The sequence below is a fragment of the Miscanthus floridulus genome, chromosome 13, assembly GCF_019320115.1.
Source record: "Miscanthus floridulus cultivar M001 chromosome 13, ASM1932011v1, whole genome shotgun sequence".
NCBI lineage: Eukaryota > Viridiplantae > Streptophyta > Magnoliopsida > Poales > Poaceae > Miscanthus > Miscanthus floridulus.
Window position 1 is genome coordinate 7,153,496 of NC_089592.1, and position 72,089 is coordinate 7,225,584.

Consider the following 72,089-nt stretch of genomic DNA (forward strand, 5'->3'; position numbering starts at 1 on the left):
TGACTGCGTCATTGGCGTGCGGGGGCGAGACGCCGGCGGCCGTGCGTGGCGGGGCTGGGGCGGGCCGGCGGGCGGACGTGGCAGGATGGGGCGGGCTGGCCGGGCTGCGGCGGCAGCGAGGCTCGGGCGGAGCGGCGGCGGCAGCGCGCGCGGCCGGGCGTGGCGGGCTGCGGCGGCGGCGGGGCTGCGGCCGAAACGGTTCACCTTGCGGGGCTGCGCCTTAAGTGGTGAATCCACTTTGCCGAGAGCCAGATCTGGGAGGCTCTCGGCAAACCTTCCCCCTTTGCCGAGAGCCCCCATATCCGGCTCTCGGTAAAGTTTTTTTTTCAAATTTCGTTCGAATTTTTTAACTAGCTAACTGCACAAAAAAATATTAAAAAAATAAAAATTATTATTTGCCGAGAGTAGCTCTCGACAAACTGAACATAAAATGATATTTCTAAAAAAAAATATCTCGAGAGCAGCTCTCGGCAAACCTCTTCGCCGAGAGCCAGCTCTCGGCAAACCATTGATCCAGGCCAGGTAAAAAAAAAGAAATCTGCGCCGAGAGCAGGCCTAGTTGCTCTCGGTAAAGAGCCTTTGCCGAGAGCAATGCCCTGAAGCTCTCGGCAAATAATATCCAAAAAAAATTAATAAACAGCAAACAGCTCCGGAAAAATACGAAATTTTGCCGTGTTACAACTTATGCTCTCTAATGGCTATACAAAAAGTTTGGAACTCCAGAACTAATTCGACCGTGACATTGTTTGAAAATCCTAATGGATCCTTCTCAACTTTATGAAACTTATTCGGAGATGTCTCAGATTGTAAGAATCATACGCAACCACTTGTGCGAAACATTTTCAATTTTTTACCACAGCCTCCAAGTGTGATACCATGGCTTCATTGCAAATATCACAATTTTCCGACTTCAGTTTCCTTTTTTAAGAATTTTTAAATCGTTGGGCGACATATGTTCGTGGTCTTCGATTCAGTAAAATGAAAGGTGAAAAAAACGTCAACAAGATGTTATTTGCCCTCAATAATGCATAAATAGCATGAATATCATTTTCTACTTAATTTTTTCCCGTGTTTAAATCAATCGCTGTTCAAATTTTAATCGATTAAAAAAACTCCTTGAAATGCAATTAATTAATTATATATAGCAAATAATTACAAAAATACACAAAATTTTAATATTGAGTACAACCTGTAGTATGTCTATAGAGAAAAAAAGTTTGGAGCATATGAAAGAAAAAATAATTTAATTGGAGAGAGTTAGGAGAAGAGAAACACATGCACATGAAATATAGAAACCACCTTTGCCGAGAGACTGAGAGGGGCTCTCGGCAAATATTTGCCGAGAGCGGCGCTCGACAAAGAGGTTTGCCGAGAGCAGTAACGGAGAGGCTCTCGGCAAAGCGGTGACGCCATCAGGGCAAGTCACGGCTATGGGCCCGCGGCAATGTTTTGCCGAGAGCCTGATTTTGCCGAGAGCGCGGCCTACGGCAAAGGACCGTTTTGCCGACGGGCATTTTTTGCCGAGCGCGGCTCTCGGCAAAACGGCCCACTTCGCCAAGAGCTGTTGCTTGCCGAGAGGCAGGCCCACGGCGATCCTGTCAGTTGCCGACGGCTGGTGTTTGCCGAGAGCCGCTCTCGGCGAACGTTTTCTTTGTCGAGAGCCCGCGTTTTTGCTCTCGGCAAAAATCTAGGATCTCGGCAAAGGATGTTTTTCCGGTAGTGGTGATTGGATCAGCAACAAACATGGTGAGCAATTTTTTTGTGTTCTAGAAAGGCCCTTAGTGACTCTTGCTGCAACATCAGAAGATCGGCGTGCGGGATGGCGATGTTGGCGTCCACCTCCAGCGATCGCCATGATTAGCCCTCCCCTGCTCCATGGATCTCCCGGGCCTGAGCTTCCGAGTAGGGCGTGTTGTTGAGGCCGAAATTCGACATCGTTTTGGCACACCGGTTTGTCCTCATCCCTCGATCCCTTCCTCTGAGTTCTTTCTAGTTCTCTCCTTTGGTCGCTGTCAGTTCCGGCTATCTGAGTTGTTGGCAGCCACCATCTTGCAAGCTGTTCTCGGTGGGAATGCTGCGGGTTCTCGTGTCCGATCGCTTGGAGATTGAGTTTTCCGCTTCTCTATTGCCTCGTCGGCGATTGGTTTTCATATCTATAAGCTGCATTCCTTTGAGTGCTCCAAATTCAAGCTTTTCTTCAATCTTTGGCACCATGGTGGCCCCAACTTCACCTCTGAATATCGCCGCTGGAAAGCTGAGGAAGCTGCTCAATGGACAACAGTCACCAGGAAAGGATCGCGTCCATCTCCGGTGAGGTCTTCGCCTCTCACCGGCGCAAATCGGACCCCACTCAGAAGTCAACGACAGACCAGTGACTCCTTTTTGAATCCTAGTAACGGCTCCTTCCCTCCCCGTCAATCCCGCCGTCCCTCTGTCTTCTCTCGCCTAAAGTTTGGCGCTAAAATTTTGGCTCAATCTATGTTTGATATAAATGCTTCTAAACCGAGCATTCTGGGAAAAGGCCCACAGATCTCTTGTGCCCGTTGTTTGTCCCATGGGCATTTGACAGCCCAATGCAAAAGCCGTTCTCGTTGTCATAGCTATTTTCAATCCGGGCACATTTCTGGCAATTGCCGTTTAGCGCCTCGATCACCGCGCCCCTTCATGGAATCCTCCAGCGAAGAAATTTCTCCTTCCGGATTTGGCCCAATTCCCTCACCAACAGAGGGGCCCCAACCACGACGCTTCGCATCCTTTGCTGATTTCTTTACTCATTTTACGGGCACCTCCCCTCCTCCCCCTGTGACTGTCGCCTGGACTCGCTCATGGCGCATTGCGGCGCCGGAGTTCCCTGATGGCCTGATGACGGTGACGAGGAAGACTCGCCTGGTCAAGCCTCTTCCGCGCTTCATCAACCTCGTCTCTTCTCCTCTTTCGGTTAGTTTGCAACTGCAATCCTTGGGCTTCCTTTTCTGCAGCCTACTTCTCATGTGTTTTGGGAGCAGAAAACCCCAACTACAGGGAATCCTTGAAAGAGATCTGCTGATTCAAACAAGCCCGCATCAGTATGGAAATGGTACCATTTCCTTTCTGCCACACAATCGTGCTTGGAACAACCGCACTGCCTTAATGACCCATGAAGTCTGGATCATGATGCTTGGCCCAAACTTGGATCTTTGGACCCAGCCTTTGATTCTCAAGGCTATTTCATCTTTTGGTCGTCTGATGATATGGGAGGAATATCATTTCTATTTGTCATGAGCTGTGGTTAAGGTTAGGGTGTCAAGTTTGGAAGACATGCCCTGGTTCTTTGTTTTCACCGAAAGCACCAATTTTGAATCCAACAGTTGAAGTGTTCAGTGTGAAATCTTGCAAGCTGCTATGTTGGGAGGGGGCACCACAAGATGAAGATTTTCACCCAGATGATAATGATGGTTTTGATCCAAACAATTTCCACTTCCACGGTTTTGGACAGAATGGTCAGGGGCCTCCACCTCCCCCAGGAAACTTTCCCATCCCACCAAATTTGGAAAATCTTGAGGCCATGGGATGGGGATGTTAGGATGATCTCCACCAGTTGGCCCAACGGCCAATTGGGCCCTTGATCCGTGCCCTGATCGGGGGCGCTCAGCCGATTCTAAGTGGCTGATGGCCCCCCGCCGCGTAGCACTATTAAAAGGATGATGGGGGCTGGGGCACAGGACACGAGGTTGACCGCAGCCGCTAGTGCCCCACCGACGACCTAACCCTAGACCGATCCCAAGGGTGTGCTATGAGCGATGGGAAGCGCCATCGCAGCACCGCGCTTGCACTGCGGCTACCTACGATGACCTAGCGGGCGCGTCTCTGCTTCCCCTACTACTACGACTCCAGTGGCCATGTCGCGGTGGCGCTGTGGCCGTGACTGCGCATGGTGAGGTACATCACCAAGTCCCCTCAACTAAGCTAAGTTTTACCCACTAGATCTACGCCTAGAAGTGATTTCAGTTCTATCAATGGTACCAGAGCCAGGTTTTCTGAGTGTGTGGATCGAATGTGGGGTAGAAAGTTGAAAAAGAAATTGAAGAGACAGAGAAGTAGAGGGTTCGATCTGGTTTGGATTGGAATCCTAACCCTAGTCAGGGTAAAGAAAAGAGATGCAGAGGGTTCCGAACCCTAACCCTAGAAGGGGAAGAACAACAACAAAAGGGGTCTCGGTTTCGAGAACAACTCGAACCCTAACCCTAACCAGTGAAGACAAATGGGGAAGATGAACAATAGGGCTAACCCTAACCCTAAATCGGACCAGCTCCGAGAAGAAAAGAAAGAAGATCCAAACAGAGAAGATCAAGGGGAAAGGGGAAGGGCTAGGGAGGCGGCTTACCTTGCTGGCCTCCACTCATCGGATCACCCTGGGAAGGGCCTCCACGCTGGTGTATTGCGGTCGTGCTAGGGCGCCGCGGCTAGGCCGCTCAACAGTGGCGCGCTGAGCACGCGCGCCAGCGAGGGGGACAGCGACGGCATCACCATCTCTCTACCATCTTCGGTGGCTCTCTGCGCTCACTCACTGGGCGGCTGCCGCTGAGAGAGAGAATGGGGAGAGAGGAGTGAGTTAGGGTTCGGGGAGTGGAGCCATGCAGAGTCAAGGGCGTCGTCGCCTAGACTGCTCGACGACAGGGCGCTCAGCCTCGGGCGAGCAAGATCACCGGTGAGGGGACCGGCGGTGGCGCCACTCTGTTGTGCCTCTCGCTTCTCCGCCGTGGCGCTGAGGAAGGAAGAGAGAGAAAGCGAAGTGACAAATGGACCTAGGGTTTCCACGGGAGCGGCCGTGGCGGGGTTTTTAGTCGGGCAAAAAGCGCGAATGACCATCGGATGCAGATGAACGGCCGGCAGCACTCGGGCTGGATTCAGCCCAGGCGTGCTAGTGATTTCCCGGCCCAGGCCTAGGTTGCGGCCTGGGCGTGGGGACGACGCGGCGCGTGGGGCTGGCTGGGCCGGCTTTCGTCGCTAAGCCGCGACAACGCGCAGCACGCGAGTGTTTTCGGCCCAAATGCATGGTGACCTTTTTTGTTTTGTTTTGCTATTTTTAGAAGCAAATTTTTGAAGATTTTTTTGTCTAGTTTGAATCTTTGCCAAAATTTGAACCAATGGGATAATTTTTACGGAGAGTAGTAAAATGCTTCTGAAAAGTAGATAAAGAATTTTCTTATGTTTCCATTGCAAAGTTTAATGTTGATTATCTTCTAATTAAATTCGAACCAATGAGAGAATTTAATTTGAAGAGCAGTTAGATTTAGTAAATTATGATTATGTTTATCCTCTAATTAAATTGGAACCAACGGAAAAATTTAAATTAGAGGAGTAGTCCATTTTGTTTAAGTAAGATTATGGTATTGTTATTTTCTGACAAACGTTGATGATGACAATATTATAATGAATTTAAGTTTGAAGTTTAAATCTCTGATAAATTTTACACCAACGTGGTCAATTTTTCAGAGAGTAGATAAAGACCAAGAAATGCTCCTGAACTAAAAGAATGTATTTCATTATCAAGTTTCTGCTGCAATGATGTTGATTATCTTTCAATTAAATTCGAACCAACGGGAGAATTTAATTTTGAAGAGTAGTTATATGGATTTCAAGTTAATTTGTGAGTTTTATGCATTAATTCTATTTTCTGACCAATGATGATGTAGAATTGATGCAGAAACGTATTGTATGTTTTATTTTTAATCGACAAGATCACTCGGTTGTATACTAATGGGCTGCAATGGTGGGGTATGTGAATGAAAAGGCTTGAGTCAAGCTAGTTTAGGACAGTTTTTGTTAGTTTACTAATTTTCTGATTAAATTGAAACCAACAGGAAGATTTAATTGGAAAATGAAGTATAAGTGAATGTTTTAGTTGTCATGACTAAGTTTTCGTATAGATGTATCCCGCATGAGGAGAAGTTTTGGCATAGTACTTATGCTAGTCAATCCTGCATGGCGGGAGAAGTTTTATAATTATTCACATGTTTTGTATCCCGCATAGCGAGAGAAGTTTGGGTAGCTCTTATGCTGTCCTAGTATTGACCGTGGCATAATAGAAATGCATCGTCATGGTCAGTACTAATCAAAGGATAAGAAAAGATGCAAGAGTAACTTACAAAAGTACTGCTAATGAAAGACCTCATTGAGTTCTTGAAGCGAAATAAAGAAAGTGTATTCCTAAACGGATCAAGAAATAACTTTGTTTACATGACATAATCATGTAAATGAAGTAAGTTATAAGTGTCTCCTCGTTCACAGGTTTTCTGAATAGTTCTCAAAATTATGGCAGTAAAGTTCATGCCATATTTCGAGGGGGGAGAATATTAAGATCAATTAAGAAAAATATTCTTCATTAAGAGTGAGATAAAGATCAATTAAGAAAGATACTCTTCATTAAGAGTGAGAGAAAGATTAATTAAGATGAAACCATTGGAGGAGTACAACGGTCACAACAATGATACCCCTAAGCAGAGAAATAGCTAAATTTCTAAACCTTTTAAAGTTCCGATAGGAAGATAGCGTAGTTAGCCTCAAAGATGTTGAGGTGGTGCTTAAAGCACCATATGAGGTTTTAACAAATTAAACCTAAAATAAGATATTTAAAGATACACTATCTTTAGAAAAGATGAGAAGATCTGGGGGAGCATGATATGTAGAGGTATGTAGAGACCTAAGACTTAAAGAGAATAGAGACTGCGTGCCCACTCCAGTGACTCAGGAGCAACAAGTTTCTCAATACCTGTTGATGTTGTATAACTAATACAACAGCTGTTGTTAGCTCTTCGAAGAAGATGAATAATATAAACAAGGATCTTGTTATACAGGAGCCTATAGAATCAATTGTCTCTTGGCAATGAAGAGCAACAACAGCCCCATATGAAAGAGCCAGTAGCTAAGGCCCCAGAGGGTCTCAAAGAATTAGTAAATCAGTTTTCTGATGACTATGAAGTCTATGTTAGTAAAGAAATTCAAATGAATGGTGATCCCACCTCATTTGAAGAAGCCATGAGAAGCGTTTACTCATTTAAATGGCAAGAAGCTATGAAAGTTGAAATAAATTTGATGAATACTAACAATATTTGGGACTTAGAAGTAATTCCTAATGGAGCCAAAATAGTAGGCTGTTAATGGGTCTACAAGATAAAATGTGACTCTAAAGGGAATATAGAAAGATATAAAGCATGACTTATAGCAAAAGGCTTTACGCAAAGAGAATGAATAGATTATGATGAGAGTTTACTCTCTAGACTCATGCTTATTGGCACATTAAGATTTAGAGTTATATTAGACGAATGTAAAGACGGCATTCCTCAACGGGGATTTGTATGAAAACATTAACATGGTACAACCCAAAGGTTTTGTCGTGGAAGAAAAACAATGTATGGGATGCCGCCTGTAGAAATCCATTTATGGATTAAAAGTAAGTCTCTAGACAGTAGTATTTGAAGTTGATGAAACAATGAGAAAGTTTGGCTTTTTAAGAAAATGAGAAGGACAATAGCGTTTATGTGAAGTTCAAGAATGAAAAATTCATTTTCCACATCCTATGAATAGATGACATTCTACTCACTAGTAGTGATGTTAATCTGTCATTGGAGAAGAAGTTTTGTCCTTAAGCTTCAATGTGAATGATCTTGGTGAAGCGTCATTGGTTCTAGGAATCGAAATTCACCGAAATAGAAGAAAATGGGGTATTAGGACTATCGCAAAGGCATACTTAGAAAAGATTCTAAAGAAATAAAGTATGCATGGGAGTAAACCTACGCCTGCTCCTATAGTCAAGGGTAATAGATAAGGGAACTTTCAGTGTTCTAGAAACCGATATGAGATCGATCGAATGAACATGGTTCCATACGCTTCAGCTGTTGGAAGCTTGATGAGTGTACAAGTACAAGTAAGAACTTACCCTGACATAGTTTACGTATCTAGGATATTTTGGCAGAAGTCCGATCCAGATATAGATCGCTAGAATGGAGTTGAGAATGTCTTGCAATTTTTACAAAGTATCATAGGCCTCATGCTAAGTAAGAAAGAACAAGTACTCTCAAATAGTTGTGGATACAAATGTTAAGTCTTTGTGAGATGTGTAGTAAAATACACAGTAGTTGCTAACACTCATAGTTAGAGTATTATTGTGGAAAAGCTCCAAAGAAACAGTTGTGGTGTTATCAGTAATGCATACCATAGTATAGCTTGACATGAGGCTTAAAGAACAGCAAAAGTGGTTAAGGGAATATGTACCCGGATATAACAATGGTAGACAATAGCAATAACCATTTAAAGTAAGTTAACTCCTAAGACAACAGGTCAAGTGTACTACCAAACACATTGACACTTAGTCATATGTTGTAAAGGAGAAAATCCAGAATCATTTTGAAAGCATTGAGCATATAAGTACCAAGCAAGTACTTGCGGATCCGTTTACCAAAGGCTAACCACCCAGTGCATTTAGAGAATACACAGTCGACATGGGTTTACAGGAAAGCCTATGATTTCTGGATACTAAGGGCCTAGTTGAGAATCTGTTTCAAAACAGAGAGGTGCATTGTAGCTGTTTAATCTAGTGGCAACTGATCGTAACGATGAGGCACGCTCTATGCACTGATCTGTAATGGAATGGGAAAAAGATAAAGAAAGTTGAGTTTAAGTCATAAGGTGAGATCAACGGGGTGAATGTTAGAATGATCTCCACCAGTTGGCCCAACGGCCAATTGGGCCCTAGATCCGCGCCCTGATCGGAGGCGCTCAGCTGGTTCTAAGTGGCTGATGGGCCCCCGTCGCGCAGCACTATTAAAAGGACGGTGGGGGCTGGGGCACACGACACGAGGTTGACCGCAGCCGCCAGCGCCCCACCGATGACCTAACCCTAGACCGATCGTGAGGGTGTGCTGTGAGCGACGAAAAGTGTCATCGTAGCACCGCGCCTGCACTGCGGCTACCTACGACGAACTAGCGGGCGCGTCTCTGCTTCCCCTACTACTACGACTCTAGTGGCCATGTCGCGGTGGCGCCGTGGCCGTGACTGCGCATGGTGAGGTATATCACCAAGTCCCCTCACCTAAGCTAAGTTTTACCCACTAGATCTACGCCTAGAAGTGCTTTAAGTTCTATCAGGGGAGACCGGCACAATCAGGTTGCCCCAGAACAGCCACCTGTTGAGGAAGTTCCAGGTCTCATTCCTATCCCTGCTAATCCTGTTATGGATGCCAATGCCCCAGGAATTCAGCCTCAAGCTCAGCAAGATGCATTTAAGGAGGTGCTTCAAGCAGATGTTCCTTTTGATGTGTTTCCTGCCCCTCCTATTCCTCAGCATGCAGATCATGTCCTAGCAATGGATGAACTGACAGATTCTTCTGAAGAAGAGGAGCCAATGCCACCTTTGATGGATGATTTAGAGGTAGGGGTCGTTGATTTTCCTAATTTATAGAACCTGCAAGCCTTTGATGTTGAAGAGGTGCAATTGGAAGATTTAGTGGCTTTTGATGATTTGGCGCCAAACCAACCTCAGGTGCCACCAGGATTTGAAAATCTGCAGTTGGGCTTCGTGGAGACTTTTTTCCCACCTGTTGATCCAGCCTTTCAGAAACCTTAAGCTTTTCTCGGCCCAAGCCCATATGAAGTTAGACTTTGGGCCAAGTTCTTCAATTCAGTCGACCAGTCCTTGCCAACTGTCAAAATTTCCACACAGTGGCTGAATTTTGTCACTCACCTGTTGCTGAAACAGTCCTCTTTTGATTGGACAAAGGACTTTCTTCAATCCTCGGCTTGGCCTCTTATCAGTCAAGGCCTTTCTGGTAACTATTTTTCCTTCACCCTCCCTCACTCTAGACCGTTGTTATAACTAAAATTTCCTGCTCTGAAGATGCAGATCCCTCAGGTGCAGCCAGTTAACCAGTTGCTTCTCTATTGCCCATTGGTGCATGCCCGACCAAGGATCAGACTCCACCGCCTGCTCCAGCCAAATTGGCTCCGCGTGCTAAACGTGGTAAGACACTCCCTATCTCTGATTTGGATCTTCGAAGAAGTCAATGCATCAGTAGCCTCAATCGGGGTTTCAAGTCCCCTATTCGTAAGAATCGTGATTGTCTTGGCTGCACTTCTAACACCCCTCTCTTGTCTTCATCTGTAGTCCGAGAGCTAGGGACATCCTTCTACAAGCTCAATCCTTCATCCTTCACTGATGAGAAACTTGCCGCGAAGTCCAGCAAGAAGGGAGTGATAAGTAAGCCAAAGGGCAAGAAGCCAGAGACGCCAGAGGATGGCCTAGAGGATGGATCCAAGGAGGGTGGATCAAAGGCCAATAAGAGCAAGAAATAAGCTTGTTCTCTTTTGTCCTTTCTTTTGGATCAATCTTAATTTTTAAGAACCCTTTTGCTGTCAGTCTAAGTTTTTATCATGAATCATAGATCGTGGAAAGTACTTTGTTGGAATGTTCGTGGTATAAATTTGGATAAGAAGTGGAACTCGATCCGTGATCGAATCATGGAAAGGAACTATGATATTGCTTGTTTTCAGGAAACAAAGCGCTCTTTCTTTGATTTATCTTTCATTCATCAATTCTGCCCCCTGCTTTTGACCGTTTTTAATTTCTTTCATCTGTTGGTGCATCTAGAGGCTCCCTCATTGTGTGGAAAAGTTCTTATTTTAGTGGTAACCTTGTTTTCCAGAATTCATATGCCACTATAGTGGAGTTCACTTCCCTCTTTAATAATGCTACCTGGCTTTTGACTAATATCTATGCCCCTTGCACTCCTTTGGGCAAAAAGGATTTTATTCAATGGTTCAGGAATGTTCAAATGTCTGCTTCTGTTGATTGGATTGTTATTGGAGACTTTAATCTTTATAGGCACCCGGAGGATCGAAACAAATCGGGTGCTGACCATGCAGAGATGTTCATGTTTGACGAGGCCATTAGCAAACTTGGTCTGATTGAGCTGCCTTTGAGAGGGCAACATTTCACATGGACCAATAAGCAACACCCTCCTCTCCTTGAACGTTTGGATTGGTTCTTTACCTCGGCCAGCTGGACTTTGGCTTACCCTGTCTCTGAAGTTTCCACGTTTCCACCCTTTCTATGGAAACTTCTGACCATGTCCCCTGTTTGATTCATATTTCCACTAATATTCCTCATGCTCATATTTTTAGATTTGAAAATCACTGGTTATTACATGATGATTTTTGAGATCCAGTTCAGCAAAGCTGGTCTGCTCCCTCTCAGTTTCTAGATGCAGTTAAAAATCTTACTGCTAAGTTTAAAAATCTGAGAAGTACTTTGCGGCAATGGAAAAAGGGTCTGTCAAGTCTCAAAGAAAACATTGCAAATGTCAAACTAATCTTAGCTTTCTTAAATCATTGGGAAGAATGCAGAGATCTATCTTTGCTTGAGTAGAATTTCAGAGTTTTGCTTAAAAACAAGCTCATTTTGCTTCTTCGGCAACAGAAAGCTTACTGGAAACAGAGAGGTACTCTGAATTGGGTTACTTTAGGGGATGCTAGCACTAAATTCTTCCATGCCCATGCCACTGTTAAGCACAGGAGAAATCTTATTTCACAGCTTTCTGATGATTCTGGTCAAGTGTTTTTTCTCAGCACCAGGACAAGGCTCTTTTAATTTGGCAAGCTTTCAAAGATAGACTTGGCACTTGCAACTTCACTGGTGTCTCTTTTGACTTGTTTGCTTTGCTTTCAAATTCAGTGGATTTGACCTCTCTAGTTGGCACTTTCAGCAGATTGGAGATTGATTCAATTATCAAAGCTTTACCCTCTGACAAGTCACCATGACCTGATGGGTTCAATACAGATTTTATTAAGAAAAGTTGGCATGTTATCTGTAATGATTTTTATAACCTCTGCAATGGTTTTTATTATGGAGATATTTGTCTGCAAAGTATTAATGTCTCTTACATCACTCTTGTACCCAAGAAAGATGATGTTTCAAAGGTTTCTGACTTCAGACCTATTTCCTTGCTAAATTGTTCAATCAAGATCATTACAAAGTTGCTAGCTAACAGACTGCAAACTGTTCTACCTTCTTTGATTCACCAAAACCAATATGGGTTTATCATAAATAGAACTATTCAAGACTGCATTGCTTGGGCACTTGAATATGTTCATATGTGTCATAAATCTAAGAAAGAGATTCTTATTCTCAAACTTAATTTTGAGAAGGCTTTTGACATGGTGGAGCATGAGTATATGTTACAAGTCATGGAAGCCAAAGGTTTTCCACAAAGATGGTTACAATGGATGAAGGCAATTTTTTCTTCAGGAACATCAGCAGTTCTTCTCAATGGTGTCCCAGGCAAGGTTTTTCACTGTCTGAGAGGTGTTAGGCAGGGAGATCCCCTCTCCCCACTCCTTTTTGTTTTGGCAGCAGATTTCTTGCAGACTATCCTGAATAATTCAAAGAATAATGGCCTCCTTCAACTCCCCATTCCTCTGCCAAGTGACACAGATTTTCCAATTATTCAATATTCTGATGACACCCTCGTTTTCTTGCAAGTAGATGTGCTACAACTGAATCATCTAAAGAGTATGCTGCATTCCTTTGCTAATTCATCAGGTTTAAGAGTTAACTTCGAGAAATCCTTGATGCTACTAGTTAATGTTTCACAGGAAAACTTGTTTTCCTAGCTAATGCCTTTGGTTGTTCAAAAGGTTTCCTGCCTTTTACTTATTTGGGGCTTCCTTAAATACTTCTAAACCTTCTGTAGCTGGTTTCTGGCCCTTGGTGTCTAAATGTGAAAGGAGATTGGGTTCCTTCTCCTTTTTATCTAAGGCTGGCAGATTGGAGATGACAAATGCTGTTCTATCTCCTCTTCCAATTTATGCTATGAGTACCTTCTTGCTTCCAAAGACTGTGATTAAGTAGATTGATAAATTTTGAAAACATTGCCTATGGAGAGGCTCAGATTTCAATAGCAAAAAGCCCCCTAAAGCTGCTTGGCCTATGGTTTGTCTACCCAAAAAAGAAGGGGGTTAGGAGTTATTGATCTCAAAACTCAGAATGAGTGCCTGCTAATTAAGAATTTGCATAAGTTTTTCAACCATATGGATATCCCCTGGGTTCAACTTGTTTGGTGCAAACATTATGCTAATAATCGTCTACCACAAGCAGATGGCCCTTCAAGGGGCTCGTTCTAGTGGCATGATGTTGTAAAACTTCTGAATCAGTTTAAAGGTATTGCTGTCCTCTCAATCAGGAATGGAGCCACCTGTCTTTTATGGCATGATCTTTGGGACGGTAACATTTGGAGCCAACACTTCCCATAGCTCTTCTCGTTCTGTCGTAATCAATTTATATCTTTAAAAGTTGTTGCCGAGCATTTACCTCAGGACCTTTTTCACTTGCCTTTATCTGCTGAAGCTTTCTTCCGGTTCCAATAGCTTGTTAATACTTTTCAGGCACTACAGTTACAACCTGTCCCGGATAATTGGTCATATATTTGGGATTCAAGCTATTCCTCTAACAAAGCCTATAGACAACTCATTGGCCACCATCAAATCCATCGTTGTTATTTTTGGCTTTGGCATTCTGCCTGTCAGAACAAGAGAAAGTTTTTCTTTTGGCTACTTCTTAAAGATAGGCTTAGTACAAAGCAGCTACTGAGAAGGAAAAATATGTTTTTGGATGACTACAACTGTGTTTTCTGTATCTATGCTGTTGAGGAAGATTTGCTTCATCTTTTCTTCCACTGTCCCTTTGCGATCACTTGCTGGTTTAGCCTTCACCTTCAGGTGCCCAACTCTTCGGAGACTGAAGTCATTTTGGAGGCCTTGAAGTTGCAGTTTCGCTTACCTTTCTTTATGGAAATCATAATCACCATGTGTTGGGCAATATGGACAATCCGAAACAATGCCATCTTCAATGGGGAGCCACCTTCTATTCAGAACTGCAAGCTCATCTTCAAAAAAGAGTTCGCTTTAGTAGTGTTACGCGCAAAGACAAAATACCATCCACGCATAGAGCAATGGCTACAAACTTATTTGTAATCTCTCTTATTTTCTTTCTATCCTTTTTTGTATCTTAAAAGGTTGTACTGTTTGTTTCCCCCTTTTTTAAATAAAATTCTAGTAGGGGCTTTGCCCCTCCTGTTTCATAAAAAAAACATGGTGAGCTCGTCCTACATTTAGACAAATTCGATCTAGTCAATTGGTTTGAGTATTGATCGAGTAAAGTATCATATATGAGATGGAGTTTTGTCGGATCAGATAACTTTAGTTTCATGATAGATTAATTTTGGTAGGTGATTGATTTGGATGGTGAAATGGTGTTCTTGATTGAGCTGAAACTTTGTCAGTGTGTTGACGTTGGATTGAGATCCAAATCACTAGCAATAGCTAGTACGCCCAAGGTTGCAATCAACATATCACACGCAGCAAACAACTCCAGGATCGACAAAACAGATCTAGAGATCGATTAGGCCGATCTAGAGCCCATCCTTCGCCGCAAAAGCCTGGAAACGCCTCCTGAGAGGATCCATTGGGGAGGAACATGCCTAGGGTTGTTCTAGGATCAGCAAGGCTACCTAGAACACTGATGAATTTCACAGAGAGATGCAACGAACAGCAAAGGGGTTGAAAAAAGGGCAAAAGTTGGGTAATAGGTGTAAAAAATACGATTGAGTGTTGGATCCTTCAATCGGTCATGATCTTCTGATATATATAGAAGGGGTGGTCTTATCCCAATAGGTAATGAGTCCAAATCATAATCTCCAAGTTTTCTATGTGAAAACACATCAAAAACCAAATTGAAAAGTGTCCGATTCGGACCCGAACAGGTAAACCGACCAGGCTCGGGTGCGACTTGGCTGGCTGGAGTGCAGGGAGACCGGCTTGGCAGGTTTGGCAGGCGGCAGCACAGCAGGACCGGCCTAGCCAGTTTCGTCGATGGGGGTGGCACAGAAAGCCCATCAGGGCGCGGCCGGTGGTGCTGGAACCGGATGGGCTAACCCTAGTTTGGTTTTGGCTAATTGATGAAACCTTATTGGACTAACCCTATGTCTAAGTGTGATTATGGGATAGGTTGGTCCAAGTCCAAGTGATGGAGCTAGATGGCACTCAAAGTGATGGAGATGGCCAAATGATGGTGATCAAGTGCTCCAACTTGGAAAAGAAGAAAGAGAAAAAAATGGACTCAAGGCAAAGGTATTATTGATAGGGCCATTTTGTTTTTCCAATCAAGACGCAATAGAGTGCGTGATTGGATTTAGGATAGATAGTCGTACTATGAAGAGGAGAAAATTCATGGTTGATATGGTTATCAAGTGCCACTAGGTGATCCAATTCTTTGCATATGCATTAGGACCTAGTGTGTGCTAACATGCCCTTAAAAATGCTTTGAAAAATGCTAACACACGTGCACAAGTGGTGGGGACACTTTGGTGTTGGCACATGAAAGCAAGGGTTGAAGAAAGAGATCAAAAGGTGAAGAACAGGGACGTCGGACCAGTCCGACAGTCCCCAGTTTTGCGCACGCAAAAGACAGAGAGCCAAGGTTACACGTCGGACCAGTCCGCAGCAGGGTGTCGGACTGGATAGGAACACTGTTCATCTAGGTGAGCACGTGAGCTACTGTTTTGACCGTGAGGGTCGGACCAGTAAGTGGTCCGACGGTAGGTTGTCGGACCGGTTTCCAACGACATGAGAGATTTCTAGAGCTCTCGGGTTGATTTATTTAGGGCGTCGGACTAGGCGTCGGACAAGTCCGACGCATGCTCTATAGCAGTCCGACGGTTGCGATGATTGCACAGGTGAGAGCCATTGTGCGTGGCAACAGTCGTCTCCATTTAAATGGGACGCGTGGTGGCATATCAGTGGCCGGGCCACATCGTCGGACCAGTCCGACGGTCTCGGCAGAGTGGTCCGATGATCGGTTTGAGAGAGTAACGACTAGGTGCTCTTGGTGGCGCCAATATATTTGTGTTTGCCGGCTTTGAAGGGTCTCTCTTGGCCATTTGATATACTTGACATCCTCTAGAGTTGAGCAAAAGTCCTCCCACTCTTTTCCCTTGATTGTTCATCATCCAAGTGAGTGTGGAGTGATCCAAAGTGCATTTGCATCGTGTTAGCCATCTAGTGGCACTAGTGATCATGTTGCTACGGATTTTCTTGTTACTCTTGGTGGTTGCTATCACCTAGACAACTTGGATGTTGATTGTAAGGGGTTTCTTGTACCTTCCCCATAGGAGATAGCGAAAGATAACTCTAGTGAATTGCTCATAGCTTGTGGATCCTTATTTGTGTTGGTTGTGCGGCACCCAAGTGTTGGGTTAGGCGTGTGATGCCTATTAGCTCATGAACCTCCAAGTGAGTGTATCGCTACAACGAGGACGTAAGTTGCCGGCAAGCAACCGAACCTCGGGGATAAATCTTGTGTCCCAAATTGTCTCTTGATTTGATGATAGACACTTGCCCGGTTCAGTAAAACTCTCTACTACACTTGCTTTTCATACTTACATATCTTTTGCAGTATCTTGCTTGCCTTGTTAAGTTGTATTAATTCTCTAGCTTAATTGTTGAATAGCTATCTTGTTTATTTGAGTGAGATATTTCTATAGAGATCATAGAAAATAGAATTAATAGGTGGCTTGCATAGTCTTTTGTAGAGATAGAGCAAAACCGCATTATCACCTTATTGTTATCTAACACTTTGCTCTAGTATTTTTGTAGAAATTTTAATTAGGCTATTCACCCCCCTCTAGTCCATTTAGATCTTTCAGCCTCTATCGACAAAATATGGTCGTAGTCCACCGAGGAGTGTACCCACGATGGTAGATTGTGTGGTAGAGGTGCGCGTAATCAGGAACCGGATGGTAACACAGGCGTAGAGACATGAGATTTAGACAGGTTCAGGCTGTCAACTTGGCGTAATACCCTACGTCCTGTATTCCAGTGGATTGTATTGATTGTGAATGAGATGAGAGATTCTAGGCTAAGCCCAGGGGTTTGTATCTGGATGCCAACTAGGGGACCCCTGCCCCTTCTTATATACTTTGGAGGGGTAGGGTTACAAGAAAGTATCCTAGTCGGCTATATGGTAGGTATTCTATTTGGATTACAATATGTATAAGAGTCCTAGTAAATCGTATCTTCTATCATCTTGTGGTGCCCCGGGGGTATATCCCCCACAGCTAGTCCCCGAGCACCTTGTATCCACTGGGCCAACGCCGTCTTGATCATGTTCGAGTAGTTTAACTTGAAGCTGACCAATAGAAATCAGGTCATCCGACCAGTTTAACTGGTCGGCTGGCCTCAAACTTATTTAAGTAAGGTTTGCCTAAAAGAATGCAAGGATATCAAAATTAAATTTGAGATTTCTTCACCTCAGATGAAGTGTAGCCACTTAGACTCTATTTACGAGGTCGGATGATTATCATCCATGACTTAGTCAATAAGGAGGATAAATTAGAAAAAAAAAGCACTACATTCACCACTAGGTGAAGTGTAGCCACTTAGTCCCTGAGCCTGACACTAGGTGAAGAATTCATCTAGTGCCAGGGTTAAAAAATACAAGACTCCAGATGCCAGCCGACCGTACAATCAGTTCCCAGCTTAGCTGAGAACTGATAAGAAAACATAGTACACTCACCATAAGGTGAAGTGTACACACTTAGTCTCCAAACCTGCTAGAAAATAGAGAAACATCTTGTAGCAGGATACAAAAAAAATAAGTATGAAAGCATGCCAAGAACGGATAGATGTGCTTAGTACTGAATTGCTGCGATGGCCCTATCCCCGAACACCACGTCTCGCTACTATCCATCAGTCAGTGTGCTCTCTTTTTTTAATCAACCGATGAGATGTAGCAAAATCCGACCGTCAAGGGAGTCCCCAGTTTAGCTGGTGACTCTTGCATGAAGAATCCGAACACCGATGAGTCCCCAGCATCACTGGCAAGCCCCCTAGCATATCTGACGATGAAGCCCGAGCGACGAGCAATCTGACTAGCTAGTCGGTGATGAAGCGAGCGCCGAGCAGTCCAACCAACTGGTCGGTGACGAAGTGAGCGTCGAGTAGCCAACCAACTAGTCGACGATGAAGTCAACGCCAAGCAGTAGGGAGCGCCGAGCAGTCCGACCAACTGGTCGGCTGATGAAGTCCATGAGCTAGTTGGTCGGCGATGAAGTCCTAGTGCCAGGTGGTGCGACCACCCAGACGATGATCCTCTTGTCCTTCCTGACTGATCCAGTCCTCGAGCGTAAAAAATGAGCTCGTCGACCAAACCTGGCTCCTGTAATACAAATATGTAGAACGGTAATACATGATGTAAAAATAAAATATATGAACTCCGGAGAAAATCAGCACTGATGAAATAACATATGCGAAATAACTTCGCTTCTTGCTTTTTGAAGTCTTCTTTATCTCCTCAAGTGGATAGCCTTTTACGTGAGAACATAGCCCTAGCTATCCCATACCCTATGGCATAGAGCGCTAATCTCTCGTACACGCTTAAGAGTACAGGCATCACCAAGGAACCTCTGTCGATAGGCCCATGAAGCAGAGCGCTACTGGCCGTACACGTTTAGGTGTTGAATCGGTGTCGGCGCAAAAATGTATCGATGCGCCTGGCACACAGCAAGCCGGAAGGATCAGCTTGATAGAGCAAGGCTAGAGATCCGCTTGGCTTCAATGTAGGACCAGTCGACCCTGCGAATTCCCGAAGGCGTGCCAGTTAATTTGACCTTGCAATTGACGAGGAGAGAAAGTTTATCAGTAATTTAAGGTGGAACATGCCGGTCTTGCCTAGACAGTTTCAAGTGTACCGCTTCGGGAGCAGTCAGACAGGAAAAATCGACTAAACAACTGATACATGAAGAAATCGACTGTTTTCGAACTATAAAGCTCATGGGTTGCTATTGATTTTATAATGACAAGTACAATGCACGCAGATATAAGTAAAGTTCATCAGCTAGGTGAATATTATCAGTGTAAAGTATTGAGCTGATGAGTTCAACGAGAAAGAATATAACATGCGAACAAATCGACTGTCTAGTACAAACGGATCTACAAACGCTCTGAATCTAATCTATTACCATCAATAGTGAGGTTCGACCGGATCGATGGCAGCTATGATGATAATAACAAACTAAAACCAAAGAATCCATAAAATTGCCTATATATTGACAGGTTTTCTGAAAAACATGCTATATATGTGAAAGCACTAGCGAATTGGCTTAAATAGCCGATTCAGGTAAAAAAGAGACTACAGTGTGCGAACCAATGTTCGTCTTAAATGGTCAGTAAACGGTAAACGGTGGTAAACTGTCTTATTTAGGGGGTAAACAGAAATTAAACGGTTGACCGTTTAAACGGTCAAAAAATGGGAAAAACGGTCTAAACGGCCTAAATGGAACGGAGATAAACAGCATTAAACGGGCTAAACAACTGTTTAAACGGCTGTTTAGGCGAACACGAGGTAAATCTAGTTCAGTTTTGTATGGATAAATTTATATACTTAAGTTTATTATATTTATAAATGTGTACACTTAATATGTTACATGCATAAATATCTATATTTTGTTCTTTTCACATGCATAAATATATATACATACCAAAATAATTGATTTTTTCTCAGATAAATATATATAAATGCTAGAATACTTAATTTTTTACATACACATATATAATTATATTTTTTTTTTAAAGTACAAAAACATTTAGACCGTTTAACTTCGTTTAAACACTATGTAAACAGTCTAAACGCTAAACGAAGAGGCGACCAGTGTAAAGACCGTTTACCGTTTAGGAAAACATTGGTGTGAACAATTGACTATTTAACATGGACAAACCTATGAACTCATCAGACCTAACCTATCATCTTTAACAGTAGGTTTCGACCGGATCAATGGTAGTCGTGATAAAGATAACAAATTAAACCTTTAAAATAAACAGATCTATTCACATTTAACAGAATCATGGAGACACACTATAGGCGTTAAAGCACAGACGATCGGCTATTTAGCCGATATGGGCATAGCAAACAGTCATGGTCATGTCTGATCGAAAGTAGATCTACCAACTAGCATACTCCGATCTAAGGTACTAACAGTGGAGGTCGACCAGATCGATACATCCATAATAGCGAGCTATAGACCATATTCAACTAGCTAGTAAACCTTCTCAGGATCAAACATGCCTTAACCGCATACTATGCGCAATCAAGATCGAAGTAGAACAGCCGATGAAACATAATGCGTCGTTTAAAGTAAGAATTGTCGCAATGTAACAAGATAAACGATGGACTAAAAGAATATGAAGCCGATCTAGATCGATCTTGATTAGACAGGTTGATATTGCTAAAACTAATGATAATAAGAACATCAGTAAGATCAGTAACTTAATGAATCTACCCGAAGGATGCCACCCTCAGGTAGAGCCGATAACTTGACCTTAATCTAATTCGAGCAGTGAAGGTCGAACTTAACCGATGCAGTCATACTTAAACTAGATAAGGATCGATAACTAGCTTATGCTAAAGCTCGTAGTGGAGGTCGAACTTAACCGATGCAGCCTTACAAACCAAAGCATAAGCCATGACGCTACTTGCAGACAAGCCGGAGGTCGGCCGGACCGATGCAGCCCTGCTTGTTGAAGAACTCGCCGAGATCTATACTACTCCTACTCCTAAGGGTTGGCGTGAAGCCGAAAAAAGTAATTTGTATTGATTGATTGGATGTCCTTTTTATAGTAGCCAGGGTCTGATATTTATACCCGGAACCTAAGTATGAATCATACTCAAGTACGACTTATTACAATCTTTGGTAAAGAGAAAACATTCCTAATTTAAGATAATTTAGACCCTAATCTTTCTCTTTTATAGAGTCTGACGTGTCTTTCCCGACGTCAACCATAGCTCATTGTCGTTATCTACTGACGTCATTCGAAGAGAGCCGATTCCAGTGCCGCATGTGAATCAACTGATATCGATCCTTATGCAATTGATTCCTTGATGATACAATCTTGGAAGCTTCGAGTTCTCGCGTTCTTCTTCTCAAATTTTAGTGTAAACAATCGGAAACAGGGTCACTTCTTTGCCTCACGATGAAAGCGTGTTCCATCTGAATACTTTAGCGACTTAGTCAAGAGTAAAAGGCAAAGAAACATAATTAGATGCTAAGCGCACCCTTAGGGTGGTCGGTAAAGAATCTTGAAGAAAACTTGGAAGATGTATGGTGATTGAAGAAATATTTGATTAAAACATTTAAGAAAATAACACTTAGCTTGTTGGTGAAGACAGGTCGTCATTGTGGCCGAGTGGGTAGTTAATGATGAAGCCTACCAGTAGGGATGTGTGGCCGACTGGTTCCCGATCAAGTCCGAGTCGTCGAAGCAGTCGTCAAGTCACAGACGTGGCCATTTGTAGATGTCCTCCTGCGTGCTATTTCTCGCATTGTCTTCATCGGTTCGCAAACAATTGCGAGGGTACTGCTTGGCCGCTGATCGCCTAGGCAGCTTCTCGTCCTCCGTTCTTGGTCACCTGATGCAGCGTGGACGGCACCTACTAATCCGCCTAACCTGCATGTGTGCATGCCAACACACATGGGTGTCTCGAACCTGCAGTTCAACTTGCAAACAAAGGCAACTCCAATCCATACATCCAAGCATGGAAATAAGAGTTCACGTCAGTAATCAAAATAATGGAGGTATAAGAATAGCAACTGATTCCGAGTAGAATAGAAAATCAGAAGTAAGCGAAAGAAAGGAATCTCCTCGTTTGTGTTGGCCGATGCAAGTCCAATCGGGAGCCCAAAACGAATCGGATCTCCAGCCGATTTGATCGTGTGATTACTCGTTTGATCAAATCCTAGTTGAAAGTCCTAGTTTGGTTTTGTTTAATTGATGAAACTTATTGGACTAACCCTATGCCTAAGTGTGTAGATAAGTTAGGGTGGTCCAATCCAAGTGGTGGAGCTAGATGGTGACTGACCACAAGATGGTGAACAAGTGCTTCACATTTAGAAAAGAAGAAAGAGAAACAAAAATGGCACTAGGCAAAGGTATAACCATAGGAGCCATTTTTTATTTGGTGATCAAGACACTATAGAGAGTGTGATCACATTTAGAATTGATAGCCAGTACTATTAAGAGAAAAAAATCATTTGTGATTGCGGTTATCAAGTGCCACTAGGTGAATTCATACATGCATATGCATTAGGACCTAGTGAGCTAACTTAACCCTTGAAAATGCTTTGAAAAATGCTAACACACGTGCACAAGTGGTGGAACACTTTGGTGTTAGCACATGAGAACAAGGGAAGAAGAAAGGAGTTGAAAGGAATTGAAAAACCTGCTCCGAACTATAGGGTGTAGGTGGTCCGGACCATTGTGCTTGGGTCCGGAACCTAACCCTAGCTCGGCACTGTGCTGATGAGATCCGGACCGTTGGAGGTTGGTCCGGACGCTCGGTCCGGACTAGGTCTAGACGGTTTTAGCCCTCTCGGGAGCTCTCTGGATCCATCCGGACCCTCGTGAAGATTCGTTCGGACCATGGCGAGTTGGCTCGTCCGGACCATGGTTCCTCGGTTCGGTTGGCAAGGGTTTGGACATGTGGCACTTCTAGGTGTAACAAAGGGGATCTGGACCATCTTGCTTGGTCTGGACGACTGAACCGGATCAGGTCCAGAGCACTTTGGTGCTCTCTAGATCTCTCTGGATGCGTCCGGACTCTGTTGAGCATTGCTCCGGACGGTATCCCAGGGAGTCAGGTTCGGAGCTCGGCAAGCCCGACAACGACTAGTTTCAAACTTCGAGGACGCGTGGTGATCACTGATTGGCAGCCAAGGGGGTCTAGGCCCATGTCCATTGGTCTAGACCGCCCGAGAGATGGTCCGGACCAAGGAGTCCAGATCCCCGCAGTGCATAACGGCTAGTTACCTCTTGGGGTCTATAAATAGATGTTGGTCGGTTTGGGCTCATACTCTTGCATATTTTGACCAATATTGCATTCTTGTGAGCCAAGTCAAACCCCTCCCACTCAATCTCTTGCTTGATTGTGCATCAAAGTGAGTTGGAAGCGATTCCAAGTGCATTTGCATGAGTGATAGCATCTAGTGGCACTTGGAAATCTTTTTTGCTGTGAGTTTCTTGTTACTCTTGGTGGTTGCCGCCACCTAGATGGCTTGGTGTAGTGGAGGAGTGTTAGCAAGATTGGTGATTGTTCTTGGCCACACTCATTGGTGATTGTGAGGGGTTCTTGTGCCTATTCCCCGTGGAAGCTTGTGAAAGGTGACTCTAATACATTGCTCGTGACATTGAGTGTCCTCCTCTTTGTGTTGGTTGTGTGGCACCCTTTGTGGGTTAGGCGTGTGATGCCTATTAGCGCGTGAACCTCCAAGTTGAGTGATCGTCACAATAGGGACTAGCTTGTCGGCAAGCAAGTGAACCTCGGAAGAAAAATTGTGTATCAATTGTCTCCTTGGTATTCATTGGATATTCATTGTTGATCGCTTGCCAGTTCGGTATAACATTCTCTACCCACTTTGTATTACTTTGTTCATATACTTGTGTAAAGTAGTTTACCTTTAGTTAGCTCTCTAGTGTAGTTAGAGCAACTTAGTTGAGTGTGTTCCATAGTGATCATAGACAACTAGACTTGTGGATAGGAGACTTGCAACTCTTTCTTAGAGCTAGCGCAACACTTGCTTTTAGCTATTTAGTTTACTAACCACTTGTCTTAAGTGTTGTTGTAGAATTTTTTTATAGGCTATTCACCCTCCTCTAGCCATTTAGGACCTTTCACCAGTGTCAGCACTTTCTCCTTGCGTGTGTGTGGCGTCGAGTGCCCATCCTCATGCGGTGGCGCATGGTAGGAAACACGCATGCCACCGAACCGCAGCGAAGGTGAAGTAGATCGCGAACGAGGGAGACGAGTCCGATTTTTTAGTAGATATCGACGAAAACTGCCATCTGGCTCGCCGAAGGATCAGCACGCACGCACCTACCTAGCGCGCCAACTGTCAACGAAATATGGTCGATAGTCCACCGAGGGGTATACCCATGATGGTAGATTGTGTGGTGGAGGTGCGCGTGATCAGGAACCGGATGGTAACACAGGTGCAGAGACAAGAGATTTAGATAAGTTCAGGCCGTCAACTTGACGTAATACCCTATGTCCTGTGTTCTGGTGGATTGTATTGATTGTGAATGAGATGAGAGATTCTAGGCTAAGCCCAGGGGTTTGTATCTGGATGCCAACTAGGGGACCCCTGCCCCTCCTTATATACTCTGGAGGGGTAGGGTTACAAGGAAAGTATCCTAGTCGGCTATATGGTAGGTATTCTATTTGAATTACAATATATGTAAGAGTCCTAGTAAATCGTATCTTGTACCATCTTGTGGTACCAGGGGTATAACCCCCACAGCCTCCTTCTCCAGTTTTGCTTCCCAAGGCCCAATATGATGATCCAAAATATGTTTTGGGACCCTTTTATCATTATAAACATCATCACAATGTCCTCTAGCCATTTTTTATCACCAACACAGTGGTAAGGGACTTTGGATCGACATGCCTACCAAATGTGTTCATAGTAGTTTGGGAGATATAAATTGATTACCATGGGGGACAGAACCATGAGTTCTCTATTTGTCTGTTATCATTTCTCTTGTTAGATGGTTATGCTAACTTTGCAACTTAATGAATGTGTTGCTACTTTTTACTCTAGAGAATACTCCTTGTACCCACACGTTGATTATAGTGGAAGCTTGGACCTTGGAGTGGACCAGTTAGCCTCATGTTTTTTGTTCCTCACCTTAAGGAGGTTTTCCACGTAAATTACTATGTCAATTGTACATATGATTGTTATAATTTCACTGCTAATCTAATGGTAGATATTACCCTCATTTTTCATCACATTGTGAGGGATAGATTACTGTATTGTTGCTGCCATTTTTTTCCCAACACCACACGTCGCCTATTCATATGCTGAAGTTTGGACACTTACCAAACTAAATGCCTCTTATTTTAGCGCTAAAGGTGTGTTTGGTTTAACTACAAAGTTGGATGGAACAAGACGATCCATCATTTCAGGGATGCCGTGACCCGTGTTAATGTGTCTGGTTAGATGAATGAGATAAAACAAATTCCTTTTGTTTGCTTGAATGGATGTGAAAGAAAATTAACTAAATATATCTCTTAATAGCTTCAAATGATAATAGATAATGATATATTAATGAATGGACAATTAACATTAATCCTATCACGCTAACTATTAAATAATAACAAATTATACTATTAAATAATAACAAATTATGTTTAACCATTATAAATATTATTCTAATTAATACTAATTAATAATAAAATGGACTAATTATCCCTAATAAATATTAATATTGGCATAACAATTATTCATTAACAACAAAATAACCTAATTAGTCCCTAACGATCAAGTTTAACAAAGATGAATAACTTCATCCAACCATTTCTTTGCTAGATCAGCTCATCCAACATCTAGCAGAATATGTTCGATCAGGCCCATCCACTACGTCTCTAAATCAGAAGCTATACAAGGGAGTACCTGAGCTCTCTCTTAGTGGATCAAAGCTCTGAACTCTTGAATCATAGAACCTAACACTCTCCTGTTCATTACCCGTACCGTAAACACTTAAGCACTCGTGTTCGCAAACACGAACGAACACCATCAAATTGGACACGGGCCACGTTACCTGAACCAATACAAATTATGAGTCTCCGAGCGCTAGCCATCTGAAACCATACATACGGCTACAAATTTACTAGTCGACGTTACGAAATGTTAACACATGGCTTTTCAAATAGTGTTCTTCATGGTGTTTATGTGAGTATGTTGCTGTGAACTGTTAGAGCAACTCCAGCCCAAGCCCCTACCTGGGCCCCTACCCTAAATTTTAGGAGTTTAGAAAAAAATCCAACTCCAGTGGAGCCTCAAGATGGGCTCCCATTTTACATGCCCCCTCAAATTATAATCTCAACCCTCCAGATCCAGCACCCCCCTATCCCGTGGGGCCCACCCCACTTTTCCTCTCCCCATCGGCGCGACCTCGCCGCACGCACGCACGCGACCGCGCCGCCGCTGCCAGCTGCGCCGCGCGCGTCGCCCCGCCTTGGCTGCTTCCCGCTGACACCGGCGCGCTGTCTCCCGCTACCGCTCGCCCCCCTCACTGCCGGCTCCGGCGAACATGGCGGCGCCGGGTTTCTCCGGAGGCGCGCTGCCTCCCCGTTCGGCTGCTGCCACGAAATGGCGTGCCTTCGTGGCTCCTCATCGCCAATCCTCCTCGATTCCCCTCACTGCCAACCTTCCACGTCGCCAAGAAGGCCCTTCTCCCGGCGGCGGCGGCGGCGGCGGCAGGATGCCTCCTCCCGACAGCGGCTTACCTCCTCGGCTCCCCAACGACCAGCCTCTACTCGCCCCTCGCGCGTTGACCTTCACGGAGCCTCACGCCGCCACCTGGGATGCCGGCAGCACCACAACATCACCAGCAGAGCTCTATGAGGTTGCCGGCGACGACTTCAGCCCCAACCATTGGACGCCTGCCTACTCGGTATGTGTTCGTAGACTGTAAGAATACCCATGTGACTGAATGCCATACTCAATCAGTCTTGTGTTCGCTTTGGTTGGGTGAATCATTTGTCTAGAGCACTTGTTTCTTGTATAAATCAGTCTTGTGTTCGCTTTGGTTGGGTGAATCATTTGGTTTAGGACAACAGGCCATCTTGCTCATGCATTGTCTATGTGACTGACTGAGTGCTGGTGTGGTTGGGATCCAGCATTCCTCAACTGGTTGATTCTGTGAGAAACTGTTGTGTGGGATTGTTCATCCCTGAATGTTACAGCTATTATGTCTGGTTAATTGAGGCATTTACCATGTGTTTAGTTTATTGGCACCACGTCCTAACTGACCGTTTGTGCTTGTTACCTCCAATTAATTAGAAGGGGAGCAGCACGTATGTATTGTACATACATGATATGCATATGCATAGCAATATGCTTGACTGCTTGAGTATAGTTCTGTCATTTTATTTCTGGCTGACATGATGCTCACATCTTCCAAGTGCTTGATTTCACCTTTTGCACTGTCTTGAGATATATATGCCAGCCATATCTTGAGATGCTTGATTTCACCTTTTGCACTGTCTTTGCAGGAACCAAGGACTTCAAGTGCAGCTGGATATTACACAAACATGATCACACAGGAAGTGGGTGATGATTTGGAGTTGCTGAGGCAGCAGGATGCCACTCCAAGTACTGGCAGCAAAGGATCATCCAAGCGAGGCAGCAACTATAGTAATCTTGAAGATATCCAACTTTGCAAATCTTGGATTCATATCAGCAATGACCCTATCATAGGGAATGACCAGCCAGGAAAAACTTATTGGGAGAGAATCGCAAATGATTTCCACAAGAATAGGGACTTTGAGTCCGATAGGAGTGCAAATTCACTCGAGCATCGCTTTGGGATCATACTAAAGGAGTGCATGAAATTCCAAGGCTACTACGAGGAGGTTGAGCGTCGTCATCCAAGTGGCATTCCATACCAAGAGCATGTAATTGGTTCATCCCATATCTTGTCATTGCTATATATCTTGTCATTGCTATATATCTAATCATGCACTTGATCTTTGCTGCAGCTGCTGGAAGCTCAAGCAAGGTATGCCAGAAAAGCGAAGGGCAAAAATTGTCAATTCGAACATTGCTGGCTCACGTTGAGGCATACTCAGAAGTTCGAATCGACACTTGAAGGCAACAAGAGGCCGGCCAAGTCCAGAGAGCTCAACCTCCCAGTAGGAAGTGAACAAGACGATGAGTCAACCGCCCAAGGCCAAGAGAGCTCCTCAATCCCTTGTGCCAAGAAAGCCCGACCTCCGGGTAGAAAGCAATCCAAAGAGAAGCTGAAAAAGAATGAAGGAGAGTCAACCGCCCAAGGCCAAGAGAGCTCCTCAATCCCTTGTGCCAAGAAAGCCCGACCTCCGGGTAGAAAGCAATCCAAAGAGAAGCTGAAAAAGAATGAAGGAGATGACGAGTACAAGAATATGATGCAAAACTTGATAGTAATGAAGACCGAGGAACATAAGATGAAGAAAGAAAGGTGGGAGAAGGATATGATGCTTGAGCAGCGCAGGATTGAGATGGAGGAGCAGCGGCTACGGTGGGAGCAGGAACAGAAAATTATGTTTTGTGATGTGACCACCATGGACGATGATCAAAGGGCATATGTGTTGTCCAAGAGAGCGAAGATTGCGAAGGCGATGAGTGCTAGTGTAGGCGAGACGGCTAGTGGTGAGAGTGGAGTCTAGGATATTGTATTACCTTGCTGCTATTGTATTACTAAACCTATGTGATTGTGTTATGAGCTTAGTTCTAGTTTTGTTATGAGCTTGCCAAATATACAAAAGTGCAAGCTGTATTGGCTTAAAAATGTGGTTTAAAAATGTGGTTTCAGATAACCTTTGACCTGGTTATCTGGTAACTGAATTTTACATATGCAAGCTGTATTGGCTTGCAGCTACTTTCTGGAAGACAGTCGGGCTGCAATTTCCTTTCTAAATTTTCTCTGCTTGCCTCTCTTTCAGTTATGCAGCTTGTTTTTTTGTCTCCAACTGTTATGCAGGAACACCTAAATAGCACTGTGTAACAAGTGTTGGTCATCAGGTTTGCTTTGGAAAACTAGCAGCTCATAACAATTTTTACTAACTCCTCATTACTTAATTTATGATTCTGCTAAACTTGAACTGAACTTTAACTAAAAATAGGTTAAGATTTGTTTGATGGACAAACTGAACTCTGAAATTGAACTCAACAAAAAAAGTAAAACTGAAAATAAATTCTACTGCACTAAAACTGAACTTAAACTGAAAAATAGGCAACACTGCATATCTAAGTTGGAGTCCACAAGTACACTGCATATCTAAGTTCCAGTTCCACCGACTGATAGACCACGACGTGTCCATTAGCAACAAAAATGTGCAGACGACCTATTCAATCCACGGACCAATCTAGCACATTAGTGGGGTCGAGAACGAAGGAACGGGAGGAACTGAGATGACTTGGTCTCTTCTCTCTTCTAATCTCTGTCATGTCGTCGTGTAAACACAGGACAATGATAGATTGGACCTGCAGGAGCAGGACTGATGATGATTCGAGTTACGGGTTGTTTTCTGAAAACTAAAAGCTAGACCAACTAAAAACAAAAGAGAAACCAAGCCTAAATAACCAGAATACTTTGGTTGGTTTATTTGGAACTTTTGTTTGATGGCAAAACTAAATAGTTGTTTGGCATACATTAATTATACTGTCAATAGATCTTCCTTGTCCCACATTCTTGTTTGGCAGTAATCACTTTGGCATAATAACCCTGAAGGCTTGTTTGGCAGCACTATAATTCATCCCAATCTAAGCTGTAAATAGACAGTTACAAGCTGTTACAAGCTGTAAATCACACATAATTAAGAACACAGATCTGGATCAAATAACCAGAGATAAGTAAACCAGAGTGATGAGAAGCAACACATAACTGAAGTCAGAAGTCATGTCAAATAGACAGTTAATAATGACACATATCATATAGGTGTGTTATTACAAAGGTTTTATTTTCCCAGAAACTGATGACACAGTGCAGAGTACACAGGACAGGGTGATGTTCTCATGAAAATATTGAGCAAAGCACAGGTACAAATCCACACAGAAACACTAGCTTGAACTATGAATTGCCCACAAGTGCTCTACAAGATCATCACGAAGTCGCTCATGTGAAGACCTATCCTCAATCTCGTCGTGTATCTTCAGGAAGTCCTCTAGCACAAGCGGATTACGACGTTGGTAGTCCATAGGTTGCAACACAGGGGCACCCTCCTGATGGTAGTTAAAATCATCTTCCTCATCTCGCTCATCCTCAATGATCATGTTGTGCAAGACTACACAAGCTTGCATTATATACCATAGATCTTCCTTGTCCCACATTCTTGCAGGACCCCGCACAATTGCAAAGCGAGCTTGGAGTACCCCAAACGCTCTTTCCACATCTTTCCTCGCTGCTTCTTGTGCCATTGTGAAGTGGATCTTCTTGTTGCCCTGTGGATGTTGAAAAGCTTTGACAAACGTTGCCCAGGCTGGGTATATCCCATCAGCAAGATAGTACCCCATTGTGTACTTGTTTCCATTGACCATGTATTCCACTTGTGGCGCCGTCCCAGAAGTCAGACTTTGGAAGAGTGGAGAGCGGCGCAAAACGTTGATATCATTTAGAGAACCTGGAAGGCCGAAGAATGCATGCCAGATCCATAGATCTTGTGATGCAACGGCCTCAAGGATCATGGTCGGCCCATCTTCTTTCCCTTCGTATGCTCCTCTCCAACCTACTGGGCACTTGTCCCATTTCCAATGCATGCAATCAACGGAACCAAGCATTCCTGGGAACCCTCTTGCGCTATTAATTGCCAACAGCCTGGCTGTGTCCTGGGCATTGGGGGCCCTCAAGTATTCTTCACCAAAGACCTCGACGACAGCCTTCACAAAATGTTTCAGACACTCAATGATGGTGCTCTCTCCCATCCTCACATACTCATCCAAAAAGTCGGCCGAAATACCATAGGCAAGCATCCGAACGGCGGCAACAACCTTCTGTATGGGAGAGGCGCCAAGAGTTCCGACGGCATCGGGCTTTTGACGGAAATAGTCATCATGAGACTCCACTGCATCCACTATCCGTAGAAAGAGCGACCTGGACATCCGAAACCTCCTTCTGAAATGTTTCTCACTGTATACACACTGGTCGGCGAAGTAGTCCAGGTAGATGCGATTGTGACCTTCAGAAATGTTCCGTGGCACTTTGCGGCGACCCGGCAACGATCCACGAAACTTTTTCTTGCGCTTGTTTCTCCTCGAGCCCTCAAGAAGACCAGCAATGATGAAGAGGTCGTCATCATCAGATTCATCCTCTTCATCCCACCCTCGACGAGCTCTAGTTCCAAACCTTGACATCTGCCATAGCAACAAAAATAAGAATAGAATATCTGAGGTTCACTCCTTGAACTCATATACATACAGGACTATGACGAAAATAAGAATATGAGACTATAGATGCTGAAAACAAAATTAGGAATTAAACTATGCATAGTAGAGAAGTACTTCAATTATCACTTCTGTACATGCCTCTCATCGTCCTTTAAATAAATCCAAGCACATTTTCAAACAAAAGAAAACAAATCCGAGCAGAAAGGTGTTCTAGCTAGTACCAAAAGCTACTACCATGGTCTTTCCTGAGTAAGGTAAACGGCTGCCTTATGTCTAGTTAACCACTGCTTCACATTTGCAATACACATTTTGTTTGCTTCAAGGAGGAGCAGCAAAATATGCTGTTTACTGGATTAGAGAGCTTCAGATAACTTTTCCAACTGGCAAGCAAATATTTTGGGCTTTGGAATGCATTCCTGTAAAGTAAAGCTCTGATCAGAACTGCTGGCTGCAGTAGCACCCCTGTTGCACCTCTCACTGGCCACTGTATAAACTGAGAAGCCACAGCTGCAGCCACTCTTATAGAAGTGCAGCTGATCAGGCCTAAAAATTGGGCACTCCAGTACTCACTATATATCACAAAGACATGAAGTATACCATTGTAATCTACTAGTGACACTCGAGAAGCAGGAGGCAAATTATTGGTGCAGTGCAGTACAAAGAAAGACTGAATCTTTAAGAATCTGGCCAAAGAAAGGTTGAATCTTTAAGAATCGGGAATGCTTAGAGAATAGAGATGCTACCAGGGGAGACGCAGGATCGTCGCGGCGGGCTGGCCCAGGAGACGCGGAGCAGGAATCGCGCGAGAGGGGGCTGCTCCTTGGCCACCCGGTCGGGCTCCGGGAAGAGGCGCATGAAGATGGAGCGGCTCTTCTCCACCGAGGGACGCGGCTGGGACGGCGCAGCGCGAGGGCGTCGCGCGGCGAGGTGGTTCGGGCGGTCGACGTCGAGGCGGGTTCGCGCGGCGAGGAGCAGGCGGCGCGCGGGCGGGGCGCCGTTGCTGGCTGCGCGTGGGCGGGGCGCCGGCAGCGCGTGTGCGGGGCGTTCTTGGGCTGGAATAGGGTCTTGGGCTGGAGTTGGAAGCAAATTTGGGTCCCTATTTTTTGCAGGCCAGCATGCAAATGAAAAAAATAGGGGCCCAATTTGCATGCTGGGCTGGAGTTGCTCTGAGTGCATTGTTTCCGTGAACTGCCATTTGATAATGTGGGCATGTTTATGTGAACTGGTAGTGTGAATTGTGTTATGGTAGTGTGAACTGTGTTCTGATATTGAGCCTGGTCGCTGGTTGGTTTCTAGACTAACAAGCCCGACTGATACTGGTTTGTTCTGAGAGAAAAATACTATTGGCTAGCTGATAAGCCCTAGCTGAAACCAACCAGCGAACAGGCTAATTGTGAGCGTGTTTTTGCGAACTAGTAGTGTGAACTGCATTCTAATAGATAGCGTGAATGGTATGTTGATAGTGTGAACATAGTGCTAAATAGTGTGAACATGGTGCTGATAGTGTTATTAAGTAATTATTCAAAAAAAAGTGTTAATAAGTAATTACGTGCACATATATAAGAAGGGGGAGCGGTGCTGCCAGCTGATCTAGTACCACAATTGCCATTTCCTCTATCTAGTCCTCATGTCGCAGCAACAAGAAGATGATGTCGATGACTTTGATCCTATGAAGGTGTACACCATGGAAGACTTCATGGAAGAAGAAGCAATCTTAGAAGAATTTAGAAGGAAGCTGGGAGAGGAGTTGAAGGCCAACATCGAAACTGTAACCTGCCGTCACCGTCGAGGTACATACTATTGTACGAGTTGTTTGTACGTTAAGATTCTAAAAACTCATAGACAATATTCGTCTATGGATGGTACATGTCCTTATTGATATATATATTTTTAAAAATATATAAAATCCACCGCATGTTTTTTTGCGAAATACACGAGTACAGACGCAGACGTTCAATACGCACGCACACTCACCTATATGAACACACGTACACAAACCCTACCTGTATGAGCATCTCTGAAAGACTGTGCCGATATATCTCGAGATTGACGAGGCGCAGATCGAAGAAGTCACCACAGGCGCCTCACAGTGAATAGGAACGTCGTCTACCACTGAAAGTATAACGCCGCTAAATCCTGAACTAGAATAAGCCCAGAAAAATACGAGCACTCGTATCAAGTCAAAGACTTTAACTCAAGTGGACAGGTTCCCACAAGGAACTAAAACAAGGCTCAGTTTGCTAAAATCCAGCGCATGTGGAACACACAAATAAATAAATTCAGGAAACGTACTTACCGATAAAATGAAGCAGAGGGAACGAATTTATCAACGGTGCAGATTAGCCCCCAAGTTAATCGACGTCCTAGATCTCAGCCCTGCACGAGCACGGCAAAGCCTTCCTCCCCCAAAGTCCCATCCTCCCAACCCAAACAAACCCAGCCGAATCGCCGCGGCCCGTAGCGCAAACGCACCCCAAACCCCCGAACTAAGGATGGCAACGGGGATATACCTGTTGGGTATCGCCGGAACGTTCTCTTCCCCGCTACGGAGAATTCATTGTAACGTCCAGTCCCAATATACATGGCCCAGGCCCACTCTTCCTAGGAGTGGTCCCACCCGCGTAGCAACCCGCTTGAACTTTCGTCCTCGCTTCGTTCAAAACGGTTAACCGAAGGTTACTACGCGTCCCTGGCCCTGGTATTTAAGTCGATCCGGCGAATTCAGAGTTTCCAGTATGGTACTAAACTTGGTTGCGCAGTGTTTTCACGGTGCTATAGTAACACGGGTGAACAGTACCCCCGAAGCTGGACTGGCCCATTCTCGGGCGAGCAGTACTCGGTCTAGGTAGCCCGGAATTCGGATGCTACAGTAACCGGTCATTGAATTGGGCCCACTTTGGCCCATTAGGATGTTACATTCATCACGTTTCCATCCCCATTAACTGTCTCGGGTATAGATTCTTGCCCATCCCCGTACCCGTCGGGTATCGGTTGGGTAACAGATACCCGACGAGTACTGCATACCCGATAAACAAGGACACTGGTCGAAGCGTCTCGAAGATGCCGAGGAGAAGGTGTGAGGTTGCGAGGAGGATGAGCAAAAGTGGCAGAGAGACCGAACTGAGGAAGCGAGGGGCACGAGCGCTCGTGAGACAGGCGTGCTTGTGCTGCTGGCGGAGATGATGAGGAAAAATTGAACGAGGGCTCCTAGAACACAAAAACTATATATATGACTGTTCAGATTTGGACCAAAATACCTATGTTGAGCTTCTTTGGGCCTAATACTCGCATGACAGCTTAAATAGTCGGTTTCCCAATGGGTAACGGGGATGGATAAATAGAGAATGTTTTCGTACCTGCTATACCCGTCGGGTATGGATTCTTGCCCATTTAAATACCCGTGGATAAAGATATAATCCTATCTCATCCCCTAATAGATCAAATACCCGTCGGGTAAGGGTATCGGGCCCGTTGCCATCTTTACCCCGAACCCCAGCGAGACCAGCGCAGGCGGACGCCCGGCCGCCGCGTAGAAGAAAGACGGCCACGACGGCGGAGGCGGAGGCAGCGGCGAGGGCGACACTGATGGAGTCGCTGGAGGCCCTCGTGGCGCACATCCAGGGCCTCTCCGGCAGCCCCGAGGATGTGGCGCACCTCCACAGCCTCCTCAAGCAGGCGGACGGCGAACCCCTGCGCGCCCACGCCGCCGCGCTGGTCCCCTTCCTCGCGCACCTCAGCCCGGAGACCCACTCCCTCGGCTACCTCTACCTCCTGTACGTGCCGCCCTTCCCACGACCTCCTTCGCCTCAACCTTCGAACCCATCGCCGCTCCCTCTCCCCCTCCCCAACTCTAATCTCCTCCTAACTTTCCCCTTGTTTGCTGCAGGGAGGCGTGCGCGACATCCGGTTCCAATCTGAGCGACTTCGGCGGCGGGGACTTCCTGGTCACCATCGCCGGCTTCCTCACCGCGTGCTCGGCGGACCAGATACGCCTGGCGCCCGACAAATGTGCGTGCTGTTTTTGATCTCCAGATCGATTCCAATCGCAATGCGCTGTACCCCATTAGCGGTTGTAATCTGACAAATTTCGACCTCGTCGTGTGGTGGTGGTGTTTAGTCCTGAATGTGTGTAGGGTGCTCAAGGATCAGGTCATGCAGCTCATCATGCCCATCAGAGGGATCGCCCCACTGCGGGCGGCGGTCCGTAAGATCCAGTCCTCGCCCGAGCAGCTGACCCCGGTCCACGCGGACTACCTTCTCCTGTGCCTGCTGGCAAAGCAGTACAAGGCTGGCCTTAGCGTCCTGGAAGATGACATATTCGAAGTCGATCAGCCAAAGGACCTGTTCCTCTACTGCTACTACGGGTCTGGATTGAATGCGCCCTGTGGTTCACTTATGGTTTTGGAGTCCATGTGGCTCTTGCTTACTAGTTTTCCTTCTGTTGCAGAGGGATGATTTACATTGGGCTCAAGAAGTTTCATAAAGCTTTGGAGCTTCTTCACAATGTGAGGCCTTGACCTTATGTCGCGTCTCTGTTTTAGATACTTGGATTGCATCTGATGTTTACTGAGGTATTATTTTCAGGCTGTTACTGCCCCAATGTCAATGTTGAACGTGATTGCTGTAGAAGCTTACAAGAAGTATGTACTAGTTTCACTCATTGTGAATGGACAGGTAGACTTCCAGTCTGCACTCTCTAGTCTCTACTGCTGTCTAATGCAGACCTACAAGAGTGAATTTTTCTGGAAACTTTACCTAATGTTTTGTTATGAAAGCTTTGTTCCCCACTAGCATAGTATTCAATTAACAGTCTACATCATTTATTATAGGTTTATATAGGCCAAATACAAATATGATTAATTAAAGTACCAAATTCTTGGTGGATTTCATTATATTGGGCAACTTGAGCTATCTAAAAACCAGTTCTCCATGAATTTATTGAACTTAATATTGTGCCTGTTACCACTTGGTAGATTAAGTTAGGTCTATTGTTCAGGAAAAATAAAATTGGTGCAAAAAGCAGGCGGATTGATAAGGGTATGGGTGATTAATAAATTTCTATTCTGATAGATTCTGCACCATTTTTATCTTCTATAATCGTTTGTGTCCACTCAGTTTATGTCTTTGTTTTGCTTGGTGGGGTTTTACCACATATAGAGATTCCTGATGGGGTGAACTTGATATTCTGAATTTTACTGTGCTGATAGATATCTAATTTAAACTCATTGTAATTTATTTTCTGAGCATCCCTGGGAAGCTGTTGCTTTTAAGTTGAATTGGCTAACATTTTGATTTAATTTGTGTAACAGGTCCCATCATTTCCTAAGTATACATCCGTATCAGCTCAAAGGAGTATGAAAAATCACGCCCAGGTCTTATTCCACTGAGTTTCAATTTGAAAAGCACCAAATTATAAACTATGGCTTATGCTATGATAGCAGTGAGTTGTTGGAACACTTGAATGCAGTGTTGATGGCAGCTGCTCTGCCTAGTTGTTTTGTTTTTATTGTATTTTTTCGTAAATTAGTTTTGTTTTGATAAATGTTAGTGATTGTTTCTTTGCCTTACAAAACATAGGAAGATGGTTACCTTTATGTTTTTAGCAACACACTTTTTATAATGAACTGCTATTTTGAAAGCTGTAGATATAACATTGTTGACATTTCCCTTAGGTTCAACCACTGGCACTATTGCCGTGCTTTAACATATATATGATAAATTTTACTATGGTAGATTTTGCTCTTATTGGTGATAGAATCTCAACCTTTTGATTACCTGCACATCCCTTTTTTTTACGTGGTCTATAACTGTCATGATCTTATATAATCTCTCTTTGTTATCCTTTTTCAGATTTATGTTGAGCTATCTACAAGCTATAGCAACGGTCGCTACACTGATTTAGAGACATTTGTCCAAGCAAATTCAGCAGTATTTCAATCTGTGAGTATTTTTCTGTCCACTTCGGTTGCCATTCTCTACTGTTATATTCTGTTTACCTGCAACAGTAGCTATTGCCTTGTTGGAAACTACTTGTTGCCTACGTGTCAGATTTTATATGATTCGAAAATTTAATTGGCAAAATGATGCATTTGTTAACATCTATGCAGCACGGATACGGATACGTGTATCGGTATCGGAAGGATACGGATACGCGGATACGGCAATTTCCTAAAAAACCCGATACATGGATACGTTTACTATTTAAAAAATAAAATAAAAAATAATAGTGCATATTAAAATTTTAAAACTGATAACAATAAACCGTTGCAATTAACTACTTAAGTGTACTATTACTACAACACAGCAGGTCTCATTCTCAAGTCTCCTCAACTCTTTATAGTAGTCTCAAATTTAGAAAATTAATAAAAGGCATGCAGGCTTGCAATTCATGCAGCAGCTAGTTCCTACTTGCTGCACTGCTCATATTTGGAGACGCCATCTACTGCATACAAGCAATGAAGCAACAAGAAGTCACTAACCGCACTGCAGAAATAGAATAGATCGAGAATGGGGAGAGGAAGACGAAGTGGGGAGCAAAGAAATCAAGCAACAAGCAGTCATGAACTGAAGAAGAAGAGGAGATCGAGAACGGGGAAGAGGATTAACTCAAGGAACTCGTCGCAGGGGCCTGGAACTCGTCGCAGCGGCCACGAACTAAAGAAGGGGAGATCGAGAACGGGAACTCGCTGCAGCCTGGATCCACGTGGCAGGGGCGGAAACTCGTCGCTGGCGGCCAGCGAGTACGGACGGAAGCTCGTCGCCGGCGCTGCGTCGCTACGTGGGGGAGGCGGAGGCGTGAGGCTGCGCGTGGGAGGGCGGACCGGCGGAGGCTGGTCGCCGGCGGGCGTCGGACACGGGCGCTGCGCCGCTGCGTGGGGGAGGCAGAGGCGGCTGCGTGAGCCTGCGCGTGGGAGGCAGAGGCGGCTGCGCAGGGTTGGGACTCGGGAGTAGGGCAAGGGATGGTGGTAACTGGTAAGTTGGGCTGGGCCGTATCGATGGGGCCGAAACGTTTCCGTTCCTTAGTTTCTGGCCCAATTAAGAAGGGATACGCGGACACGCCGCGTATACGTATCCCGGCCGTATCCCAAGCGTATCCGTATCGGATACGTATCCGACACGGGATACGCACCCTTCCTGGCGTATCCGTGTTTCACAGGTTAACATCCCTGATTATGAACTGCTTTCGTTTCTGGCAGGACAACAACCTAGGGCTGGTGAAGCAAGTGCTCTCCTCGATGTACAAACGGAACATCCAAAGGCTGACCCAGACTTACTTAACTCTTTCACTTGAAGATATTGCTAGGTCTGTTCAACTTGAAACACCAAGGGATGCTGAAATGCATGTACTTCGCATGGTAGGTGTTCTTTCTACAGCCTGTTTGCATTATGTGGCCAAGTCAAGTAGTCGACACTGAAAAATGGCATATTTTTACAGATTGAAGATGGAGAGATCCATGCAACCATAAACCAGAAGGATGGAATGGTCAACTTTCATGAAGATCCTGAACAATATAAAAGTGTTGAGATGGTGGAGCATATTGACTCGTCTATCCAGGGGTGTGTGAATTACTGACGCTCTTAACGCCTATAATCATTTTATATAACCTCAAAAATTTATGAAACCATCCTAGTTCTAGAATTGTGGTTCCATTCTTAGCAACCATGCACATTGCCATAGCCTCTCAGAGAAGTTGACAAATATAGTTGATGTGGATGCCATTGAGCTATTGTTAGACATAGAGCACACATGTAATTTGGACTGATTCATTCTAAAATCTGTCCCCAGATTGACAGCATTGTCCAAGAAGTTGGCTTCAATTGATGAGAACATGTCATGCGATCCTGCATATTTGATGAAGGTCAGTTCAGAGTTTCATGGAGATTTTATTGTTTTTTCTCTTGTCCCTGCCTTGTGGTTTGCTAAGTTCGGGATTTGGTGCAGATGGGAAGGGATCGTGGAAGATTCGATGGAAGGTTCGACTACGATGACTACGACTCTGTTCCGCACAAGTATTTTTGAGTTGTTCTGAGCCTTATGTGATTTTGAAGTACGATCATCAAAGTAGCAGCCATTCCCTAAAGTTATCATTAGTTTGATCGATCAATGGCTTTTGAAAATTGAAATGCTGTAAATTCTGGTTTAAAGAATGGGTCTGTGGAGAAGGCAGATACTGCTATTCAGTCAGTGGAATTGATCGGGGCTTTAATCTACATCTGCTTGCTGTCGCTAGCATATTTGTCCCTCAATCCTGAGACAAGATTTCGTTTCTAAATCATTTTGCTCGGTAGACTTTGACCAACATTCCAAATTGTCACGTAAACATCCTGGAACCAATCTGGTGTTCCAGGTTCATTCACCTTGAAAGGTTTGCGCACAAAGTTCAGTATTTGCACCAACTGAAGTTGAGCATGGCTTAGTGTTCACATTTGGTCGTGCAGTTAATATTTAACAAATATTCCATACTTAGGGCCTGTTTGCATATATGAGTTAACTTCTAGCTAGCTAAAAATTAGCTCTAGTGCCAAACAGGAGGGCTACTTTCTTAGACAAGTCTTTAATTAATTATTAGCCAACCATAGCAAATTTTGGCTAATTTTTAGTCCTAACTAGTAACTAGCCATGTGTATCAAACATTAGGGTGCGAAATAGTATATAGCATGTTCGCTTATACGATCGTGGATTATAAGCTGAAATAGTATTTTTCTCTCACACCAAACCAGCTAGTAGTAAATAATCCATGATCGTTTACGACGAAACGAACAGGCTGATAACCGTTTTCCTTGTATTATACACTAATGTTTCTATCTAAAAAAGAATACAATTCTGGGTCTTATTAAGGTCAAACTATCTTAAATTTGATTATGTTTATAGAAAATATTATCAAGAGGTCTGGCTCTAAACAGATATTATACTATAAGAATATCTCGTGAGGAATCTAGTGTACTAATCTAGTATAGTAAATATTAGTGTTTTTTATATAAATGTGATTGTACTTTTACTTTAAAATCAGTTAAGGCCATGTTTAGTTCTCCCAATTTCTGAATTTAATATTATGCAAAAAAAAGATTCCCCATCACATTAAACTTGCGGTACATACATGAAATACTAAATGTTGACGAAATTAAAAACTAATTGCACAGTTTGGTTGTACTTTGCGAGACGAACGTTCTGAGCCTAATTAGTCAATGATTGGACAATTATTATCAAATAAAAACAAAACAGCACCGCCGGAAATTCGGCGGCGCCGATTCGGTGGCCGAACTAAACACGGCCTAAATTAGCACTATTCTATAATTGTATTCCTTTATAGATGGCTGGAGTACATACATTATTTATACTAGGAAATAATTGCACATGGCATAATATAAGTCATTATTAATTGCATTGCGTCCCGTCTGGTGCGGGTATTTTTCTGATTCGGCGAGAATTTTGAATTTCATCTGTATGAAATTTAAGCAAAATTGTTGCCAAATCCTTGCGTTCCAATTAGGCTCCTTAATTTAGCAGACGAAAGACACCTAAACCTCTCTCGCTGTACCCTCCCGGAGTCCCGGTCATCCCTGTCGCCGCGCGCCTCCAATTCCAATGGCGATCACCGTCGGCTTGGGCCACTCGACGCTCCCCCTCGCGAGAACGCGCTGCGGCGCGCCGCCGCATGACCCCTGCTCATGCCTTACCGGCGAGCCACGCCGCATCCGCCCCTGCCGCGCGAACTTGGCCACGCCGCCGGCTCCCCTCGACGACGACGAGCCCCGCAAGAGCCCGCTCGATCTAGCCCTGATACTTGCTTCTATCGCCGCGGCGGCAGCGGCCGCCAGCCCGCATGCCGCGCTCGCCTCGTCCGGTGGCGCCATGGGAGGGCGCTCCTACTCGTCGTCCTCGCGCTCCTCCTCCTCCTCCCCGGCATCCTCACACTCTTCTTCCTCCTCGTCATGGTCGAGTCCCTCCACCTCGTCATCGTCGACGTCGTGGCCCTCCTCCTCGCCGGAGCAGCAGACGGAGGCGACTTACGTATCAGTCGGCACGGCGCAGCCGCCTCCGGTGGCTACGCCCGCCGAGAGCGACGCGGCGATGCGGTTCGGGACCCGTCTAGCTTGTGCTTCCGTCAGCGCCGTTGCCCTGTTTCTCGCCGTGCGGCGCTACACCCGGCCGAGGACGACCGTCATCAAACTCCAGGTCCTGCTGATTTTTGCCGTATCCATTTTTTCCCTATCCGTGATCACTAGTTAGTAGATCAATCTGAAAAGCTCACTATGCAAATCGATAGTAATTGGGAGTTTGTCATAATTCAGGTTGCATTGCTGGGTTTGGCAAAGTCATTCCAAAAAGATCTGAACGAGATTGCAGAGAAGGTGGAGGCTTCTAATCAACGATGGTATAAGTTCATATTGACAGGTAATGCAGATTCTAAATTATTGCTGCTCAAGTGCTCATGTACTAACATTCTGCAACTCCTTCAATATTAGTTTCATTTTTTTTATCGCCCTTTTGATTTGTACCTTGTGAAACTTGGCTAGAAGGTATATATGACATTCTTAAATTATAACCAGGACTTTCATGTAGTTTATGATATTCAGACTGTACCCGGTCCTCATGTCAAGTACTTGCTTTCATAAATACTGAATGTGCAACCAAACTTGTCCAGCAGTAGACGAAATTTTAAGCTTGGACAGTATGTTAGGTTTCTTCAGAATACAAAGGGAACTCTAGAACTTAGTTTGTTGTAGTTTTTGCAAACAAACATGGATAATTAGGAACAGGTAGTAGATAATTTCTAGTTTTATTTCAGTTGCAGTGAAGACTGAAGTTGACAAGTATCTATAACCATGATATTGTAATGTATAATGCGTGAATACAAGTCATTTCAGGAATATTGGCACTTGTAGAAACTATCTTGTTTATTAATGTAAGAACCAATGTAATTGTAACAGTATCTCTGATACAGGTGAAATATAGTATATGTATACAAGATGTTTATCCACTCAAATGTTGATCAAATACTTGCATATAAAATATTTGATCGAATCATTTTCATTAAATGATATTAGATCTACAACTGCTTTGAGTTGTCCATTAATACCTGCTTAGATTGCACATGAATATATCCATACTTGAGAGTAGCTTGTTTACCATACTCTGATGAACCACCATTTATGCAGAGACCATATGTTCCCTGCGCCGTCACAACAATTGCTGTATATCTTCAAGTTTATCAGTAAGAGAGATATACATGACTTGAAAATTCTTTGGTGACAGATGGTTTTCATGCCTCTGTAGTGCAAGTCGCTGAATCTCGTGTTATTTCCATGCCATTTATTGTTAGGTTGATGTGAAAGATAGAGTTGACTCTTGGGAGCAGCATTTTGATAAAATTTCTATTGAGGAACGGAGTAAATTTGATGAAGAAACTCTCTACAACTTGGAAGGAATCAAGAGAGAGAAAACTTACTCCAGAAAACCTGATGGCTTCAGGAACGAATACATTGTGGTACGTGTACTTCTTACAGGGCAAAATTCTACCAAAAGGACAATTGTTATCCACATCACTATGAACTGGTTTAGACTATTTCTATGAACCGATGTTTTTTCTGTTGAAACATCAAGCATATCAAGCTTCATACTGCAGAATGACTTTTTTTTTTTTTTTTGATAATTTCCAAATCTTCAGTTAACCATACTGGTTGCTGTCGATGGAGCACTAAAATTCCCCGAAGTCAGAAACTATGGAGATCTGGAAGCAGTTGTGGAAAAGCTCAACTCTATATCCGCAAGACAAATTCAGGTATAGTGTTGCAGATAATTCTTTTTCCCCTTTCAGTTTCACAAGTGATTTGCTTTTTTAGATGCATAACTGCGAGTCTGTGACATGAATTGGAATAAAAATGACAGAGAATTACTGTGAAAACCTATTTATTTACTACGTATTTCTCAAGTGATTCATCCTTCTGATACCGTTGTATATTGGGTTCCTGACTGCGCCTGCTATTTCAGGGCATTCAAGTTTTATGGACTCCCCAAGATGAGAACGACGTTCGACGTTCTTTTGGAAGAGAAGCTACTAGAAGACTATCCTTATCTGAAGCCCTTGTGTGAATTGTGATGACTAGGATAGTTTTGTTTTCTCTCCATGCCTATCGTACAAGCAAGTAATCTACGGTGGTTGATGAGCCGATCGATCATATTATAAGATCGTAGGATACATATTAGGGTCTACTATGTATCTGCTCGATTCATTGGACAGGCATTCAGCACTAGTTGCTAGTACCACCTTACAGCTGCTGTACGTGTCTTTCCTGGTTTTGTTGCAGCGGTTGTGGGATATGAGGACGATCACTTTGAATGCAACGCGCATGCACCGCACAAATTGTATACTGCTGGGAGTGAGCGAGCACTCACTCTACGGCTACGGTGCACGGACCCGTGTATTGGTTGGGTCCGTAACTGAGAATTGTCTTGTATTGTCCCTCAACGATTCTCTGCCCTCGAAGATATGTGGCAAGTCTTTTTTGACGGGTATGTGACCAAGTTTTGTATAGGGCATCAAAATATATTTATATTACTAGGCCGGTTTGAACAACACGTGCATGTAAACAACAACATACACGTTTCTAGTTCTAGATCTTGTGCTGAAAAATATGAACCAGAAGATAGATATTCCCTCTATCCTGTAACATAATGTATGCTATCATTCAAAAAAAAATCTAATTATAATCTATTTTAGGGGATAAGAGCTATTTTGTAATAGTTGCACAATTTTGGTATGCATTATTATATCAATACTTGTTATTAACCAATCTCCATTAGTCACGTCAATGGTAAGCTGATTAGAAAATGAAACGAGGACATATATTTCTTTAGCATTCTCTCTTAATCTGTTCTATTTGTTTAGTTATACTTACAAGATGGAGGGAGTATATCTATGAGTAGCTAGGATGCTTTGAGCCTTAGGGCAGCTCTAACAATCAGACTTTAAAGCTAGCTCCTAGTATTTTTTCTCATATTTTAAAGAAAGAGAGAGAAAAGCCTAGCTCTTAACCAAGAGCTAAGCTCTTGCATATATTTCAAGGTTACGTAGAGTGTCATGTGGCTATCTATGTTAAAAGTTATGTGCTCAAAGTTAACACTATTGGAGAAGTTGACTTAGAGCTAGTAACTAACTCTAACCATTGCAGAACATGGACATGGCATGATTAGTCGAAGTAGTTCTCTTATACTGATGCTAATTTATGATTTAGAGCATCTCCAAGAGTACTTAATATTTTCTTCCTAAAAACATGAAGTTTTACGGCTCTAAAAATATATTAGAAGAAATAAAGAAGGCTATCTTCAAGAATTTCTTATAATACACTACTAAAATATAGAAGATAATTTAACATCAGGAAAATCCTATACTATTTCTAAATTATCATAATCATTTTTATATATTCTTTCTCTCTTGTACATTTGTATCCGGAATCCTTTCCTACTCTTTATTCTTTCCACGCCCTTTCACCTTTACATTGGCCGATAAACGCGCGCGGGAGAGAGAAGACACTGCGCGACTCGGAAGCAGCGTACCTTTACGCTGAAACATGGTGACTTTTCTCGAGTTTTAAAAAATTAGGAGGATAGATTAGGAGTTGTTGAGATGCTTTTTTTTCATCTTGCTAAAAACCAAGGATTACCTAGGGATTTAGGGAAACTCTGGGAGATGCTCTTACTACCAGTATTACTGCTACTATACTCATGGCAACAATTGCTAAGGTAAGTAATAAGTGGCCATGAAGGGAACTAACATGATAGCAAGGCCAGTCGGTCCACTCAGTCTCTGATTGGACCATTTCAACGGTCTAGATGTAGATGTGGACGATTATACGTAAATTTAGAGTAGATTAACGGGGATATAAATGCAGTTGTCCAGATATAGGCATAGATTTAGAGATATACAGATAGATAGATATACATATACGAATGATAAGATTAGTAGGATTAGTGTTCATAAGGGTGGGTGTGTTTGATTCAGGGACTAAAGTTGAGGAGGTGTCGCGTGGAGTGTTTGAAAACTAATAAAAAAATTACAGAATCTGTCAGTAATCCGCGAGAAAAATTTATTAAACCTAATTAATTCATCGTTAACACATGTTTACTGTAGCACCGTATTGTCAAATCTTGGACTAATTAGGTTTGAAAAATTCGTCTCGTAAAATAGTCTCAATCTATGCATTTAGTTTTATAAATAATCTATATTTAATATTTCGTACATATGTAAAAAATCCTATTAAACAACCACTAAAGTTTAAGAGTCGGCGGAACCGAACACCCCACGATAAATTGATCTTGCTATATCAGAGGTACAGGCAAGTGGCCACGTGAGATGAGCGCAAGTGAACATGGGTTCGCAACCCAGGCGGCCGGCCAGGCCCACTTTCTGTTCCATGTGCCGGTTGGGCGGCCTAAATTGGGGCGGCGTCCGGGCCCACCGCATTGCTATCCATCCCAGCTCACGACAGCACGCGTCCACATCTCTCTCGCCCAGACAAAGAAAAAAGGTAAGAATCCCAAAGCAAATCACGCACCACACGCCCACGCCATGCGGCCGCCTTGCTAACCACGGCGCCGCTCGCATCGCCGCTGCCATGGCCGCCGCCGACTCCTCCAAGCCCGCGCGCGCAGCCGTGCTCCCCGCCCGGCCGCTCCTCCTCGCGCTCCCCTTCCTCTCCCTCCTCCTCCTCCTCTACGTCTACTCCACCTCCTCCCGCCCTGTCCTCTCCACAACCGTCGCCTCCACCACCACCACCACCATGACGGTGCCGCTGACCCCATTCCCCGCCGTCCCCACACATCCGCATGCGGCGTTCCCGGTACGGCTCCTACGACGACTACCTCCGGCACCAGCTAAACAAGACGCTCGACCCGCGCCTCCGCCGGGTATGGGCAACCCGTGACTGGCAACGGAAGGTGGACGCGTTCGCGCGCCTCTTCGCGGGGCTCCGCGACGAGGGGGGCGGCCTCCTCACCAACGCCTCCCGCGCGCTCTGCGTCGGGGCCCGGCTGGGCCAGGAGGTGGCGGCGCTGCGGCAGGTGGGCGTACGCGACGCGCTCGGCATCGACCTGGCCCCGGCGCCGCCGCTCGTCGCGCGGGGGGACTTCCATAAGCAGCCGTTCCCTGACGACACCTTCGACTTCGAGTTCTCCAACGTCTTCGACCACGCGCTGTACCCGGACCGGTTCGCCGCCGAGGTCGAGCGCACGCTGCGCCCCGGGGGCGTTGCTGTGCTCCACGTCGCCGTGCACCGCCGTGGGGATAAGTACTCCGCGAATGACTTGCTTGATGTGCGCGGGCTTGTTGGGTTGTTCCCAAGGTGCGACGTCGTGAGGGTCTCTAAGGTCGATGCGTTCGGGCTCGACACCGAGGTCATCCTCCGCAAGAAGAGGTCGTCGTCTCGTCGTCGTCGGCGGCGGCTCTAGCTACCCGTGCGGACATCCATTGTTTTTGGGTCCTCCAGAACAGTCACCAGCCGACCACACGATCCAATCTTGGCTTGGCTTCCAAATTAAGCCAAAGGTAAAGGGAAGTTTTGGGGCATCGATTTATTTTTGTTTTTACTGCTAATTGCGGCCTTGTAATTGTAGGTACTAAGGTAGGAGGTGATTTTTTTTGGTGACCAACACCAAGCACACACACTACGCATCCATCTTGTTCTTGTATACCTAGGCAGCGAATTGGTAGGAAAAACAATTGAACTCAATTGAATTGAAATCTTAAGTTTTAAATTGTGTGCCAAGAAAAATCAATTTGAGGAAGGGAAGGATCAAATTGTAGCTAGGACTAGGAATGCATGCGCTTTCCCTTCTTTTCTTGAGCATCGCCTTTCCTTTTGTTGCTTGTTTCTTGACTTATTAGACTTCTTCTCAGAGAGATTCTTTCACCCCAATTCGGGCGCTGCATGCCCCTACCCTGCTAATCGATGCGTGCAGCATACTGATGAGTGATGAGGCAGCTGCTGCTGCTTGTTGTGAGTTGCTGACTTGCTGTAGTAGATGGTAGTGGTAGCATGCAAAAATGTAGCTGGGTCAGGGGTTACCGGGACAGGAACTCGGGACCGTTTGGAACCTGGGGTGACTTTTGCGCACAGCATGGATGGGGACCCTGTTTGAGCCAACATGCCTGCCCCATTGTGTAGGTAGTAAACTTTTGTTAAAAAAAAATTACAGACATGAGAGATGGCATGCATAGCAGATACTCATGGCTGTGGCTGGCAGTGTTTGAACTCGGGAAGAGAGAGAGCTTCACGAGCAGAACAACGCCAAGCAAGCAAGACTGGCAAGCAAGATGTGAATGCATGCCTCATTTAACCTCGGTTAGTGTAACTGAACGGTTAATTAGGTTAGATGGCATGCAAATCCAAGGGGAACCTTTGTCAGCAAGTAACCTTTCCGACTGATGGGAGGAAGATAAACAAAAAAATCATTATATTACTTTTTTATTTTTATTATATATAATATTTGGTTTTGTCCTTGAATAGTGAAAAGTACTTTGGTAACAAACACTGACGCATAAATAAGCACTCTAATAATACGTTCACGTAACTCTCTATGGGTAACCAAACGCATATAATGTTGTCCATTCTCCACATCATGCTTCTTTGACGAGAAAACGAGTAAAAATTATAGAGCGGAGAACAGGCAAGAGTACTGGACTGGAGTAGGGAGGCCGCCGTAACACTAACATGGCCAGCTCAGTCAGAGCAGGGGGCAAATGTCTGTGTGCACTATACTATATTTTTTTTTATTTAGGGTGTGTTTAGTTGGGGAGGTGAAAATTTTTGGGTGTCACATCGGATATGTCGGAAGGATGTCGAGAAGGGTTTTTGGATACTAATAAAAAAATAAATTACAGAACTCATCAGAAAACTGCGAGACGAATATAATGATACTAATTAATCGGTCATTAGCACATGAGGGTTATTGTAGCACTTAAGGCTTTTCATGGACTAATTAGGCTTAAAAGATTCGTCTCGCGATTTTGTCGAGAACTGTGCAATTAGTTTTTTTTCGTCTACATTTAGTACTCCATGCATATGTTCAAACGTACTCTTTAACTGTAGAATGCAAAAAAATTTGGAAGACCTTTTCACTATTCATTCACATGCACACCACCGCAAGATCCAAGGTACCAATCCCGGCCAGTATCTGATGTGGACACGTACGTACCGGCTGCAGAGAATCTGGTGGTGCGGTAAGCTACGAGTACGATTGCTTCAAATAGGCAAATAGCTATGAACGAACACAATGGAGAATGGAGAGGTCGGCGAATCAAATATTTGTTTGTCCTCTCCGGCCATCCGGCGGGCTCGCGTTCACGCCAAATTGATGGATAAACGATGGATCAGGAGCCCGGCCGTGCGCTCTGGTTCCCACGCAATAGGTATGTAGTCAAGAGTGTGTCCCTTAGGCTTTACCATCGGAGGCGAACAGACAACAGCATACCTAGCACCCGACGTCCGGCCCCTGATGGCGTCCGGGCGCAGGTAATATCGTGCCTGTTGTGTCGCGCCCCTGTCTCCCACCGCGCTCATGTCCCAGGCAGATTCGACGACGATGACCTCCCTCCCCGCACGCCTGTGCGCCCTCGCGGCGACCGGCGGCCTGCACCTCCTCAGCTACGGGAAGGGTCGTGCCTCTGCCCCTGTTCCCCCACTGCTCTCATGTTCCAAGAGCACGAAACACTTCAAGTGCAACATGACAAAAATATATAGTGCAACGTCAGAATATAAAATACTGTAAATGTAACATAGAAAATTATGTATTGCAACATTAAAAATTATGTTCTGCAACATTCAAAAATTATGTACTGCAACATCTCAAGCGGTAGTACGCAACATCGCAAAATTAACCATGAAACATGGAAAAAAATGGAAACAACTCGATAGTCACCTTTTAGTGCTGCAACATTTGAAAAAGATAATTTCAAGAATTAAAATCCTCTATTGCAACAATCCCAACATTACAACTCCCTTTCTGCAACACATGAATCAACCTATTGCAACATTCGAACATCATCTGTTGCAACATCCCAAAAATCACATTGCAACACGGAGAAACAACAAAAAGGTGTACAAAAACAACAAAGGGGATGGGTTCGAGGTGGAAGCTACTCTAGCCTCAGGCCCCATCACCTTCGAGCTCGCCGGAACCGTAGCCACCGCCGCATCCCTCAGATTTAGAGGAGGGGGAGGGGGAGGGCTCAGATCCATACGAGGATGGACCTATCTCGTTGGAGCCGCTGATGTCATCCTCGTCTCCGGTGAGGGGAGCGGGAGCGGGGTCGCTGGGGAGCGTGGGGTAGCAATGGAGGTCGGGGAGGGGAGGGAGGGAGGGAGGAAGGGAGGGAGCGTGGGTGGGTGGGGCGGTAGCGAGCTGGCGTGGGCACGGCGTCCGTCGAGCACGTCGCGACAGTGAGCCGGGGTGTGGGAATGAGGAAGTGAGCGACAGAGAGGGCGCGCGGAGGCGGAGGCACAGAGTGGGGATGAGGATGTGGGAGGCAGAGCGGGAGTGGATGAGGACAAGTCTGAATGGATCAAGATGCCCAAGAGGGGGTGGATTGGGCTAATTCTAAAATTCTGTGCAATAATTAAACCCTACGGTTAGTCCACTTCACCCCTTGTGCCTATAAAGTGTTTCTATTGTTCTACCTATACAAAAATTTAGCAACATATGTTCCAATCCTACTCTAGCATGGTAATTCTATGAATATAAAGACAAGAATTGAATTACTCAAAATAAATGCTTAAAGTAAAGAGAGAAGAAGGAACGCGGCGATGTTTTGTCGAGGTATCGGAGAGTCGTCACTCCCCACTAGTCCTCGTTGGAGCACCCGCGCAAGGGTGTAGCTTCCCCTTGATCCGCGCAAGGATCAAGTGCTCTCTAAGGGTTGATTCTTCGATACTGCGTCGCGGTGAATCACCCACAGCCACTCATAACTTGAGTTGAGTCATCCACAAGCTCCGCTGGATGATCACCAAGCTCTCAATCACCATCAAGCCGTCTAGGTGATGGCGATCACCAAGAGTAACAAGCACAAACTCTCACTTGACCACGACAAGCCTAATGAGAAGGGTGGATGCACACTTTGCTACTCTTGCTTTCACTAATGAGGTCTCTCTCTTAGATTCTTAAATCTCAATCACCTCACTAGGACCTTGCTCTTCTTGGCACTCTCAAGGGTGTTTCTCAGCTGTTGGAATGAGCAAAAGTAATCTCTTGAGTGAATAGAGAAAGTATTTATAACCCCTCATTCAAAACGAACCGTTATGTGCCTCTGCAGGGTGACCGAACGCTCCGGTTAGTTCACCCGCCTCTATGTAGTTTAAGTTGTGTCCGGACACTGGCTAGTGTCTGGTCAGCACTGACCGGACGCGTCCAGTCATAAAAACTGCCCTTTGGAACCTTACTGATGTTGACCGGACTTTGGCAGTCAGCGTTCGGTCACTTTACTGCTCAGCGTCCGGTCAGTAGTCGGAACCTGTCCAGCGTCCGGTCAACACTGACCGGACACATCCGGTCATGATTCTCCCTCTCTGAAACCTTACTGGAGTTGACCGGACTCTGGCACCCAGTGTCCGGTCACTCACCTCTCAGCGTCCAGTCGCATCCAGACGACTTCACCTTGATCAAATGAACTGATCGGACTCTACGCCAGCGTCCGGTCACACCGGAACCAGCGTCCCGATCAGCATTTGACCCTTCATTCACTTCCAACTCACAATCATATGTGAATGAAGTTTGCTCCAATTGATCTAAGGGCCTTTTAGGAGCTACCTAGTGCTAGATTTGATAAGTGTGAACCACACCTAACCCACTAGACTCACTTAGGTCAAGCTACCCATCCATACCTCCTTAATAGTATGGACCAAAGGAAAAACAAAGTCCTAAACTACTCTAAGTGTCTCTTCAACACCAAACAACACTTAGAACTAGTCCATCCTTAACCTTGTCGTCCATCCTTTGAAAACCAAAACGATTTCCATCGTAGGGGCATGACCATCATGATTGCCCAATCAATTGCCATTACCATGACCTAACTTAATTGCATCTGCAAAATACACGTTAGTCACAGTAATCATGTATTGTCATTGATCACCGAAACCCAACTAGAGGCCTAGATGCTTTCAATCTCTCCTTTTTGGTAATTGATGATAATACAACCTCGAATATGTAAAAAGAGATGAGGTTTTCAACATGCTTGGTTCATATAAGCTTTTGACAATAAGAACAAAAGAGTTAGGCAAGCTTATATGACCCAAGCCAACATGATGTACTCAATAGATGTGAAATAAGCATGAGTATAAGTAATAAAGCTCATTTGTATCGGAGTAAAACATGGAAGCAAAGCAAATGAGCATAACACAAGTGATATGACATATAAATAATTCAAAATAGAGAGCACACATGTCACATATCACATAAATATTGTTCGATGCATAAAAGTAAACACATGAATACATAATAGTGTATCACACATAAAAAGCCAAATGTAATAGATAAGCTCCCCCTAAATATGTCGCTCCCCCTAAGTCTAGCATACTCGATCCCTCTCCCCCTTTGGCGTCAAACACCAAAACCTAAGGGTCGATCGGTGGGGCTACAGCGGACGAGTCGGGCGCTGAGGTGCGAGGAGCGAGCTGGAACTGTGTGCCATCATCATCTGATCCTGAGCTCTGAGCTATATGACCCTCTATAGCTGGAAGCGACGCTGAAGCGGTCTAGGTTGGATCAAAGACTGGTGCAGCCTATGACTCTATAGGTATTACTGTAGCAGGTAGCTCTGATGAAGCAACTAAAGAAGGGAGCATCTTTGTAGTCCCCGTAATAGGAGCAACTGTGGAAAAACCAAGGACATGTAGATATAGTAGAGTAGGCTACCCTGTCAACTCACTGAGTGTCGCACCGAGGCTCCTAGAGACTGTGGTATCTGGCGCAAATAGCGAGGAAGTCTGAGCCGGTGTGAAGCCCGTCTAAAGAGGTGTGAACTGCGGGGCTGGCACTGGCGTGGCAAACCACTGGGACACCTGCTCTATAGGTGAAGGAAACTATGTCGCTTGCTGTCCCTAACTCTGAAGCCCACTGGGCTATAAAACTAGAGTCGTAGAAGTGGTGGCAGGCTAATCGATCTGGGGTGAAGGTTGTGGTGGTGGAGCCCCAATAGCTATCACAACATGCTGCATAAATCCAAGTAACTATTGCTGCATGAGGAGCTGCTGCTGATGCATGGCCTGCTGCTGCTGCTATATAGCCTGCTGCTGTCGCTGGAACTCATCTTGCCTGGTCTGAAACTGTGCAAATGTAGCAGCGGTCTCTTGAGCCTAGCAAGCCTGATCCTGCCTCATCCGCTCAAGTATAACAAAGAGAGCGGGGTTTGTCTATGGTGCAGGTGGAGCTAAATTGGAGCTACCGACCTCATGATCATGTCGTCGAGGAGGCATCTGAGGGATATCTTGATAGTTGTCATCTGAACTATCACTGGGGTCGCTCTCAACCATCGCCACCTACTGAGCATCAAGCTGCTCCTTCTCTGTAGCTGTTATACCCCGGATGGTCTCATCCTGCTAGGCTGCAGTCCCTTGCACCTCTAGACGACGGCGTGGCTGGGTAGGTGTCCTCATTGCACTGTGGTGGAGCATGTAACACCCCAAGTGTTTGCCACTAGTTAAGCAATGGGTTTGAGCTCAAACATGGCATGATTAAGTGATGATGAAGATGGCAAGGTCAAACCTATGGAAATGAGCCCCAACCTAAACTTGGATATTACACCTTTGCTCGCCTATAGACCCCTTTTTAAGATATATGCTTGGGTGGTGTGATTGGGATATCTTCATGTGTCTCACATCAATACCCATCTATATTGGGCACTCGAAAAGTTTTATGAAGTTTGGAATCAAAAAGTCACATGAAATGACGAGTTATATCCTTGCTTGAATTATTTTATAAAGTGAATGGAATTCTCGATCGTCAACCAAATCTTGCAACCATGCCCAAATGACTCTAGATGAACTCTACAACAAAAGTCATGAAAGGTTCATGTTGAGCAAATGCCAAGAAAATGATCCAATGGATCAAAAAGGATAATTTAAGCTTCATCGTGATCCTACTTTGGTCAAAGTAGAATAGTAGGTTCTATACCAGTTTTGAGGTTGGACCTTAAATGAAAGTTGTAGTCCATATCATGTAGAACAAACTTTGTTTTTGGACTAAGAGCTAGATCAGCTTGGAAGTAAGTCAAATCGAGGTCACAAGATTGAATTTGCTGTTGTTTTCAGCACTTAGAATTATTCCAAGTCTGGAATTCATTGTCATTAGGTTGGCATTCCGCGTTCTTGAGTTTTTATTAAGCATCATGCTTTGACCCAAAAATAGAAGTTGGAGATATTTCATTAGAGAAGAGCATGTAAAAAGTTGGGTCAAGTTTGATCATGTTTTGACCAACAAATTGGAGTCCTAACCGAGCAAGGCTTAATCCTTATTAAGTTGTTGACAGTGTCAACTTTGGACTTGATTAACCGCTAATCTACAACTCTAATGACTATACACTTTAAATAGAAAATGTAGACCAGTTCATGGGCTTCAAACTTCATTTTGGGCCCGAGGTCTAAATTGACCCAGATCTGGCTCAATTTGGCTCCCACCTTGCCCTCACCGATGCTCGCCACGTGCTCGATGTTTTGCCTGCGTGGCCACCATGCACCAGAGCTCGCCCCCCATGGCCGACGCGCGTCCGAACTCCACTCCACGTGCCGCCCCGCTCCCTGTGCCTCCAAATACGAACGCCCGAGCATCACCACACATCCCGCACTCACTCTCGCCCTTCCTGGAGCTCTCCCTCTGCGCACGCACGCCAGAACGGAGCCACCATGGCCGTGTCCGCCATGGCCGAGCTGGCCGCTGTCGCGTCCACACCATTTCAGGCTTCCTCGCGTCCTACCATGTGTGCCACCACATTCTCCGTCGTGCGCCGCCCCTCCTGCGCCCCTTTTCCAGTCACTTCGACCGCCGTGGCGCCGTCGCCACCGAGCAGTCGCCACCGAGCAGTCGCCGGCGCTCCGCCTACTCGCGCGGCCAGTAGGCCACAGGCCGCATACGTCCATGTCGCGGCCACCTGGAGGCTCACTTGGATCCTCCTTTGCCGGAGCCTGTAGCTGCACGTCGTCGGCGCCGCCTCAGCCGGCCGGAGCCGCGAGTCCGGCCATCCTCTGCTCTGTTTTCCGACCAGGGACCTCACGCAAGAATTCGACAAAGGGAAGGGGTCTAACTGAAAAGTCTGTGACTTAAATGAATAGTGCCGATAAGGACCTATTTGCAGTAAATTTGCTGAATCTTTGGAAATTCATAGGAAATTCGTAAAATAGCAAATGAGGACTTTTTGGAATCCTTGTGAAATTCTCTATGCATTAGATCTATAATAGGGCATGTTTTAGTTTAAATATTTTGCTGTAAAAATAGATCTATGCAGCTAGGTTCCTGTTACTTGCCATGTCTTGTCTTTTTCATAGCTGCAGTTTTTTGCTCAAATAAATGTGAAATTTTTGTGGAGTGCTACTAAGGTGATTGTTGTTGACTGGTAAAAATTTTAGGAGTTTAGGATTTATAGTTTAAGAGTTATGAAAATAACAAATGCCCTGTATTGCCTTGCTTCTACTCTGAACAGTTCTGCATGTTTGAATTAATTGGCTCAGTTAAGTTATGAATCATGACTTAGTGAAAATACATGAGTTGTGGTACTTTTCTTAAGCTTTCCAAAAAGTTAAATATCATGATTTGTGGCTAAGTAGATCTTGAGTTATACTTGTTTAAATCTCTGTGGCTGTTTCTGCCCAAAACCAGAGAGGGTTTTCCTTGTTCTTATTGTGGAGCCTTCTTAGAAGTAGAATTAGCTTTAGGTGTTTACAACAAAGTTGTTTATAATTTGCTAAGCTTTCTAAAAAGTCTAGAACCATATTTATTGGGCATGTATAACTCCATTTATAGCTGTTTAAAATGGCATGTCAGTTTCTGTCTATGTTTTAGACAGAGATGCAATTATTGCATTAGTTGACCCTTCTAACTGAAAAATCATCTTAATATGAGAATAACAAAGTTGTAGATAATTGCTTCTGTTAAAATTTGGTGGTATTTGGCCTTGTGGTTTGTGAGTTATGCCTGTTTAAAGTTGGGTTTCAGAAATGGCTGCTTTCTGTCAATTATGGACCAGTTTCTGTAAATGGGTATAATTGACTTAGTTAACTTGAGAATCATGCTAAGAGGATTAAAGATGAATTGTAGAAAATTTCATAAGCTTTCCAAAATGTCTTCTTTCAAGTCATTTGGATTTGTGTAACTCCAGTTATAGCTAAATCTTGTAGCTGCTGTTTGCATGTCCAGAAATTGGCAGATTCCAATTATAGTGTTTGCTTGTATATTGTTAAGTGTGACTTATGCCTTGAATGATGATTGAGTTAGAGCACCTGAGATCTTGGGAAACTTGTGCCATGCTTGATGTGCTTGCTCTCTATAGTTAGTGGTGTGAGGTTAGTTAAATAGCTATTGGTGTCTATGTCTTGCATAATCTTGTGTTTGTCTTGAATGCTTATGTGATGCATCTTGTGTTACAATTCATCACATTCATACACATGCATCTTGCATCTCATTTAGGTACGCTAGATGAACCACGTGAAGGACGGGATGTTGGAGCCAAACCCAGAGACGATGCAAGCTAACTGAACTAACTTGTGTCGGATCCCAGGCAAGCCCCGAAGCATTCTAAGTCTCCTACTTTATAAAAGCAATTATTCCTATATATGAGTTTATATATTGTTGCATTAAGTTGTAGGAGTTGATTGAAACCGTTGATGCATTTATTACTATCCTTGCCTACCTTATTACCTTTTACCCTGTTAGGTCAGGATCGAATAACTGCATAGCCTTGCTTAGACCGGTAGCGATCGAAGATATCCGGTCACCTACATTATAGGTGGTTACTGGAAGAATTTAGCTATGGAAAGAATGATATCCTGGAAGTAACCATGTGTGATGGATAATTGGAGACCTGGATGGAAAAGTTGGAGGCAACCAGACAGGGTTCTGGGGTGCTGTTAGTTTCCGTCTATGTCGATTAAGGACCGACCGTTGTTGGCCCTCGAGTCATGTTGAACGCAAGCCTTACATTTAGCTGGCTGAATAAAGCACCTTTCGACCGCGAAGCTAGGAGATTATTTGGGCTGAGTAGATTGCCCGTACCGGAGCAGGTGTGGTAGGACACGGGGGCGCGATGATAAGACCAAAGGGCAGTCGGTCGGCCCCCGGGTACATGTGGTTCCTAGCAAACTCGAGATTCTTAGATAGTTGACTCGGTGACCGATACCTCACTTTAGCGGGTGAATGAGGTTTGTGTAAGGAATAAATCACCAGCTGGTTAGGAATCGATTCGAATCACCATCGCTCTTGGATAGTGAGCACTTGACTCGAGTTACGGCATCATAGTAATTATTATGGAACAATGATGGTTATCTAGATGATATGGGATATGCTAAATCTAAATTGGTAACTGGATGTTATTGGTTAATCAAGTGATTGCTATAGTACAGGTGCTTACCTTGATGGATAGGTCATAATAAAGATGATGCAAAGTACTTAAAATGGTTTCTTCATAATAGCTTATGCTTTTCGCAAACAAGTCAGCTAGCCCACTAAAGAAAGCCATGCATAATCCTTGGTGTCGCTTTATTTTGGTTTAAGACGAGTAAGTCTGGCTGAGTACATTCGAGTACTCAGGGTTTATCCCACCTTGTTGCAGGTGATGTTCTCGACCTGTTGATGATGGTGGCTAACCGCCGGTGGGCTCGGTGATTCTATACTTACTTCTCATCTATATGCTTTTGTCGGATGATGTCACTTATGCTAGCAATATATTTGGAACTTATATTAATGTAATCATTTGAAAGCTATGTTGTTTTCAATAATTGGTTTTGAAACCCAAACTGGTACTTTTATTTGTGAACCCATTTGTAATATTATTTCCGCTGCAACCCTGTGTATGTGATGTGTATTTGCTTAATCACGCGATCTTGGTTGTGATGTTGATTTACCAAGGTCTTTCAGGACACTCGGTGGACTACCGGGTTTATATGAGTGAAAGTATGGGTGTGTCAACGTGTTAGCGGGGACAACCATACTTGATCTTGTATAAATTGGGTGGTTCTGTCACAGCTGGTATCAGAGCGAGATTAAGCATAATACTGTCAGGTACATAGTTTTAAAAGCCAAGTTTTGGTTTTAAAAAGTCTATTTTAACTAAAACTTTAGCTACAGGCAAATTTGTCAAAACTTATTTGCAAAACTATGCTAGTGACATCCTCCTTTATGCCTAGTTAAGGACTATTAGGTGGCTATCTAAGTACTAACTTTGGGGGATGTACTTTATTGAAATTTTTACTTTCGTCGTCCATACGGCATGCTATTGTACGGATGCCGTTCACTTGAATGGTAATGTATGGATCAATTGCCTCTACGCCCAGGTAAGTGTGAGTTGTGAGAGCATGACCGTCCAACTATCAGTCTAGGGGAGAGTTAGCTGTGGTTACTAGAATATTTACATGTTACACATATGTATATATGAAGGTACTTAATTGTGGGTATATCTGTCGGGTAGCCATGGATACCAAAGTATATATATCTGGGGATGTATATATGGAGAGTATCTTAGTTTACTGCTTTCATTGTGTGCTTATTTATCTCTTATAGGGATGGGATGCAATGAATTTGCCTGCAGGTACGCTAACCACGAATGCGTAGATTGAATATAGCTGACGACTAGCCATAGTTATCACCCCTTTTTGTCCTCGGTAAGCATACGAGTGTTGAAGAGCGCTATCCTAGAACCACATCCAAGTTTTGGTAATCTCATGGTTGTTATTTTCAATTAAGTTCTCTCTTAGGAGCCTGAGCCTGTACATGTGGTTGCTAGCCCTTGAACGTTGCGCTACAAAGACTTTTATCCATGCCTTTGCTTGACCTTAGGCCCAAGCTTAGCCCCCTTCTTTGCTCACATGTTTTGTGGTTGTCCCGCTCCTGTGTGGGAGGACCTTGCTCAAAAATCCTTGTTAGATCTCATTGCTCCTTCTTCTACTGATGATCTGGTGCAACACTAATCGCTATCTACCCTGCTTTGGAACCTTTTCCTCACAGATCATGTCGTTGCTTTATCAACTAAATCCTTAGTCAGTGCCTTGGCTCTGTCCCTCAAATCTCATTTGTTTTATCTCCAACTCTTTCAAGTCTCTGGATGTTTATCAGTCTTGATCTCATGTTGCTGCTCGACAAAACCAAATCTCAGGTTCAGCATTATGTGGTAATCACTTGGTGGACACAAGGCGTATATGGAAATTCAGCAAGAGTCTCCTGCTTAGTTGCCTTCGGCAATTAGGCTGTGCTCTCTTGCGCTGTGTTTTAATCTTTAGATCCCCTGCTTGTTGACTCCTAACCTTGTGACTACCTTTGTTTGCTATCCCTCCTTCGCATAGTGCTTGCTCCTATGCAACCCAATTTATGCCATGTGAGATTTCTTGTGGGTTGTATGTTCAGTAATGGTGCCACAATTAGCAATCTATGGTGCCGCGATGAAACTGAGAGCCTCCTGTGGGTGCACACACAAGGCTGTGCTGCTTAGCACGCACTGGTATCGAGGTTTCTAGTCATGATCCATTACAGAACTACACCAATATGTTATTTTCACATGAGCTCTTCCTTGGTTATCTCTCCTTATCATGGTAGAAGATCTGTATGTTGAATCAGATGCAATAGGACTTCCTTCTAGAGTCATCCAACAGTTAACCTTTGAAGAACAGGTCACTAACAGGAACATAAATAGACTGCAAGAGGTGGTAGACAAGTGACTCTACTTGACGGTCCCTGTAGTGATGTAAGTCATCTAGTGAACAACTTATGTCATTCTCATTGGATCAGAAAGGTGCACCACACTTAAGGTGGAGCAAGTTATCAGTCAGATGATAAATGGACTGAGATATTATGTGCATGTGGATCGCATAGTCGAGATCAACCATCTCTAGTGTGACCCCTTGCTTGCTGACTTCGATGGCGACCATCTGTTATGCGTTAATCACAACTATTGTTGGCAAGAGTGCAGATTTAGAACTTTTAGTGTTGAGAAACAACTGATCCGTTACCAGTAGGAAAGTTAGTCTCTAGTTAGGTAACAACTCTTGGTAGCCCCGAAGGCTATGTCTCACAGAACAATGTTAGACGAAGAAACAACAAAGCCGGTCAGCAATGCAAGTACTGTCTTCTTCTCCGAGCCCGGTGTCGTTAAGACAACTCCATCTTGGACAATCAAATGGGTAGTGCAAGGTACTGTATCAGCTAAGTAAGGAGCTATAGAAAGCACGTCCCTAGTTTCGGTCCGTATCATTATGTATATGGTGCTATCAAAGGATTGTTCCAGATTCTAGGGGATGAAGCACCGAAGGGTAATCAGAGATGTTTCCTTATTAGGTAGGACTACCCTTCCATGAGAGTATGCATTGTGCCCTACAAAATAACCCACAAGTCCAATGCTTGTGCATAGTCAAGTTAGTGTCTAGAGCAATGGTTGAAGTATTACTAGAGAAGCATGTGAGGAAAACTCTAGCCCTCATCCTCAGCTAGGGAAAGGCTGCTGCTGCTGTGAGAAAGGTTAGAGAGTGCAAAACACACACCTCAACGTGTGAAGCAAAGAAAAGGGAGAACACGAAATATGTCTAGATTTTGTGGCACTAAACCGGTTATCTTCAAGCCGGCGATTAGTGACTCAAACGAAGTTGGATTGACCCCAAACTTGGTGATCTCATTCCTCGCTTAGGACCCTTCAATGCCTTAAGTTTGTTTGAGGATTGGTTGAGTGAAACATTAGATTTGAGAGATGGTTTGTCAATTCGGTTTGCTGTCATTTTAGAACAGAGCAGTTTTGGGTAGATGAATTGTTTGGATGGTCAAACGGTGTCCGTTTGAGTTGAATTTTGGTGAGTAGTTAGAAGACCCATGGATCTACATGTCCACCAAAATTTGTGCATATTGGAGTAGTAGTTTGTGAGATATGAATAGAAAACAAAAGGGTACAGAATCTGAAATTTTGCGGTGACTTCGATCATCGTTCACATGAGAAAGTTGTGTTTACAATTGATGCCAAGATTGGCAACATGATCATTGTCTTGCCATTATATAATCCTTTATATGCCCTAGAGAAGACTCCTTGCACCCATATTTGTGCCGTACCTTTGTCCTCTCGTATCGATGATAGTTGAGCAGTCAAGATGTTCTACAAGTCAACTTGTGCCGTTGCAAGTCAAAAATAGATTGGAAGAGTGTCAAACCATAGATTTCAGGTCATGGATTGGAGATAGTGATTGACCCTAGAATGGAAGCCTCGATGTTAAATATAGTTTAAGAAAGCTGGTTTTACTACGATGCAAGTCAACCCAACTTGCAGTGCAATTGCACCACGAAGGCAAATTGTACTCAACCTGCTTGGTAGTGAACTAGTCCCTAGTTTTGTGATTATTTGCAACTTGTGTTGTCCTCCAAGCCTCGCTAACATCCTTCTGCGTCAATGGTTCTCCAATGCTGACATGCCTTTGGTACCTTATATGTGTTTTTACCCAAGAGGTTGCATCAGATTCAAACCAGATCACTATTGCAACTTGGATACGAAGGCTCCCTAAGGAATGATCATCAAGAACGTTGAGCCGATAGAGTCAGCTATTACGTTTACCACTCACTCGACAGACTCAGACCATACGATATTGTTATCAGAGAAAGAGAACTGCACACATGGAACCATTGCAACGAGTATCCTTCAGAAGATTATGATCTAGTGGAAAGTCCATATGGTCTGTGCTATATCCACTAGAGAAGTAGATGCTACAAGTATTTAGTCTACGATTGTATCGCTCTTCATACATCAAGGACGAAGTACGTAGGACATTACTATCTTGGATTCCTCCCAAAGTAACAATACTTCATGAAGGCCAACGAAGGAAATTCTTCAGACAAAACTTACTACAAAGGACAAGTATCAGAAAGTGTCTTGACCAAATTAGCCTCTCTTATGCTTGAAGCTATGTAGCCTAAAGCTATCGCTGATATTGGAAACTGGTAGCATGTCTCTCTTCCATAAAAGTCTTTCGTCATGAATCTCGGGACGTGATTCTTTTAAGGGGGGAGGGCTGTAACACCCTAGGTGTTTGCCACCTAGTTAAGCAATGGGTTTGAGCTCAAACATGGCATGATTAAGTGATGATGAAGATGGCAAGGTCAAACCTATGGAAATGAGCCTCAACCTAAACTTGGATATTGCACCTTTGCTCGCCTATAGACCCCTTTTTAAGATATATGCTTGGGTGGTGTGATTGGGATATCTTCATGTGTCTCACATCAATACCCATCTATATTGGGCACTCAAAAAGTTTCATGAAGTTTGGAATCAAGAAGTCACATGAAATGACGAGTTATGTCCTTGCTTGAATTATTTTATAAAGTGAATGGAATTCTTGATCGTCAACCAAATCTTGCAACCATGCCCAAATGACTCTAGATGAACTCTACAACAAAAGTCATGAAAGGTTCATGTTGAGCAAATGCCAAGAAAATGATCCAATGGATCAAAAAGGATAATTTAAGCTTCATCGTGATCCTACTTTGGTCAAAGTAGAACAGTAGGTTCTATACTAGTTTTGAGGTTGGACCTTAAATGAAAGTTGTAGTCCATATCATGTAGAACAAACTTTGTTTTTGGACTAAGAGCTAGATCAGCTTGGAAGTAAGTCATATCAAGGTCACAAGATCAAATTTGCTGTTGTTTTCAGCACTTAGAATTATTCCAAGTCTGGAATTCATTGTCATTAGGTTGGCATTCCGCGTTCTCGAGTTTTTATTAAGCATCGTGCTTTGACCCAAAAATAGAAATTGGAGATATTTCATTAGATTAGAGCATGTAAAAAGTTGGGTCAAGTTTGATCATGTTTTGACCAACAAATTGGAGTCCTAACCAAGCAAGGCTTAATCCTTATTAAGTTGTTGACAGTGTCAACTTTGGACTTGATTAATCTCTAATCTACAACTCTAATGACTGTACACTTTAAATAGAAAATGTAGAGCAGTTCACGGGCTTCAAACTTCGTTTTGGGCCCGAGGTCTAAATCAGCCCAGATCTAGCCCAATCTGGCGCCCACCTTGCCCTCACCGATGCTCGCCACGTGCTCGACGTTTTGCCTGTGTGGCCGCCATGCACCAGAGCTCGCCCCCCATGGCCGACGCGTGTCCGAACTCCACACCACGCGCCGCCCCGCTCCCTGCGCCTCCAAATACGAACGCCCGAGCGTCACCACGTATCCCGCACTCGCTCTCGCCCTTCCTAGGAGCTCTACCCTCTGCGCACACATGCCAGAACGGGAGCCACCATGGCCGTCGTCCGCCATGGCCGAGCTGGCCGCCGTCGCTGTCCCCACCATTTCGGGCTTCCCCGCGTCCTACCGTGTGCGCCACCATATTCTCCGTCGTGCGCCGCCCCTCCTGCGCCCCTTTTCCAGTCACTTCGACCACCGTGGCGCCGTCGCCACCGAGCAGTCGCCGGTGCTCTGCCTGCTCGCGAGGTCAGCAGGCCATAGGCCGCCTCCGTCCATGTCGCAGCCACCTGGAGGCTCACCTGGATCCTCCTCTGCCGGAGCCTGCAGCTGCACGTCGTCGGCGCCGCCTCAGCCGGCCGGAGCCGCGAGTCCGGCCATCCTCTGCTCTATTTTCCAACCAGGGACCTCACGCAAGAATTCGACAAAGGGAAGGGGTCTAACTGAAAAGTCTGTGACTTAAATGAATAGTGCCAATAAGGACCTATTTGTAGTAAATTTGCTGAATCTTTGGAAATTCATAGTAATTCATAGGAAATTCGTAAAATAGCAAATGAGGACTTTTTGGAATCCTTGTGAAATTCTCTATGCACTAGATCTATAATAGGGCATGTTTTAGTTTAAATATTTTGCTGTAAAAATAGATCTATGCAGCATAGGTTCCTGTTACTTGCCATGTCTTGTCTTTTTCATAACTGCAGTTTTTATGCTCAAATAAATGTGAAATTTTTGTGGAGTGCTACTAAGGTGATTGTTGTTGTCTGGTAAAACTTTCAGGAGTTTAGGATTTATAGTTTAAGAGTTATAAAAATAACAAATGCCCTGTATTGCTTTGCTTCTACTCTGAACAGTTCTACATGTTTGAATTAATTGGCTCAGTTAAGTTATGAATCATGACTTGGTGAAAATACATGAGTTGTGGTACTTTTCTTAAGCTTTCCAAAAAGTTAAATATCATGATTTTTGGCTAAGTAGATCTTGAGTTATACTTGCTTAAATCTCTGTGGCTGTTTCTGCCCAAAACCAGAGAGGGTTTTCCTTGTTCTTATTGTGGGGCCTTCTTAGTCGTAGAATTAGCTTTAGGTGTTTACAACAAAGTTGTTTATAATTTACTAAGCTTTCTAAAAAGTCTAGAACCACATTTATTGGACATGTATAACTCCATTTATAGCTGTTTAAAATGGCATGTCAGTTTCTGTCTATGTTTTGGACTAGAGATGCAATTATTGCATTAGTTGACCCTTCTAACTGAAAAATCATCTTAATATGAGAATAACAAAGTTGTAGATAATTCATGTATCTAGCTTCTGTTAAAATTTGGTGGTATTTGGCCTTGTGGTTTGTGAGTTATGCCTGTTTAAAGTTGGGTTTCAGAAATGGCTGCTTTCTATCAATTGTGGACCAGTTTCTGTAAATGAGTATAATTGACTTAGTTAACTTGAGAATCATGCTAAGAGGATTAAAGATGAATTGTAGAAAATTTCATAAGCTTTCCAAAATGTCTTCTTGCAAGTCATTTGAATTTGTGTAACTCCAGTTATAGCTAAATCTTGTAGCTGCTGTTTGCATGTCCAGAAATTAGCCGATTCCAATTATAGTGTTTGCTTGTATATTGTTAAGTGTGACTTATGGCTTGAATGATGACTGAGTTAGAGCACCTGAGATCTTGAGAAACTTGTGCCATGCTTGATGTGCTTGCTCTCTATAGTTAGTGGTGTGAGGTTAGTTAAATAGCTATTGGTGTCTATGTCTTGCATAATCTTGTGTTTGTCTTGAATGCTTATGTGATGCATCTTGTGTTACAATTCATCACATTCATACACATGCATCTTGCATCTCATTTAGGTACGCTAGATGAACCACGTGAAGGACAGGATGTTGGAGCCGAACCTGGAGACGATGCAAGCTAACTGAACTGACTTGTGTCGGATCCTAGGCAAGCCCCGAAGCATTCTAAGTCTCCTACTTTATAAAAGCAATTATTCCTATATATGAGTTTATATATTGTTGCATTAAGTTGTAGGAGTTGATTGAAACCGTTGATGCATTTATTACTATCCTTGCCTACCTTATTACCTTTTACCCTGTTAGGTCAGGATCGAATAACTGCTTAGCCTTGCTTAGACCTGTAGCGATCGAAGATATCCGGTCACCTACATTATAGGTGGTTACTGGAAGAATTTAGCTATGGAAAGAATGATATCCTGGAAGTAACCATGTGTGATGGATAATTGGAGACTAGACGAAAAAGTTGGAGGCAACCAGACAGGGTTCTGCGGTGCTGTTAGTTTCCGTCTATGTCGATTAAGGACCGACCGTTGTTGGCCCTCGAGTCATGTTGAACGCATGCCTTACATTTAGCTGGCCGAATAAAGCACCTTTCGATCGTGAAGCTGGGAGATTATTCGGGCCGAGTAGATTACCCGCAGCGCACTGTACCGGAGCAGGTGTGGTAGGACACGGGGGCGCGATGATAAGACCAAAGGGCAGTCGGTCGGCCCCCAGGTACATGTGGTTCCTAGCAAACTCAAGATTCCTGGATAGTTGACTCAGTGACCGATACCTCACTTTAGCGGGTGAGTGAGGTTTGTGTAAGGAATAAATCATCAGCTGGTTAGGAATCGATACGAATCGCCATCGCTCCTGGATAGTGAGCACTTGACTCGAGTTACGGCATCGTAGTAATTATTATGGAACAAGGATGGTTATCTGGATGATATGGGATATGCTAAATCTAAATTGGTAACTGGATGTTATTGGTTAATCAAGTGATTGCTATAGTACAGGTGCTTACCTTGATGGATAGGTCATAATAAAGATGATGCAAAGTACTTAAAATGGTTTCTTCATGATAGCTTATGCTTTTCGCAAACAAGTCAGCTAGCCCACTAAAGAAAGCCATGCATAATCCTTGGTGTCGCTTTATTTTGGTTTAAGACAAGTAAGTCTGGCTGAGTACATTCAAGTACTCAGGGTTTATCCCCACCTTGTTGCAGGTGATGTTCTCGACCTAGTTGATGATGGTGGCTAACCGCCGGTGGGCTCGGTGATTCTATACTTACTTCTCATCTATATGCTTTTGTCGGATGATGTCACTTATGCTAGCAATATATTTGGAACTTATATTAATGTAATCATTTGAAAGCTATGTTGTTTTCAATAATTGGTTTTGAAACCCAAACTGGTACTTTTATTTGTGAACCCATTTGTAATATTATTTCCGCTGCAACCCTGTGTATGTGATGTGTATTTGCTTAATCACAGCGATCTTGGTTGTGATGTTGATTTACCAAGGTCTTTCAGGACACTCGGTGGACTACCGGGTTTATATGAGTGAAAGTATGGGTGTGTCAACGTGTTAGCGGGGACAACCATACTTGATCTTGTATAAATTGGGTGGTTCTGTCACAGCTGGTATCAGAGCGAGATTAAGCATAATACTGTCAGGTACATAGTTTTAAAAGCCAAGTTTTGGTTTTAAAAAGTCTATTTTAACTAAAACTTTAGCTACAGGCAAATTTGTCAAAACTTATTTGCAAAACTATGCTAGCGGCATCCTCCTTTATGCCCAGTTAAGGACTATTAGGTAGGCTATCTAAGTACTAACTTTAGTGGATGTACTTTATTGAAATTTTTACTTTCGTCGTCCATACGGCGTGCTATTGTACGGATGCCGTTCACTTGAATGGTAATGTATGGATCAATTGCCTCTACGCCCAGGTAAGTGTGAGTTGTGAGAGCATGACCGTCCAACTATCGGTCTAGGGGAGAGTTAGCTGTGGTTACTAGAATATTTACATGTTACACATATGTATATATGAAGGTACTTAATTATGGGTATATCTGTCGGGTAGCCATAGATACCGAAGTATATATATCTGGGGATGTATATATGGAGAGTATCTTAGTTTACTGCTTTCATTGTGTGCTTATTTATCTCTTGTGGGGATGGGATGCAATGAATTTGCCTCCAGGTACGCTAACCATAAATGCGTAGATTGAATATAGCTGACGACTAGCTATATATCGAGAGAGTACGTGTTATGCCACCGACATAGAACGTGATTGCCGCCTTAGGCTGGCAATTTTGTGAGGATGAATAGGACGAGCATGCATCATGATTGTGCTTGTGCATAAATATGCTTCCCTTCCTTTATTCTAAGTACTAAGTAACTTGTGGTCGATGTATTGCACTATCTTCCTTGTGTGGAGTTAAACAAGAATGCCTTGTGCCATGTTGTTTGAATAGGAAGTGCTTGAGAAAAGTGTGTGCTTAGCCTTGCTAAAAATAATTGTGGTTACATGCTTAACCTATAATGTCCTCTAGTTTAGCCAAGTGGGGGGGTATGTATGCTTGTTATCTAATTAGTGCCATAGTTATCACCCCTTTTTGTCCTCGGTAAGCATACGAGTGTTGAAGAGCGCTATCCTAGAACCACGTCTAAGTTTTGGTAATCTCATGGTTGTCATTTTCAATTAAGTTCTCTCTTAGGAGCCCGAGCCTGTACATGTGGTTGCTAGCCCTTGAACGTTGCACTGCAAAGACTTTTATCCATGCCTTTGCTTGACCTTAGGCCCAAGCTTAGCCCCCTTCTTTGCTCGCATGTTTTGTGGTTGTCCCGCTCCTGTGTGGGAGGACCTTGCTCAAAAATCCTTATTAGATCTCATTGCTCCTTCTTCTACTAATGATATGGTGCAACGCTAATCGCTATCTACCCTGCTTTGGAACCTTTTCCTCGCAGATCATGTCGTTGCTTTATCAACTAAATCCTTAGTCAGTGCCTTGGCTCTGTCCCTCAAATCTCGTTTGTTTTATCTCCAACTGGGATATGCTAAATCTAAATTGGTAACTGGATGTTATTGGTTAATCAAGTGATTGCTATAGTACAGGTGCTTACCTTGATGGATTGGTCATAATAAAGATGATGCAAAGTACTTAAAATGGTTTCTTCATGATAGCTTATGCTTTTCGCAAACAAGTCAGCTAGCCCACTAAAGAAAGCCATGCATAATCCTTGGTGTCACTTTATTTTGGTTTAAGATGAGTAAGTCTGGCTGAATACATTCGAGTACTCAGGGTTTATCCCACCTTGTTGCAGGTGATGTTCTTGACCTATTGATGATGGTGGCTAACCACCGGTGGGCTCAGTGATTCTATACTTACTTCTCATCTATATGCTTTTGTCGGATGATGTCACTTATGCTAGCAATATATTTGGAACTTATATTAATGTAATCATTTGAAAGCTATGTTGTTTTCAATAATTGGTTTTGAAACCCAAACTGGTACTTTTATTTGTGAACCCATTTGTAATATTATTTCCACTGCAATCCTATGTATGTGATGTGTATTTGCTTAATCACGTGATTTTGGTTGTGATGTTGATTTACCAAGGTCTTTCGGGACACTCGGTGGACTACTGGGTTTATATGAGTGAAAGTATGGGTGTGTCAACGTGTTAGCGGGAACAACCATACTTAATCTTGTATAAATTGGGCGGTTCTGTCACAGAGCATCTGAGTCATGTTATAGGCAAAAAACTCTATAGTAGCACCACTATACTCTACTAGCATCGCAGGTGGCCTCACTGTAACTGCTCTATGAATTAAGAAAGTAATCCAGTGAGCATAGGGCAACTGTCAGTGACCTCTGAACCCCTCTGTAATAGTATCCTCCATCTCTGAAAGTAAGAGATCCCAAATATCAAACACAATCTGCTACATCAGAGAGTTCAGGAGCCATAACTGAATGCGAGTCAAGCCCTCGCGATATCCCATCCTTAGGAGCAGGGTCCTCCTCATGATAGCATCAAGCACTCTAGCTGTAGGAGTGAGGTACTGGGTGTCCTGCTCGACCCCTCGCCGAATGGCTCTATGAAGCAATGGCGGACCAAATCAGTAGGAGGCACAAGACCACCATGTGGACATCTAGGAGGCGGTGTCTGACCATAGCAAACCTCATGTAGCTAGATGGGTTGCTCCTAAAGCCTGAGAATCTCCCTAACCCTAAAGCTCATTAGCCCATAATCTCTACCTCTGAATGCAAAGTGAATGAATCTGTGCTACGGGTCAATCTGCATGTCCATCCGAGTAAGTCTGTCAGCCCTAACAAGTAAGATAGGTAAGGGCGAATCTGCTCTCCTACTGCTGCTACAATGGCCTCAATGGAATAGACCCTCTAAGACATGAATGCTGCCCCACTGTTAAGATATGCATTATAAAAATCCTCCTGTAGTAGTGTATAGAAGCCTTCTGATGCACGCTCATCCCTCCTCGATGGAAACCACTCCTCAAACTGCACGAACCTGAGCTGCTGCACCTACTTGGCCATGGCAGCCCTCAAATCTAGATGAGTCACTAGAGGTAGACCCTGTGGTCTAGGAGGTGGATGAGAACCCCTCTGCTGTGTCTCTGGCCTTGGTGTCACCTAAGTATGGGTACGACTAGAGCAACGAAGCTGTGGCTGAGATGCCGGCTCTATCTCCTCAGCCTGCTCTCCCTCCCAAGTCTGCTCTGCTAGCTGTGGCTCCCCCTAAGGCTGAGGCTCCTCCAAAGCAACACAACATCCCTCAAGCATGACAGTCCTAGCTAGACTACCATGTCGATGCTCAACCTGCTTAATAGCTACCCTCTATGCTGGTGAAAGCTGATCTGCAATCTGTACTCCACTCCTAGCACCTCCTCCTCTCTGCATGGTCTGCGGCGGCTACGGCTGCAACTGTTGCTGCTCTCTCTGTGTCAGCATCTGCATACTTCCTCTTCTTTGTCGCCAGCTTCTTCGTCGCCTTGCCTTTCACATCAATAGGCAAGCGAGGCAGGGGCCTTGGATCCTCATCACCTGGACCACCTCCGGCGTTCTTGACAAATACCATCTAAAATAAACGGCTGCCTCTGACAAAGATCAACTGCCAACTGTCACTTCTGAGGCTTGGCCTCGATCTGTACTCACGAGCTTGGCCCCGAGTTGATTGACAACTGCTAATGAGACCTTAGAAACACCAACTCGCTGCACATTAGAATAGATCAGATATATGAATAATTTCAATATACATCTAGAGATACAAAACCATAAGAAGCAAGCATTAGATACAAAATTGGAAACAAGGGCTTGCTACCTAACAAATTGGTGAATCGAAGAATAAGGAACGGATCACGGAGGACCACCGGGACGATAATTAGGGTTAGGATTCCAGCGACGGCTCGAGCGTGGAGATGCTACTGGTGGCAGCATAGTGATGGCATGGTGCGGCAATGGTGCTAGGGCATGAATGCTCGCTTGTGAGGTGAGGCACGGCGATGCTAGGGCACGACAGCGGCGCTGGCATAGGGCACGACGTGGGCACGGTGGTGCAGTGGTGTAGGAGCGGCGCGGACTTCGTGAGCTGGGCGGCACGGTGAGCGGTGGAGCATGGCTAGGGCCCATGGCACGGCGGCTCAGGAAATAGTGATGTCAGTGTGGGCGTGGATGCAGAATAGGTCAGCGCTGTGGTGTTATATGGTGGCCCCTGACGGATCAGAAAAGGAAACGAGATAAGAGTTGGAATCCCGCATGATTTCTACTGACCGGATGCTCCGGTGGCAACGACCAGACACTGCCACCCAGAGTCCGGTCGACTCCAGAGAGGTCCAAATCCCTTGGAGTCGCGACCAGACGCGTTCGATCCCAACTGACCAGACACAGCCAGAGTCCGGTCGATCCTATCTTTGTCTTCTTCGCTTGATCAGACGTAGGGAGAACACTGTTCTAGCGTTCGATCACTCCTTCGTAGCACCAGTTCACCGCCTATGAACTGATTGGACATAGGGGAGCAGAGTCCGGTCCAGCGTCTGGTCACTCTTCTTTAGCAATTCTTCAAGGTCCTTCGTGCTGCCTGTTTTTAATCAAGTCCCAACTTCAATAAGATCCAAATAAACACCAATTGGGACTGATGTGAGTGACCTCTCTCAAACCCTCAAGTTTTTCAAAATATTTTGCCTTAGGCTATAACACTTTTTAAGAAAATAGGCAATTAAAGGGTGATTGAGGAGAAACAATAAAACAATATTCATGCATATGCAATGCAATACTTGAAAGTAATTCTAGTTGCTTGTCAAGTTTGATCCAAGGTTAAGCTTCTTCACACGCTTTCTGGCGGTTATCTTAACCATGTTAGACAAGCCCTAAGTGCATTACCATAAAGTAAATATGTTGTATATTACAATGCAATGCAAGGGACAACACAAGCTCTTTATCTAGTGAAGTTGCTAAAATCAAGCACATTGGGCTCATTCCTCAACCTATAAAATGTTGCCTCATCTAGCGGTTTAGTAAAGATATCCGCTAATTGATCCTTGGTCCTTACACCTTCTAGTGAAATATCATTCTTAGCAATATGATCTCTAAGAAAGTGATGACAGATATCTATGTGCTTGGTGCGAGAGTGTTGAACCGGATTATTAGCAAGTTTTACCGCACTCTCATTGTCACACAAAAGAGGTACTTTTCCTAGAACTACACCATAGTCTAGCAAAGTTTACTTCATGTAAAGTATTTGTGCACAACAAGCACCCACTGGCAATGTATTCTGCTTCAGCGGTGGACAAAGCCACACTATTTTGTTTCTTGGAGGAGCAAGACACAAGTGATCTACCAAGCAAATGATACCTTCTGGATGTGCTTTTTCTATCAACTTTGTAACCGGCATAATCTGAATCAGAATAGCCAACTAATTTAAATATAGCTCATTTGGGATACCAAAGGACAATGCTTGGTGTGTGCTTAAGATACCTAAGGATTCTTTTAACGGCAATCAAATGAGTTTCCTTAGGATTAGCTTGAAATCTAGCACACATACACACACTAAACATGATGTTGGGCCTAGATGTGGTTAAATATAACAAGCTACCAATCATAGAGCGGTAGAGAGTTTGATCAACCATGTTACCTCCTTTATCTAGGTTGAGATGTCTATTAGTTGGCATTGGTGTCTTGATTGGCTTACATTCATCCATTTTGAATCTCTTGAGAAGATCATTAGTATATTTCTCTTGAGAGATGAAAATTTGTTCTCTTATTTGCTTGACTTGAAAACCAAGAAAGAATGTAAGCTCTCCAATCATTGACATTTCAAACTCCTTCAACATAAATTCACCAAACTCTTTGCAAGAATCTTCATTTGATGATCCAAAGATGATATCATCAACATATACTTGACAAATGAAGATATATCTATCAAGCTTCTTGGTGAATAGTGTAGTGTCAACCTTCCCAATGGTGAAGCCCTTCTCAATGAAGAAATCCCAAAGACGCTCATACCAAGCTCTTGGGGCTTGCTTAAGCCCATATAGCGCCTTGGACAACTTATAAACATGATTAAGATATCTAGGGTCTTCAAACCTAGGAGGTTGATCAACATAGACTAGTTCATTAATAAAGCCATTTAAAAATGCACTTCTCACATTCATTTGATATAGTTTCATTTCATGATGTAATGCATATGCAAGGAGAATACGAATGGCTTCTAGTCTTGCAACCGGTGCAAAGGTGTCTCCAAAATCCAAACCTTCAACTTGAGAGATCCCTTTGCAACTAGTCTTGCCTTGTTCCTCACAACAACGCCTTGATCATCTTGCTTGTTGCGGAACACCTACTTTGTTTCAATGACTCTTGCACCTTGTGGTCACTTTTCAAGAGTCTAAACTTCA

General features: G+C 44.1%; 2 protein-coding genes and 2 pseudogenes across 2 annotated transcripts; 3 read left to right on the top strand and 1 right to left on the bottom strand.

Moving 5' to 3' along the window:
- Nucleotides 1-26,166: 26,166 nt before the first annotated feature.
- LOC136499354 (uncharacterized) lies at nucleotides 26,167-28,282 on the top strand. The gene is made up of 4 exons (XM_066495045.1): nucleotides 26,167-26,529; nucleotides 27,131-27,532; nucleotides 27,617-27,806; nucleotides 27,912-28,282. Exons 1-4 carry the CDS (start codon nucleotides 26,167-26,169, stop codon nucleotides 28,280-28,282), a joined length of 1,326 nt encoding a protein of 441 aa, XP_066351142.1.
- A 1,393-nt stretch (nucleotides 28,283-29,675) lies between these two features.
- On the bottom strand, nucleotides 29,676-30,713 carry LOC136499355 (protein ALP1-like). Its single transcript, XM_066495046.1, has one exon. The coding sequence runs from the start codon at nucleotides 30,711-30,713 to the stop codon at nucleotides 29,676-29,678; it is 1,038 nt and encodes a 345-aa protein (XP_066351143.1).
- Nucleotides 30,714-34,464: 3,751 nt separating this feature from the next.
- LOC136501418 (COP9 signalosome complex subunit 3-like) lies at nucleotides 34,465-43,372 on the top strand (annotated as a pseudogene).
- A 2,041-nt stretch (nucleotides 43,373-45,413) lies between these two features.
- On the top strand, nucleotides 45,414-46,811 carry LOC136501642 (uncharacterized; annotated as a pseudogene).
- The last annotated feature ends 25,278 nt before the right edge of the window (nucleotides 46,812-72,089 follow it).

Bases quoted from the DNA above. Each gene is read 5' to 3' on its own strand.
- LOC136499355 (XM_066495046.1), bottom strand. From the start codon at position 30,713: ATGTCCAGGTCGCTCTTTCTACGGATAGTGGATGCAGTGGAGTCTCAT.
- LOC136499354 (XM_066495045.1), top strand. From the start codon at position 26,167: ATGGCGGCGCCGGGTTTCTCCGGAGGCGCGCTGCCTCCCCGTTCGGCT. The intron at 26,530-27,130 runs GTATGTGTTCGT...CTGTCTTTGCAG, and splicing joins ATTGGACGCCTGCCTACTCG to GAACCAAGGACTTCAAGTGC. The intron at 27,533-27,616 runs GTAATTGGTTCA...TCTTTGCTGCAG, and splicing joins GCATTCCATACCAAGAGCAT to CTGCTGGAAGCTCAAGCAAG.